Source organism: Trichosurus vulpecula, chromosome 4 (genome assembly GCF_011100635.1).
Source record: "Trichosurus vulpecula isolate mTriVul1 chromosome 4, mTriVul1.pri, whole genome shotgun sequence".
NCBI lineage: Eukaryota > Metazoa > Chordata > Mammalia > Diprotodontia > Phalangeridae > Trichosurus > Trichosurus vulpecula.
The window spans coordinates 382,117,949-382,190,037 of record NC_050576.1 but is presented as its reverse complement, the minus strand read 5'-3'; the positions used below and the strand labels follow the sequence as shown (position 1 = coordinate 382,190,037).

Below are 72,089 nucleotides of genomic sequence, written 5' to 3'. Positions count from 1 at the left end.
AAGTTATTGTTGTACATCCTTCATTTTCAAAGATGACTGATGTGAATTGGATTTATGTGAGGCAGAGATGCAAAAAGTTGTCAGCCTCACTCTCTCTTCCACAGCCATAAAAACCCAGGGGCAAGAAAAAGTTAGTATGTTTGGCAATGGCCCAGATACAGTAGACGACCTTGGCATTTTTGATGATTGATCATTCCAGTTGGAAAATACTCCTTTCTCCCTCCCTCCCTTCCTTCCTTCCTTCTTTCCTTCCTTCCTTCTTTCCTTCCTTCCTACTTTCTTCCTTCCTTCCTACATTCTTTCTTCCTTCCTTCCTACTTTCTTTCTTCCTTCCTTCCTTCCTTCTTTCCTTCCTTCTTTCCTTCCTTCCTTCCTTCTTTCTTTCCTTCCTTCCTATCCCTGTCTCACTTCAAATTCACTTGCAAGTCAAGACATCACCTTCCTGATGTCATTGGTCATCTCTGAGAATGAAGGAGAAACAACAATAACAAGCTGTGCCTACTTCAGCCTCCCTCATGGTTGTTGGAACGCATCATTTTCATCCACCTGTTCCACCTGGAGAAGTCTTCACGTGCTTGGGGTAGACATCCCCCTAACTCACCAACAAGTTTGAGGCCTGTCAGTTACCCTCCACCTTGTTTAGCCTGTCAGCTGAGACAGTTTTCCTGGGGTGTGGCTGCTGAGCATGCTACAGCTTCTTGGAGCCACAAGTGAAAGTTGAGTGAGAGGTGGACACTGAAGGTGGATGAGCAGCCCTGAAAAGGACTCAGCAAACCCTCACAGCAGAGGAGCTAGTCCTCCCTGAACACCCCATAAACCCCACAAATGATATAATGAGAGAATTGAAACCCAGATAGTCATGGAAATGGTCTTTTTTAGAGAACATCTAACTCCTTTAAAGAACATCAGTTCTCTGGATTCATTTGGATTACATCCCAAGGTGGCATTAGACAAGTCTATAGATGTGATCTGAGAAATAATTTCTGTAATCTCTGAGAATTCTTGAAGAATCACAGAAGTTCCAGGAGGTTGGAAACAATCTAAAGACGTCTCAAATTTCAAAAAAGGAGAGAAAAAACATGGTCTAAAAACTATCAAAGGATATCAATGCTCAGCCAAAATCTAGAAGGGAGTGTTGAACAGGTAATTTGTGATCACTAAGAATAGCACAGGTCTGTAAAAACAAAAATGGGTGGCCAGACTAACAATTTTTTAAGTGGCTATTAAGTTGTTGGATAGTATGAAATCTGTAGATGTAGTTTAAAGTAGCCTAACTCCTCAATTAAAAAAACCACATTAGATAGCACTCTATATCACTCTCATACCATCATATTGTTCTGCATTAGGTATTTTATAGTATAACATATTTGCATATCTGCCATATGCCCCCTGTCAAACTGTAAACCCAGTGGAGACAGAGATTATGTCAATTATTTTGGTATCTTTCCAAACATCCTGGTCAGTGCTTTCCACATAACAAATATTTAATAAAAGCTCGTTTAGTGAAAAAATAATTGTTTAGTAGAAGAATTTTGCCTCACCAACAAAATTGTAGAGTTATTCAGGATGGAAACCAAATCTTCGTCTCCTTTTATATAACCCACAATGCCTACCATAGCAAAGAACCATTGGGCGAGTAGGAGGGGTAAAGGATTGTCGATAAATTGAGAAAGTTTTTCTAATAATTCACCATGGCTCAGTAAGAAACCCCTACATTTCTCCTAAGGAAAATCTTTAATGTTTTTTAATTTGTACATGCAGTCAAAAGATTTTTGAAAATGTCTTCACATTAAAAAAAAAAAATCTAACACCATAAATCAGAAGGAAACATAGTAAATGTCTCCCAGTTTTAGCATTAGAATGATTAAAAAGTCACCAATCTGTTCTTATGGGAGTTATTTATTTATTTATTTCTGGGGTTTATTACAAGTCTGGAAGATTACCCTTCTTCAGCTTCTATTTCAACGTGTGGTGGTAATTTCTATATTTGTGAAGAATGTGTCTACATTTTGCACATTTCCAAGATGATCTGCAGGTGTGAATTCTCTGCAAGGGACTTAAAGCAACTGAGTTTGGGTTTTTTTTTTATACTTATCATTAGAAATGCTGAGGTTCTGAGGATTGATTTACTTTCAGCAAAAGACTTTAATTTCTAGTAGATGATTAATTTTTTTTAATGTTACAAAATCCTGGTACCACTGTATTTGTCCACATATTTTTTGATTTTATGATTTTGAGTCAATCAGTGCATTATTATGCAGGAAAATTTTAATAATAATAATGCATATTTCTATAGGGTTTCAACATATGAGGGGCACTCCTTTCAATAGTTCTGTGAACTTAGTAATTAATGCCTCATTACTCTCACTTGAAAAGGGATAAAATGAAAACAAAACAAAAAAAAATGGGGAGAGTAATGGACTTGTCTCCAATCACACAGCTAAAAAAATGAAGTAGGGGTAGCTATGTGGAACAGTAAGTAGAGCACCAGCCCTAAAGTCAGGAGGACCTGAGTTCAAATACGGCTTCAGACACTTGACACACTTACTAGCTGTGTGACCTTGGGCAAGTCACTTAACCCCAATTGCCCTGCCTTCCCCCCTCCAAAATAAATAAAAATAAATAAAAATTTAAAAATGAACTAAAAAAAGGGACACAGCCAGGATTCAGTGCCAGGTTTTCTGACTCCAAGCCTAGTGTGCTTTTCTCTACTACGTTATTTATGACCCTTATCTGGACAGTGCTACAAATAAGATAAGCCTGTTTGAAATGAAAAAGAAGCATCTGTTCAACTTTTAAAATGGGAGCCCTGCTTACTTTTTAAACATTCCTCAGAAGAGATATTATGATATAGTGGATAAAGCTCCAGCCATGAGTCCAGGAACATTTGGGTTCATGTCTCACTTCTAATGCATTCTACTTGTGTGACCCTGGGAAGTCAGGTAATCTCTCAGTACTATAGGAAACTCTAAGGCTGTAAGTTGCAGAGTCCAGGCTGATCTGCATTTACCAAACTTACCTCAGTAGTTCCTATGTCAATTAAATCAGAAGGCTAGTATAAAAAAACCCTGTACCTATAATCTAGAACAATGACTGGCATGGATAACAGTGGTCTCCAAAGTGAGATGGCCACACTCCAACGGAAATACAAGATAATACATTGGGGCATGTAAAGAAAATATTAGAATAGAGGAATACAGTTTTATGTTGCTGGATATGGGGCCAGGAAGACCTGGGTTCAAAGCCTGTCCTTCACTTTTCCTAGTTGTATAACTCTGGGCAAGTAACAACACACTTAACCACGTTTCTGTTATCCAGGGACCTACCCAGGCCTCTAGAAGAGAAATTAATTTAGCCAAGGAAGTTCAGTAAGCCAGCCAGCCTACTATAAGGATTTTGAAATATATTACTGAAGAGCATGAAGGATGAGGTCATAGAGATGTATACAAAGTATATATGTTTGTGTATGTATTTATGTATATGGATATACACTATGTGTACACTTACATACATTTATATGTATATGTATGTATCTATGAAATGAGCAGAAAAGAAAGTGGCAAACCATCCCAGTATCTCTACCAAGAAAACCCCAAGTGGGGTCATGAAGAGTTGAACATAACCAAAATGACTGAAAAACTTTGTGTTTCTTTCTCTGGTATATATATGTGAGTGCATGTCTGTCTGTCTGTCTGTACATATATACATACATACATACATACATACATACATATATATATAATATATACATATCTACGTATAAATAATAGTATAGTGCAATATAATATGTGATAATATTATAATGTTATGTTATAATGTTATATATTTGTTATATATAATATTATGATATATTATCATTATAAAATGATAATATATGTTATATTATAACATATGCTTTAAGCTGTAATATATGATTACATTATTTCATATTATATGTTACAATGCACTATATTAGATTATATAGATATATTTATATTTGTACACAGCCAATGCAGTCATTAGTTTTGCTTGACTGTGTTTGTTACAAGGAATTTATCTTTTCTTTTTTTAATGTGATGGGGTGGGAGTAGGAGGGAAAGAGAATATACTTATGCTAATTTAAAAAAAAACATTTAAAAATGGAGAGATGGAGGATGACACAGATGTGGAATGCTGTGTGCACCATCCTATGAGGGCACTATTAATTTTGCTTAATTGTTTTATTCTGTTACAAAAGAACTCTCATGGAGTGAAAGCAATATGAAAAAATTTGTAATGTGAAAAAATCAATAAATCTTTTTTTTTAAGAGGCTATGTGATTGTATGCAATTAAGTAAGCTATGGGTGTTGAAATGTAAGGCAAAAAAGGCGTTTGCTAAATTCCCCTGAGAGCAGAGAAAGATGTAATTGATGGGGGAGGCAGTTCTTCCTCCCACTTCCAACCCAGTTTAGGCTACAGATGGATGGTTGGTTGTATGAGCTCCTTCCCAGGCAGGTAAGCAGGAGCATTCTCTAACTGGCCAGCTGATAGGCAGACACTCCTTCCCTGCTCAGATTGAGTATTCCTCTCTTCCCGCTCTCACTGACACCACAATAGCTACAAAGCCTAGTTTCCACTTTTGAAGACAGTAGGATGGCCATGGCTAAATGATTATTCCCTCATTTCTTATCTTCCGGAAGGGTAATGGGCTTACAATTATATCTACTATAGATCAGATATTTGAAATCCTAGGAATATGATTTCTTTGTGGTTTAGGATAAAAGCCACTTTCATTGCCTAGTCATTCTAAATTATTTTTCCTCATGTTTGCCTCTGCTGGGTAGGGTGCTAGAGTGAAGTAGGTCTGCCCCAGATCTGGAGGGTAACAATTAGTTTTAATAGTTTCCCTTCCCACTATATGCTTATTATATACATGACGAACACAGATAGCAAACAAATATTTGTCAAAGAAAATAAATAGAAATCTGGAAAGCCATACAGAATAAACTAGGTTGTTGAATGCACAAGAATTAAGGGCTCTATTACCTAAGAGAGCGAGAAAGTCTCAGCTTAACCAAGGAGGGAACTATTTCACACAGTTAATCTATCTATAGCAATCTTTGGAGTTGCAAGTGCTGGGGATGGAGAGATACACTGGGATTGCTGGCTTCCTCACATGCTTACAATTCCAGAGGGATCCCTGATTCACCATTTAAAGTCCACGCTTGCCTTCTTGCCTCTTGTCTCTTTCCTCCCTCTGCTTCTCTCTCCTCAAATTCTTTGATCCAACCAGGAATGATGTCTCCTTGCCCCATATGTCAGCCCAGAACAGCAGCATTGTCCTTTAAGAGACCACCAAACCTTCCTTGGAGGGGCTGCATGAGCCAAATTTCCAAATAAAACAAAGCAAAAAACCCTTTGAAATGGATGGGTTTGGTGGATGGGATTGAAAAATGGATATTATGAATTAGTAAGTAAAGTCAATGATGCACATCTTCCATTTGGATCTACAAATATTTGTAAAGTACAGTTTTTAACAATGACCATCAGCAAAAACAAGTATCAAAATAAACTGAGATTAAACCATAACCTTTGAAGTGTGGTATCAAGAAGTGCTAAATTAAGATTTTCTAATTAATCAACCATATTCAATCACATCGCTCTCACTTAAAATATTATATTTCCGTGAGTCCAAAAACTAATTTACAACATTCATAAAATAAAAATATACTTATATATTTAAAATAGTGTTCATTTTATCTTTACCTAATTCACTTAAATGTCTATTTTGCATATATTTTATTATTTATGTACCAATAATAGCATTACATGCACACAACAGTAAAAATAAAACACTTATAGAATGGGAGTGCACAATCAAAACATTTACTGTTGGGGTGATTATTCAAAAATGTTTAAAGACCATTGAAGTAGATTAGGAAATAAGGAGTAGCAAGATCAAGGAAGTTTTCAGCAGGTCGCAGGATTCAGTCCAGCTGACTGATCTTTGGTCTTGACTTCCCAGGATTTTCCATTCCCTTATCCTGCATTCTAGCCAATCACCTGGGCTCAGGGACTGGACTAAGAAAGAAGCTAGCTGAACAAATGCCCACAGTTGGTTTGGACAGGGACCCAAATGAAGGAAGTTAGGCAGAATGAACTTGAATGAAATTAGGTAGGAAATAATTTCAATTGCTAGCTGAGTACCTAGACTGTCCTTACCTAGGGAGGATTAGATTGGACAAGAAACTTTCTATTCCCTGTGTAAAGATTATCTTCAATTGTAAATGGAGCTTTCCTGGCTGGAGGGCTAAACCTCCAGAACTGAGTCTGCTGCAGGGTTTCCCTGAGGCAATGAAGAAAGGCTGCTCTCAGGGGACTGATTCTCTGTTGCAGGTTAAGTGTAGTGGGAGGCAGAGGAGGATCATTAACTGACTGACCCAGGAATGCAGAGATCCATACTGGCCAGACAGCTGCTTAGCATATTGAACTAAGGGGCTCTTAAAAAATCCAGTTGGGACTCTTTAATGTGTATTTCTGTGTGTACTTATGAAACTGGAAGTTTCTTTAAATACCAGCAATTCAAGTATTCTTTTTTTCCTCTAAGTTTCCTATAAGTCCCTTCAAAAGTACCTCAGTATCATATGCTATAATTCAACATATGGTAAGTTATTTGAAAAGTTATTTGAAAATTTGAAAAGAATGTGAAGTGGACAAGCTGTCTTTTTTTTTTCATATTTTATACAACATATTGGTACCTCTAGTTCAAGGTTAGGATAGGTTTCTACACAGATAGAATAAAAATAAAACATTTTCAACTTATTTATATAGCAATCTAACCCCCCTTTGCCTTCATTAATCACTCAGTCAAATTTACAAGCATTTATTAAGTGCTTTATATGTGCCAAGTAGTATGGACACAAAGAAAAGCAAAAACAGATCCTCTCCTCAAAAGCTTACTTTCTAATGGGGGAGACAACATATGAATAAACAGGCAGTTAAAAATCATATACAGAGTGAGTATAAGGTAATAGGAGAGGAAAATTCTAACAGTCGGTTCCCAGAAAGCCACCTGTGGATCAGCATAAATTCAGCTCTCAAGTCAAAGCTGATGTCTATGTTTTAACAAGGCTAGAGGACACATTACTGCCATATGCAAAGCTGTCAAGGTCCTCTGGCAATTCCACCACAATTGTTCTCCAATGTCCTCTGCTGGTCATCATTTTACTTCTTCTTGGTAGTCTTCTTCATCCTTCTGTTGTGTTAACTCTTCTGGGCATCTCTACTGGTCTCTGTTTGCTAAACTGTTCTTTGCTGTGTTATACTGGTTTTTATTGAGCCTCTTTAGGGCCATCTCTGACTCTCTGTTACCATTTAGTGAAGTTCGATGATTAGTAAGCCTCACCCTGGTAAGGGAGGGCAAAAGCTAATTCTCCGGGTCTATAAATACCTCGCTAAACAAAAACTGGTAAGATTCCTCAGGTTAAGATTATTTTAGTTTGGTTTACTTTTTAAAAACACCTTTCTCTTGGTGCTGACTTGAAATCTCTCACATTCGCCCCCTATTTGTCTTGGGGTTGAAAATGGTCTTTTACTTCTTGTCAAATTTCAGATCATCAACCAGTCTGAATTCCCAAAACCTATTTTAGAAATACCACCTAACAAAACCCCACAGAAATTATGTGGGGGATGGACAACTGACCCACCCACCCCTACTCCCTCAGCTTGCAAATAAACTTGAGTGTAAGAAAAGATATTATGGTATCTGCTTTTGCTCCCACAGAAGCTATCCATGCAGCTGAGTCAAAACTTACTTACCAAGACAATGGCCACCCTGGTGTCAGAGAAGCTAGAGAGGTCAAAGTCATTGAGCCAGTTCAAGCTTATCGTGTCAGTTCAAGAGTCTGGTCTTGGTCAAGTGTCCAGGCCTACTGATCTGCATAATTTGCATATGTTAAAGAGGGAAGGTAGGGAAATAAAGAATATAGATTAATCCTAACTCAAACAAGGAAGATGGAACTAATTAACTTCATTTTTGCTTCTGTATCCTTAGTATCCTACCTATGTAAACTATATAACTTAAGAAAGATATGTAGGAAAGTAAAGAATGTAAACTAACCCTGACTCAAACAGAGGTACAGGAACTGGTTACCCTCACTCCTGCTTCTGTATCTGTGTGAGTGTTCCTAGTGAGCACTGAACCTGCTCTCTTGAGGAGAGTGTCATAAATGTCTTCCTCTGCCCACTCTGGTCCTGAGGTCTTTGGGTGAGAATGGTCAAATCACATGGATCTTCCTAACTTTATGCTACCAGGAAAGCAATGAGCTGCAGAAGCATGTCTCAGGAGTACTTCTTGATCTTGCCTTGGGGAGTCCTGTGATCCCCACAGTGGTTTTAAAGGGGCTATCACTTGGGACTTCCTCAGGGAACCCTGTGGTCTGCGCAGCCTTCTGGAGGGGCCATCACTTGAGCCTTCCTCAAGGTCTAACCCCTAGGAAGTCCTGTGATCCCCAAAGATTAAGGGGGGTTACCACTTGGTCTTCCTCAGGGAGTCCTGTGGTCTGCACAGCCTTTCTTAGGGGTCATCACTTGGGTCTTTCTCACGGTCCCCACAGACTAAGGGACCATCACATGGTTCTTCCTCAGGGTTTGGCCCTGCCTAGGAAGTCCCGTGATCCCCACAACTGCATTTCTCACATTGAGGATAGGAATAAAAGTTCTCAGTGAGCTCCCTCATCCTTTTACTTTTCACAACCTCTGGCACTAGCTGCCTGATTGGTCATTTTTCTTGCTCATTTACAACTATATCTGCTTTTATTAATTATATTTTGCATGTTTCACATAGGCATTGGAGATTACAAATGTTATTAATGGCCCTTGTATTGAGGTTTGTTTCTTGTGAATTATTGGGTCATTTCACTGTTCTTATCCTTCCTACATATTGCCTGATATGGTCTGTGATATCTGACTTAATGGATATATGGGAGCATTTGCCTATGACTCCCTCTATACTTAATTGAAATCTCTTATCAAATCTATAAAACTGCAAGCAAGTTTATGCTTTCTGGACATTGTTAGGTATATGCTATCCCTGACTATCACCTCTATGTTTAAACCTGTAGTCCAAAATATTCAATCTTAGGTTAAACATTTCCCAAATACTCCCAAATCCCAAAACATTTTTTAAAAGCATGCTATTCTTCAGTATTTTTTGATGGCATCAGAGAAGAGGAAAAGCTAATATACGAGGGAATGTAGGCAAGATATCTCAACTCTTTCTCCTTATTACTTCTTATTACTTTCTTCATATTACTTCTAGTTCCTCCATGAGGATGCAGGACAAGCTTGTATTCTCCACTTGTACTTCATGTTTCCTTTAGCCAGGATATATTGTCTAGGTTATATTGTCCTTCTCAAGGGATAAGACCAGTAGACACCAGAGAAATTCTGCCCTATTTTTACAGAAGGTCATTTTCTCCAATCCTATCACTCTGCCTCATAGTGCCATGCTGCCCCTCTTCTGACACCTTTTACTCTGTTTTAGTCTATATCCACGAATGAACTAAGCAGATAAATGCTAAAAGATTGACTAGGTCAGTTTATGACTGCAACAGTTATTCATCAAGCCATATGCAAGCAGACTTGATAAAAAGAAATTATTAATTTCACAGGGCATGACAAAAGAAAAACAAAATTTACTTGGTATAAAAAATATCAAGGAATACAATGGGGAAAGGAATGAATGATGAATAGTACTTTCAGAACTTCAAATATATGATAAAGCAGTAATCATAAAATGTATTTGATATGGGTAAAAATATAGGAGACTAGATCAATGGAAACAGCCTACACAAGAAGAATCAGCATATGTTGATCTCAGTAACCTAGTATTGATGGACCCAAAAACATAAATTACCTAGAAGAAGACGCTATATTAGAGGGGGATTGCTAGGGAAAAATAGAAAGTAGTTTGGCAGAATAGATTTAGACCAACATCTTATATCAAACATTATTTTAAATTCACAGTGGACATATAAAACAAATAATATAGATCATACTATTCCATTTTTTTAATGAAAGAGAACCACATCAGGCACCTTTCACAGCTATGGCTATGGAGTGAATTTTTAAACAAACAAAGGTTAAAGTTTGGTTAAGTTTGATTATATGAAACTGACAAGCTTTTTGCATGAACAAAATAAATGTAACTAAGATAAAAATTGAAATGGCTGATTAAGGGAGAATCTTTGAATCAAATTTTTCTGATAAAGGTTTCCCATTCAAGACACAGAGGCAGATCACACACACACACACACACACACACACACACACACACACACACGCATGCATGCACACATACACACAGAAATATGAGACCAAAAGTTATTCCCAAGTAGACAGTCAAAGAAAATAAGCAATTCTCAATTTGTAAAAGGAGGACTGTGGACTAAAAATGATATAAAAGAATGCTCAAAATCATAGTAAGCTAAATGTAAATCAAAACAATTTTGAAGTTTCACCTCATATACAATTAATTGGCAAAGATAACAAAAGATGGGAATAGTCAATACTGGAGGGACTGTGGAAAGATGGGCCTACATTATTAGTGGAATTATATACTGGTCTGACCTTTCTGGAATGCCAATTTATAATAATGTGAAAGGTGAATAACATGTCCATACCCTTTGACCTGATGATTTCAATACTAGACATAAATCCCAACAAGGTTAATGACAATAAGAAAATCTTATATACACTAAAATATTTATAGCAGCATTTTTTTGTAGCAACAAAAAACAGGAAACAGTAAGTGTCCTTCATTTAGGAGTATGGAGAAGCATGAGAAAATTTATAAGCATAGATGCAAAGTCAAATAAGTAGAACCAAGAAAACAATATATACAATACCTGAAACAACGTAAATAAAAACAATAACAACAAAACAGTCAAAACTGAATGATGGAAAATTATAATGAGCCTGCTTAATCCCAAAGGAGAGACGTGAGAAGGTTTATAAAACTAAGTAAATATGCTTATAAAATGTTTTTAATGTGTTGACTCATTTTTCTGACCTAGTTATCTTTTTCCTTCTTTGTTATAAAGAATGGCTCTCTGAAAAGGGACAAGGAGAGAGGGATAGCTTGGGAAATGTAAATTAATTAAAAACAAAAGATAGCAAAAAGTATATTTTAAAATAAATCACTGAAATGATCCATTGACAATTATGTTATTAAGCATTTTATGTTCAGAGTACTAACTTTGCAAGATGTTCTTCCTTCAGCGATCAGTCAGAGGTGATTTTGCCATGTATCAGTCTGGGTCACCAGACAAACACAGAGGTCTCACACGTGGATATTTGTCTCTCCCCTTTTTATTTTTAAAGCAGCAGCTGGTGGCAGGGTGTTTGGCTGCGGCCCAAAGACCAACCACAGCAGGTTCATCAAGAACTTGTCTGGAATGTGTAGAGGGAAGAGAAAGGGCAGCACACACATTTGGTAAACTTGAATAGTATTTTCTTTGGAAAACAAAAAGAATTTTCACATTGCTTTAAAAAAAAAGCAAACACATTTAGCTAACCTATCCATTTCTCAAGATGAATTCTTCAGGGAAAAGTTTTGCCAGCAATTTATCCAAATGACATCACTCAATTGCTAGTCACAGATTATTTGAATCATTCCCCTGATGAGTTTTACATGTATTATTCTTTAATCTCTGCTATTCACTGAAAAGTTTACTCAACTTTAGCTTTTATCCATTTCATCTACTTCCTGTTTCATGATTTTTATTTTTTGTATAAGTATTATTCCTTTTCATACAGCAGCCTTAAAATGTTTTTCTGATTTATCTACAACAGTAGACAAGTTTCCTTTTGGGGCAACCCTGTGGGAGAGTTCTCTGTGTCAGGATAAAGATACGGGCCCATTGGATGAGAAGCTTGCTTCCCAGGTTGACCCTGAACAATCAGTTTGATACTGTTTCTGTTACAGTTATAATGAGTATTCAGGAACTAAATTATCTTTACTTTGGCTGAAGTTTGCTAGGCATTTTAATTTGTTGGTTTTTGTTCTTTGTGTCACTGGAGGCCTATTTATCTGTGCATTCATGAGAGCTGTCTCAGCAGTTTTTTTTCCTAAGTTTGGAGTAAGAAGGGAAATTTGGCATTAACATTTCCATTAGTTATCATAGATAACACCAAAGACTTTGTAGCCCCCATGAAAAACTAAAAGAACATATTCCCTACAATGATCTCTAAAATTCTGACCCTGCATATGGGACAAATTAGTTGATGGAGATAAGAGGGTATTTAATTCATGAGAACTCTTGGTCATGTTTGAGGAAGATGAGAAAATGAAACTATGGAAGTTAAGAAACAAGAAGCCAGGGTGATGGAGACAGAGGTTGGGATGAAGAAAACTATTAGCCAACTATTGAATTTATTGGAAAAAGAGTAACCTGGTGTGCCACGTATGACAAGAACAAGGATTCGAACAGGATGGAGTCACTTTAAAAGACAAGAGGTGGTTCCTAGGTTCTGGGTGGCCAAAAGATGGGCTGAAAGTGACAGTGGTAGGGTTTGGGTTATACCAATTCCTCCTGTTGGCCTTATGCATGAAGGGATGTGTTATAAGTTGCAGTCACTCTGCTGAGGGCTCAGAGCTGTGGAAATTTCAGCAGAAAGCTCCTAAGTTCATAGAAAGAAACATTAGTCCCCACCAGATGTTAGTTTCCTGATACAAAGTCCCATTAGTCCCATGCCAGGAATTGTGGTTGGACATTGTGTTGATCAGAGTTCTTAAGATATTCCGTTATTAGACTTGATAATGTTGATATGGCAGAACTAGTTCTCTACATTCTGATAGCTTCATTATGTATTAGTTGATAAAAATCAACTAAAATTGTCCCTTTCATCTTTTCTTCAGCACAATTTGTTCAGCAGAGATGGGCACCCATTAATTTCTGCTTCTTTGCCACCACAAAAAGAATATCACCCACACACCACACACACACACACACACACACACGTCTTGTACAAAGATGTTTATGAAGTATAAGTAAAAAGCAGCATGGTCTTATGCTTTATCTTCTTTGAATTATTATATCTATACTACTGACTATGTACTAACTAGATAGTCCAGTCAAAAGATATGAGTATATTATATGTATATATTGTTTTTTCCACTTCCTTTCATCTTTTGGGGCATAGGACTAGTAGTTCCTAGTTCTAGTAGTAGTTCCTAGTAGTTCTCTTCTCCAGGCTGAATATCCCCAGTCCCTTCAACAAATACTCACATATCATGGAGTTTGGGGACTTTACCGTTATGTTTGCCCTCTGCTGGATGTTTTCCAACCTAGTAATATCCTTCCTAAATTGTGGCCCCCAGATGTGGTCTGAGCATGGTGGAATACAGTAGAACTAGTCCTTAACACATTTATGAAGTGATACTCATGCTCCCAAAATAATTAATAAGATCAGTTCAGCCAAATAATGATGATAAATATAAAAATTATTTGACAATCAGTTAAGTAAAAGTAGCACGGTTAAAAAAGTGTGGTAATGAAAATTGAATTTTTTAATCCATCATAAGAACTTGACTCCTACATTTGCCCAGAGAAATGTATGAGAATAAAACCTCAGTAAGATAAAAGTGCTTTCCGTGGGGATCTTGTGATAATTTGGACACACTGGCCTGAAGTTTGCATTTGCAATATCTATAGATAAATGGGTTTTTACAAGCAAATGAATAATGGATATGTTTACTCTACTTGCAAGCAAAGGCCAAGAGATTGCTGTGAAGCCATTCTTACCAACATTTTGCATCCATACAATGAATGTATTTATTATAATTGGATCTTATCATTTATTAAAGCATTTACAAGATTAGGAGACATCTCTTTCTTTCCCTGTCAACTGTGTAAAAGTAGATATTTGAAAGTAATAAAAATGCTTTTCTTTTTAAATAGGAGCTGTTTCAGAGGCAGCACAGAATCAGATTGATCTTCCCCTCAATTAGTGAAGCTTTAGTGTATTTGCAAAAATGCCATTGAAAGGAGTGTCTTCTGTAATAGACCTGGGTGCATACTTACTGCAATTCTTACTATTTTTAACTGAATTGGACATTTAGTACATAGTCACTAGTATAGACGCGACAATTCAAAAATGATAAGGCATAAGACCACGATGCTTTTCACACAGACTTCAAAAATATCTTTGTAAAAGATGTAAAATGGAATGTTTTCCTTTTCATTTTTCCTTCAAACACTGCACCACACAAAGGAAGAAACAGTGAAGTTCAGCCGAAGGGCTATGCAGTCAGAACTGTAACTACTGTCTTTCTCAGGGCAAATTAAAAAAATATTAAGAAGCAAAATACACAAAAGTACCCTTCAAATGAACAATTTTAAAAAAAATATTAATTTTTAAAATTCATTTCTAAAAGTTTTGAGTCCTAAATTCTTTCCCTTCCTCTCACCACTACTCGATTTGTTGAGTAGGCAAGGAAAATATCAGTTATATTTGTGAAGTCATGAAAAATGTATTTCCATATTAGCCATGTTGAAAAAAGAAAAGCAACCAGAATAACCTGAAGAAAGAATGCTTCAGTCTGCACTCAGAGTTCTCATCAGTTCTCTCTCCAGAAATGGATAACATTTTTGACCATAGGTCCTTGGGGGAGCCCTATTAAAGACCTTAGCTTAAAAAGGCAAAGGTCCCCCATTGCATCCAAGGCCATCTCCAATCATCTTCATCTATAGCTTGCTACTGGACCCAGATGGCTCTGGAGGGCAAAGTGAAGTTGGGGACTTTGCACAGCCCTCCCTCACTTAAATCCAATTCACCTGTATGTCATGGCATCAACTCCATGATGTCCTGGTCCTCTTCAAGAATGAAAGACAAAAACCAACAGGTCCTTGGGAATTGTCTTAGATAATTGTCTTGATCAAAGTACCTAAGTCTTTCATAGTAGATCATGATTACAATATTGCTGCTCCTATGTATAATATTCTCCCGATTCTGCTCACTTCATTTTACATCAATTCATATCAGTCTTCCCAGGTTTTTCTAAAACCATTCTACTCATCATTATTTTAAATGCAAAATGGATAATCTTCATTACATTAAATTAAAAAGGTTTCATACAACAAAAGCAATACAACCAGGATTAGAAGGAAAGCAGAAAGCTGGGAAACAATTTTTACAGCCAGTGTTTCTGATAAAGGCTTCATTTCTTAAATGTATAGAGAACTGAATCAAATTTGTAAGAGTACAAGTCATTTCCTGACTGATAAATGGCCACAGGATATGAACAGGCAGTTTTCAGATGAAGAAATTAAAGCTATCTACAGTCAAAAGAAAAAATGCTGTAAACCACTATTGACTAGAGAAATTCAAATTAAAACAATTCTGAGGTACCATCTCATTCCTATCAGATTGACTAACATGGCAGAAAAGCAAATGATAAATGTTAGAAAAGATGTGGGAAAATGGAAACACTAATGCATTGTTGGTGGAGTTATGAACTGATCCAAACAATTTGCTACTATGCTCAAAGGGCTATAAAACTGCTTGTTGACTAATTCATTTGAGGGCAACTACCTGGAAGAGTTGGAATAAGGCAGTCCTCCTAAGAGCAAATCAGCAAGCATTTATTAAGCACTTGCTATTTGCTAAGCTGGAGAAGGAAATGGCAAACCATTCCAGTATCTTTGCCCAAATGGGGTCGCAGAGTTGGACACAAGCAAAAAACAAAAAGCACTGAGGATACAAATAAAGTCAAAAACAGTGTCCCTGGCCTCCAGGAGCTGACCTTCTGAAGGCAAGCAGATGGATGAGAAGTGCTGGAAGGTTCTTCCCAGCCCTAATCTCCCCTGAAGGAGCATCCCCACTTTGAAAGTTCCACCTATTCTTAAAAGGAGCTATTGCTTCCTTTCCCTCAGGACTGGGAGTTGATGTTGGCAGGTATAACACCAATGCAAAGCCTGAACTTGACCATATAGGCTTCCTAGAGAAGTGGCAATGATTCAGAACCCTGGGAATGTCCCACCACAAGTTCTTTTTTTAAAAATTTATTTATTTAATATATTTAGTTTTCAGCACTGATTTTCACAAGAGTTTGAATTACAAATTTTCTCCCCATTTATACTCTCCCCCCCCACTGCAAGATGGCGTATATTCTGGTTGCCCTTTTCCCCAGTCAGCCCTTCCTTCTGTCACCCCACTCCCCTCCCATCCCCTTTTCCCTTCCTTTCTTGTAGGGCTAGATAAATTTCTACACCCCATTGCCTGTGTATCTTATTTTCTAGTTGCATGCAAAACTTTTTTTTTTTGTTTTTGAACATCTGTTTTTAAAACTTTGAGTTCCAAATTCTCTCTCCTCTTCCCTTCCCACCCACCCTACCTAAGAAGTCAAGCAATTCAACATAGGCCACATGTGTATCATTATGTATAACCCTTCCACAATATTCATGTTGTGAAAGACTAACTATATTTTGCTCCTTCCCAAGCCATCCCCCTTTCTTGAATTTTCTCCCTTGACCCTGTCCCCTTTCGAAAGTGTTTGTTTTTGATTACCTCCACCCCGATCTGTCCTCCTCTCCATCATCCCCCCCTTTTTTATCTTCTTCCCTCTTCTTTCCTGTGGGGCAAGATACCCAATTGGGTAAATATGGTATTCCCTCCTCCCAATCTGATGAGAGCAAGATTCACTCATTCCCCCCCTCACCTGCCCCTCCCCTCCTCCCACAGAACTGCTTCCTCTTGCCACCTTTATGCGAGATAATCTACCCCATTCTATCTCTCCTTATCTCTCTCTCTAAATATATTCCTCTCTCATCCCTTAATTTTATTTTATTTCTTTTAGATATCTTCCCTTCATCTTCAACCCACCCTGTGTCTGTTCTCTCTCTCTCTATATATATATATATATATATATATACACATAAATATATTCATACATACACATTCACTTACATATATAAACATATATATATATATATATATACATATATATATATATATATATATATACATATTCCCTTCAGCTACCCTAATACTGAGGTCTCGTGAATCATACACATCATCTTTCCATGCAGGAATGTAAACAAAACAGTTCAACTTTAGTAAGTCCCTTGCAATTTCTTTTTCTTGTTCTTTTTCTTGATTACCTTTTCATGCTTCTTTGATTCTTGTGTTTGAAAGTCAAATTTTCTATTCAGCTCTGGTCTTGTCACTGAGAAAGCTTGAAAGTCCTCTATTTTATTGAAAATCCATATTTTGCCTTGGAGCATGATACTCAGTTTTTCTGGGTAGGTGATTCTTGGTTTTAATCCTAGCTCCATTGACCTCCGGAATACTGTATTCCAAGCCCTTCAATCTCTTAATGTAGAAGCTGCCAGATCTTGGGTTATTCTGATTGTGTTTCCACAATACTCAAATGATTTCTTTCTGGCTGCTTGCAGTATTTTCTCCTTGATCTGGGAGCTCTGGAATTTGGCAACAATATTCCTAGGAGATTTCTTTTTGGGATCTATTTGAGGAGGCGATCGATGGATTCTTTCAGTTTCTATTTTGCCCTGTGGCTCTAGAATATCAGGGCAGTTCTTCTTGATAATTTCGTGAAAGATGATATCTAGGCTCTTTTTTTGATCATGGCTTTCAGGTAGTCCAATAATTTTTAAATTCTCTCTCCTGGATCTATTTTATAGGTCAGTGGTTTTTCCAATGAGATATTTGACATTGTCTTCCATTTTTTCATTCCTTTGGTTCTGTTTTATAGTATCTTGATTTCTCATAAAGTCACTAGCTTCCACTTGCTCCAATCTAATTTTTAAGGTAGTATTTTCTTCAGTGGTCTTTTGGACCTCCTTTTCCATTTGGCTAATTCTGCCTTTCAAGGCATTCTTCTCCTCATTGGCTTTTTGGAGCTCTTTTACCATTTGAGTCAGTCTATTTTTTAAGGTGTTGTTTTCTTCAGTATATTTTCCAGTATTTTTTTGGGTCTCCTTTAGCAAGTCATTGACTTGTTTTTTACGACTTTCTTGCATCACTCTCATTTCTCTTACCAATTTTTCCTCTACTTCTCTAACTTGCTTTTCCAAATCCTTTTTGAGCTCTTCCATGGCCTGAGACCAGTTCATGTTTTTCTTGGAGGCTTTTGTTGTAGGCTCTTTGACTTTGTTAACTTCTTCTGCCTGTATGTTTTGGTCTTCTTTGTCACCAAAGAAAGAATCCAAAGTCTGAATCTGGGTACATTTTTGCTGCCTGGCCATATTCCCAGCCAACTAACTTGACTCTTGAGTTTTTCAGCAGGGTATGACTGCTTGTGGAGTTAAGAAAGCTATGTTCCAAGCTTGGGGGGATGCTCCCGCTCTGCCACACCAACACTCCTCCTTCCCCAAGAACCCCCAACCCGGACTGTTCTTAGATCTTCAGCAGGCTCTTCACTCCTGCTCTGATCCGCCACTTAATTCCTCCCACCAGGTGGGCCTGGGGCCGGAAGCAACTGCAGCTGTACTTCTGTAGCTGCCCCACCTCCGCTGCCCCTTGAATGGTAGCCAAAGTGCAAACTCCTTCCACTCCCACAGCTTTTCCCAGTAACCCTCTCTGTTGTCTTTGGTGTTTGTGGGTTGAGAAGTCTGGTAATTGCTGCAGCTCACTGATTCAGGGTTCTAGGGCACACTCCACCCGGCTCCTGGTCTGGTTGGTCCGCGCCACTCACGCTGGGCTCTACTCTGCTCTACTCCACTCTGCTCTGCTCCCAGCTCCGTGTGGGGTAGACCTCACCCAGAGCTCATCCAGGCTGTCCTGCCTGGAGCCCTGCTTCCCTCTGGTGTTTTGTGGGTTCTGCAGTTCTAGAATTGGTTCAGAGTTATTTTTTATAGGTTTTTGGAGGGACTCGGCAGGGAGCTCACACTAGTCCCTGCTTTCCAGCTGCCATCTTGGCTCCGCCCCCCACCACCACCTCTACTCGTCATTTTTATAACACAATAGTATTCCATCCCAATCATATACCACGACTTGCTCAGGCATTCCACAGTTGATGGACAGTCCCTCAATTTCCAATTCTTTGTCACCATAGAAAAAGTTGATATAAATGCTTTTGTGCATATATGTCCTTATTCTCTTTTCTTTGATTGCTCTGAGTTATAGACATAGTGGTGGTATTGCTGAGTAGAAGGATATACATAGTTTATAGCCCTTTAGGCATAGTTCCAAATTACTCCACCAACCATGCATCAGTGTCCCTATTTTTCCACATCCTCCTTGGCATTTAATTTTCCTGGAAAGATTTATGTGAATTAATGCAAAGTGAAGTGAGCAGAATCAGGAAAACTTTGTGCACAGTAATAGCAACATAGTAAGGATAATTTACTATTACTTAACTACTCTGATCAATACAATGATCTAAGATGACTCCAAAAAACACATGATGAAAAATGCTCTCCACCTCCAGAGAGAACTGATTAACTCTCAGTGCATATCAAAGCATATGCTTTTTACTTTCTTTATATTTCTTGGTTTTTATGTGTGTGTTTTCTTTTGCCACACAGCAAATGTGGAATTTGTTTTGTATGAAAAAGAAAAAAATCCTTTAGTAGTTTGAGTGGTATGGCACTGAATAAGTAAACTGATAAACTCTATTGGCTCAGACTACTCATGAGCAATTAATATTGCTCCAATTGTTCATATCTCACTTTATTTGTATGAAAAGTACTTTGTAATTGTGTTCATATTAGTCCCTGGGTTTGCCTTGGCAGGTAGATTCCAAGTATTTTGTAATGCCTGCAGTTATTTTTAATGGAATTTCTCTTTTTATCTCTTCCTGCTGGGTTTTGTTGGTAATATATAGAAATACTTGAAACAACTTTGAGATATCTTATACCTATCAGACTGGTTAAAATGATAGATGCCCTTCAATTGGGGAATGGCTAAGCAAATTGTTGTATAGTTGTGGAATACCACTGGGATATGAGAATTGATGAGGGGGTCGATTTAGGAAAAAACATGGAAAGACTTGGGCCTATAAAGGAAATATGGATAGTATGGACTCATATACATATATATATATATATATATATATATGTGTGTGTGTGTGTGTGTGTGTGCTTATAGATATCGATATATTCATGTTTAATAGTAGCTTTTTGTAGGTCAGGATGGGGTGGGAGGGAGAAAAAATGAAATAAAATATGCACAGCAGAGAACAAAACTTAGAAGGAAGCTCAGAAAAACTGGGTAGCTTTGAAAACAATATGTAGTATTTATTACATAGGTTTAAAAAAGTAAATAGTTTGAAATGAAAAAAAAGACATGCTGGTGATTTATGAGTTTATTTTATATCCTGCAAACTTTGCTAAAGTTAATTGTTAAAACTAGTTTTTAGTTGATTCTCTAGGGTTCTCTAAGTGTAACATCATATCATTCACAGAGTGATAATTTTGTTTCCTCATTGCTTATTATTATTCCTTCTTTTCTTGTCTTATAGCTATAGCTAGCATTTCCAATACAATATTGAATAGTATTGGTGATAAAAGACTTGACTCCTGAACTTATTGGGAAGGCTTTTACTTTATCTCCCTACAGATATTACTCTTGGTTTTAGAAAGATACTGCATATTATTTTTAAAAAGGGTCCATTTATTTCTGTGCTTGTGTTTTTAATAGGAATGGGTGTTGCATTTTGTCAAAAGCTTTTTCTGCTTCTATTAAGATAATAATATGATTTTTGTTGTTTTGTTATGGATATGGTCAATTAAGCTCATATCTTTCCTAATATTGAGCCAACTCTACGTTCCTGGTATAAATCCCTCCTGGTCATAGTATGAAAATCTTGCTGTAATCTCTTTTGTAATATTATATTTAATATTTTTGCATCAATACTCAGGGAAATTGGCTGAAAGTTTTCTTTCTCTGTTTTTGTTCTTCCTGGTTTACGTATCAAAACTATATTTGTATCATAAAAGGAATTTTATAGGATGCCTTTGTCAATGTCTTCAAAGAGTTTATATAGAAGTAGAATTAATTTTTTCTTAAATTTTAGTAGAATTCCCTTCTAAGTCCATCTAATCCTGGAAATTTTTTTTCTTAGGGAATTCACTGATGGATTATTTAATTTCTTTTTTTCTAAGATAGGGTTATTTAAGTTTTATACTTCCTCTTCTGTTAATATGAGTAATTTGTATTTTTTATAAATATTCATTCATTTCACTTAAATTGTCAGTTTTATTGGCACATGATTTCACAAAATAACTTCTAATAATTGCTTTAATTTCATCTTCATTGGTGCTCCATTCAATCTTTTCACTTTTGATACTAGTAATTTCGTTTCCTTCTTAAAAAATATCAAGTTAACCAGTGATTTATCTCTTTTATTGCTTTTTCTCTTATAAAACCAGCTCCTAGATTAATTAATTAATTCAATGTTTTGTTTTTTTTTCTTAACTTTCAACATTATCAATTTCTCCTTTAATTTTCAGGATTTCCATTTTGGAGTTCAATTGGAGATTTTAATTTGTTTTATTTTTTTTTATATTTTCTTAACTGCATGTCCCATTCACTGATCTACTCTTTCTCTCTTTTATTGATGTATGCATTTAGTAATAAAAATTTTCTTCTAAGTATTGCTTTGGCTATATTCCACAAATTGGCATGTTTCTCATTGTTGTCATTACCTTTAATGAAATTATCGATTGTTTCTGTATTTTCTTTGAGTCCCTCATTCTTTAGGATTAGATGATTTAGTTTCCAATTCATTTTTAATCTATTCTCCCAAGATATTTCATTGAATATGATTTATATTTTTATGGTCTGAAAAGGGTGCATTTAATATTTCTGGGGTTTTTGTTATGATTACTAACTGTGCACTTCCTGCCATCCTATTTTCATTTTATCCTTCTCTCTTTTTAACCTGTCCCTCATCAAAAGTTTATTTTGCTCCTGACCATTGATTCCCTTAACCCACCATGCCCTTTAATCACCAACCCGCCTTTCTCTTATCCTTTTCTCCTCCTATTTCCCCATTGGGTAAGATAAATTTCTATACCCAATTGAGTATATATCTTCTTTGGATGCCCCTTTTAATAGGAGCTAATTTCCACCATTCTTCCTCTCCTATCCCCCTTCTCCCATTGTATCCCTCTTTCTTGCCTATCCATTTTTGGAGGAGATCATCTCAACATATTTAACTCATTCCCATGCCCTCTGTCTGTGCTGAATCCTTCTAACTGCCCTCATAATGAAAATATTCTTGGGAGTTATATGTGTCATCTTCCCACATAGGAATATAAACAGTTTTACCTTACTGAATCCCTTACAACTTCTCTTTCACATTTACTTTATTATGCTTCTTTTGAGTCTTATCTTTGAAAGTCAAATGTTCTCTGATCTTTTCCTCAGGAATGCTCAAAAGTTGTCTATTTCATTAAATGTCAATCTTCCCCCCTGAATGATCATATTCATTTTTGCTTGGTTTTAATCCTAGCTCCCTTGCCTGTTAGAAAAATATGTTCTAAGCTCTTTGCTTCTTAAAGGTGGTAGCATCTAAATATTGTGTTATCTTAACTGTGCTCCATGTTATTTGAATGGTTTCTTTCTGGCTGCATGAAATATTTTTTCTTTGTTCTGGGAGTCCTGGAATTTGACTATACTATTCCTGGGATTTTTCATTTCGATATATCTTTTGGGAAATAATCAGAGTATTCTTTCAATTTCTATTTTACCCTCTAGCACTAGGATATTGGGGAAGTTTTTCCTTATAATTTCTTAAGGCTCTTTCTTGGACCATACATTTCCAACAGGCCAATAATTCTCAAAAATTATTTTTCCTTGTTCTATTTTCCAAGTCAGTTTTTTTTTTCCTATGAGATACTTCACATTTTCTTCTTTCATTCTTTTGACATTGTTTGATTGTTTATTGATATTTTATGGAGTTATTAGTTTCCACTCGCCTGATTTTAATTATTAAGGAATTATTTTCTTAGTGAGCTTTTATACTTCATTTTCCATTTGGCCAATTCGGGTTTTTAGGGTATACAGATGAGAAAATTAAGGGAAACAGGGTTAAGTGATTTATCCAGGGTCACACAGCTAGCAAGTGTTTCAGGCTGGATTTAAACACCAAAAGATGAGTCTTCCTGACTACAGGCCTGACATTCTATCCACTGTGCCACCTAGCTGCCCCATCCTCTTTTACCAAGCTGGTCACTGTATTTTCATAATTTTCCTGTATTACTCTCATATCTTTTCCTGATTTTTTCTCCCCTACTCTGATTTTTGAAAATTGTTTTTATCTATTCCAGGAATTCTTGTTGGGCTTTTGTCTAATCACTTTTTTTCTTCAAGCCTTTGCTTGTTGCTTTTTTGAAGTCATTGTCTTCTTCTGAGTTTGTATCTCAATCTTCCCTGTCTCCACAGTAGCATTTTATGGTCAGGTTCTTTCTTTATTGTTGCTCACTTTTCTAGCCCATTTTTTGACTTTGACCTTTATGTTAAAGTTGAGCTTTGTCCCAGGGCTGGGATGGGGCATTGACTTCAGCTTCAGACTTTTTCTGCACTGCTAGTTTCAGAACTTTCTGAGAGTTTGGAAATTTTCACTGCTTCCAAAGTGGTGTGACTCAGGGACAGATGTAGTCACTACTCTCCTGATCTATGCTCTAGTGCAGGCTTGCACAACATACAGCTTGCAGACCACTGGTGGCCTGTCAAAGGATTTTGGGTGGCCCAGAAAAAATGTAGGGTTGCCCTGTGCACTCTCTGGTTTGTCACATGACCCACAGCAATCAACCATTGTCAGTCTGTCTCTATTCTAACCTAAGCCTATTTTAATTTTGGCTCCTACCTACTGCCAAGTCATTCAGGTCTACTCTAGTGTCTGACCACTTAAAGACATAAGCACTGTTGATCCTCAGAGCCCCTGATCTCTCATGATTGAAACTGATACTACTACTTAGGGCCCCAGTTCCCTTGAGATCAAAAGCACAAGCTGAAACTCCAACACAGAAGTTGGTATGTGTAATGGAGTTCCCAAATAGTGCCTGGTGCACCTATGGCTAGCATAGGGGTCCATTATAATCTCTTTCAGACTACTTTTCTTATTCCCTTATCATCACTGGCTTGAGAGCTTCTGAGTCTACTGCTGCTGCTGTTCTTGCCTCCAAGGCCCACAGCTGGTGTTGCTGACATGTGGGCTTCTGGACTGCCTCCACTCCAGCATCACAGATCTCTCCTTCAAGCTCTCTGAAAAAAAGATCTCCCCTGCTTAGAAGTTTTGAGTTGATTTTGACACATGTGTATCTTGCATGTGTGCCTTAACTATCATTGTACTCTAAACTTGAGAACATTCTTCAGATGAATATTGTGTATATTTGTAGGATAATACACCTTAGGTTTATGGAAGGAATGTTTTATAGCAACTATCCTTACTACACCATAAATAATATGGTAAATGACCTTGCTAAGAGTTGATTGTGTCTTCTGACTGATTGTTAATGGGAAGCACACATGTGTGGGGCTTATTAATTATAACTTTGAAATGCAGACCTCCTAGATTTATTCCTAGGACCCAATGCAGTAACCCAGATGGCAACCCAACCTACAAATCTTCAAGTGGGATTTGGGGAGTAGTCCAGAAGTTATACTACATATAATTAAATCACAGATTTGAGGAAAAAATAACTTCCTGCTTCTCTCCTCTCTTATGAGAATAGGGTAGGAAGAATAAAACTGATATTTTGCATTGCTATCTCTTATAATGAAAATAAAAGGCTAAAGTGAAGTGAAAACATTTAGGATGATTCAACTATTTGCTGGACTCACATGATATTTTATATCATGACAATTTAGATTATGACATGATCTTTATTGAGGCTAATACAATTTGGAAACTGTCACATAAAAATGAGAGGTAGCAGAGAGTAGTACTAAAGCAAGTAAGAACACCCCTATATGTGTATATTGCACATTTAAAAAATGTATATCCTGTATCTGAAATTTTAGTTTTACTTTCCACTTTTTACTGAATTACTGAATTGATAGATAAGTCTATTAGATCACTGCATCAGTTAATCAGTCAATGTTGCTTGTTTTTTATCCCCCTTGGTTAAAAATGAGAGCTTATGGTGGTGGTGCTGGGTAATATCTGTAAATGGTTATGATGTAAAAACAAAAGACATTAATAAAACATTTAAAAAATTTTCACAACTACTCCAAAACCCCTTTTCATTTACTGTTCCTTCTGAATAATATGTTTCCAGTACTGTAATTTAAACATGAATCCCAGAAGGCTTCAGTGATGTCTACGAGGTTTAATGTGTATCCTTGCACTAAGATTTCTAGTTCATATTTTTTATTACTCATACTCTGTTCTTTTGTGTATAGAAAACTGAACCCATGATTTTTTTTTTATTGCTGCCTCTCCTTTCATGTATTTCCTCTTAAAAATTACTTTTTCTTTCTACTTATGTTCTTCTTCCTATGCTATATCCTCTACATTTTCTAGCTGAGAATAATTATGCTAGTAGGTTTTTTTTTTCCTTCCCTAGCCATTTTCACTTTAAAGTTCTCAACAGATAGATTCTTAAGACTGTAGGCAACATATACACATTATTGGATCTTATTCATTATAGTCTTTCTTTGGTCAGAACCTCATTATTCCTTTACTAGGCAACCAGGTGATACAGTGGGTAGATAAACCAGCTAGTAAGTATCTGAGGCCAAATTTAAACTCAGGTCTTCCTGAGCTAGCTGTGTGAACCTAGGCAAGAAATTTAACTTCTGTCCCTGTTTCTTCAAGTATAATATGGAAATCATTATACTACCTAAATCCTAGGGTAGTTATGAGGATTAAATGAGACAATACTTGCAAAGTGCTTATCACAGTGTCTGGCACATAGTAGGAACTTTAAAAAAACATTCTGGTTTCGTACCCCAGCCCCCAACCACATTGCAGAAATCTGAATTGCATTCTCAGACACCATCTTTTTAAACCAGTCATGCACTTTCTAAATTGGCTTTTTTTTTTCTAAAACTCTAATCTTTGATTGGCAGCAGCGATGAAAATGCCATCTGAACACATAAAGTCTTCAGGTTCTTTTTTTTCTTTTTAGTTCAATAGGTATTTATTAAGTACCATCTATGAGGCAGGCACCATGCTAGGCACTCAGAATATAAAGACAAAAGCAAGAGAATCGCTGCCTTTAAGCAGTTTGCACTGTTACAGGTAGAAAATGTGTGCAAAGAAAAATAAATACTATATATGTATATTTGCGTATGTATACACACACACACACACAAACAGAGGAAATGCAAAATAATTTCATGAGAGTGGTGGAATAGGGAGAGCACTAAGAAATAGAGGAATTAATAAAGGCATCCATTAGGAGGTAGCACCTGCCCTGAGCCTCCAAGGATTCCAAGAGATGGAAGGAAAGAGCAAAAGCATTACAAACATTCCCAACCTGGCTCTACTTCTGACTTTACAGGTTTTCCTCTATGTCACCATGACGTTTTGTCCTGGAACTTCCTTCAGGGCCTGGAGTCTTCCCATCCTGGGATATGAATTGGTCCCTGTGATCTTTCCATGGAGAATTCTTCCACCATGCTGGCCACTTTTTCCCACTTATGAATTCCTTCTGAGGGGGTCTCCATTTTTGGGGAAGGGCCTAGACTAGCCAATCTTCATTCCCCTCCTGACTCTGCTTTTAACTTTCCTAACTTTGATGCCATGCCCCCAGGGGCACCTTTTCCCCCATCCCTGATTTTCAGTTCTCTCGTCTGTGTTATCTTCCCTCATTAGAGTGTAAGCTCTACAAGGACAGAAACTGTCATTCTTTTTGCTTGTATTTGTATCCCCAGGGCTTAGCTCAATGCCTGGCACATAGTAAGTGCTTAATAAATGCATGTTGCTTTGCACGAGGGACAATCTGTGCAAAGGTTCAGGGCCAGAAGATGAAATGTTATATGTGATGACCTACAGCAAGTAGACCACTTTGGCTTGAATGTAGAGTGTGTGAGGAGACCAATGCAAAATAAATAAATAAAGATTAATTAGGGCCAGAATGCAAAAGGCCTAAAATGCCAAAAGGAATTTTTGCTTAGTTTTAGGGGCGATGGGGAACAACTGAAGTTTCTTGAGCAGAGAAATGACCTGTTCAGACCTGTTCTTTAGCAATACCATTTTGATAGCTATGTATAGGCTGGATTAGAGATAGAGGTGAAAAGGGAGATAAAGTAGGAAGCTATTGTAAGACTCCATTTGAGGGGTGATGAGAACCTGAATATGGATAGTGGCAACACGAATGGAGAAAAAGAGACAAACGTAAGAAATTCTGTGGAGAGAGAATTGCCAAGATTTGGTTACTCGTAAGATTTGGGGAATGAGTGACAAAAAAGATATGAGGATGACTCCAAAGTAGAAAACCTGGGTGTGTAGAAGGATACCACTTGATAGAAATATAGAAATATGGAAATAAGGAAATAAATAATAAATAAAATAATATATAATAAATATAAATAAAATATATAATATAAAATATATAATAAATAAAATAAAATAATAAATAAACAATAAGGAAATACAGATAGAAGTATGGAAATAAGGAATAATTATGGATTTAAGGGGGGATATAATGTTCCATTCTGGACACGTTGAATTTCCAGTGACTGTTGGATGGCTATGCAGAGATGTCTAGCACTCAGTCGGTAATGTGAGACTACAACTCAAGAGAGGGTTAAAATCTGGATAGAATCATTTGAGAGTCATTTGCATAAACATAAAAAACTGAGTCTATGGGAGCTGATGAGATTACTGAAAGTATGGAGAGAGAAGAGGGGGTGGGCCAGCAGTCAGCTCTGGGCCATATTCATATAAAAGGGGGTATAAGGAAGAAGAAAGGAATGGTCAGGCAGGGTAGGGTGGGAACCAAGAGATATTAGTATCACAAAAAGCCAAGAAGGAAGGAATGTCCAGAAAGGCTGAATAATCACCAGCAATGTTTCCTAAATCTTTTTTCTTCCCCTAGTGGTATCATTTTCCTCATATAAATCACCGAGAGAGAGCAGTATTTGTCAGGATAATTGAGAAATTATCTATAAATTGTTTTGCATCCCTTGAATAAAGATTATTTCACTTTCTTGAAATAGCTTAGCTCTCTAACACATAGAAATTCCACAACTGAAATGTGTTTTTATCTTTGTAGCTAACTCGTGATTGATTTTTTTAGCACAAACAGTAGCAGATTAGGGAATTAATTAAGGAAAACCTAAAATGTCTCCTCAACCACTTACAATACCTGCTGAGGAGATGAAGGCCACACTAGTGAGGAGGTTATTTCTCCTTAGGGTGTGTAGAGTATAACAAAGAAGGTGATTAACAGAGCTAAGGGGTTCTCACTGAGGAGGGACTGAGAGCTGACCTAACTTCTAAAGAGAATTTGGGGAAAAAAAATCAATTCAAGCAAACTTCTCACTGGTAAACAAGTACTTATTAAATGAGAAAACTTAAATTAAGAGAGATAAAAATAAACTGGTAAAATGAGATTCAACAATATAGCCCAAGTGATTTAGAGTTGTTAATTCAGAACCATTTATCCACTGTATAAATAACCTTGCAGAACATGTGTTTTTCCATTTACACAATATATATGCTACTAGACTTCAAAAGTTGAATTTTTATGCATTTGTTTCTATGTATTTCCATCACAAATTCTTCCTCTGATGCCTTATCATGGCATAAAGTTGAACATGGGTTCTCAGAGTTTGTGTCAATGGAGCACTAGCTCTGTCAGCTTGTTCTTTCTAATGTGCAGGAAAAACTTTGACCATGAGCCTGGCTAAAGACTAAGTCTTCTTTTGGAGGACTAGCCTAGCTAAACATGGAGAGGATCATCATCAGTAAGGAGGAATTTTTGGGCATGGCAACCCATGAAAAAAAGAATATAAATGTGTACCTATTGAGGTTTAGAGGTGCTGGGACCCCAGAACAGCAACATGTGGATCCTGCCTTGAATGAATTTAACCCAAGCCTACTTTTGGACAAAGACAAAGTTTATTAGAACACTCACCAGATTCTAAAAATATGAGCTTTGGTAGATGAGACTAACTCTTTTTATAGGAAAAAGGTCTAGATGGGAGTGACCAGTAGGCTGGGTGACTGTGAGGAGTCTAGAGAAGAACTGGATGAAAGTGGCCACTAGACTGAAGTGACTAGGAGGAAACAGAGAAGGGCCAGGTGCCCTAGGCAAACACCAGGGACCTGGACCATGGCCAAGGGTGAATGGGGTCTAGATGGAATCAAGGGTGGGAAGTAATCAGGGGCGATCTGGAGGTAACAGACTGGGCTAAATTGGTAGGATTATCAGGATGGGTCAAAGCCTCAGACAAACGCCAAAGACTTGACCTTGTGGGAAAATTCAAGGATAGTTCAGGAGAAAGTTCAAGGGGCAGGGAGGGGGAGGGGACAGTCGGTTTCCCAGGACCCATACCCTGTCATTCCCATATTCCTGGGAGCCCATGAGTGTTACTGGGTTCACTCAAACTTAGGTTTATCCCTGAGTTTTGACCTTAGGGATTCAATTTTTTCCCCCTTGCTCTCCTTCTACCCTGAAAAAAGCTTTAAGACAAAGCTTAGGTATGTTTATGTCTGAGTTCTCCCTGAAATGTAGATAATAGGGTCTCCTCCTTCAAAGATACTCAGTGTTGACTGTGGGGCTAGGGTATGACAAATATTCCTTTTCTTTACCATAGAAACTATATAAGAAGAAAAGGACTCAAAGGTACACATGACCAAAAATAGGAAATATCAAACAGTCCAATAGATCAATACATTAGTTATAATTATCCTGGAACCTGAAGACTCTTTATAGAACTGCTGAAAGGATATTTTCCATTCACTTTGAAACTTCACTGTCTAAGCAATTCATAGCAATTTTCAGAGTTGGCTAGGTCCAGATTTCCTGGTCAGCCATGGTATGGCTTTCTTTAGTCCATCAGCAAAAGGAGCGATAGTCCTTCCTCTTCCAAGAGGCTTGTTGCTAAAGAAATCATCTCATGCTGGACAGCTGGTGCCTGACTCAGTATCAGCCCATGAGGAAATAGCTGCCAAAGCTAAAAAATATCCATTTCTCAAAATCACTATTTGCTGACCCCAGGGCTTAGTCCAGCACCTGGTATATAGTAGGTACTTAATAAGTGCTAGCTGACTGACCTGTACTCAAAAAAGGAAATAAAAGTCAGAAGAAGATAACTAATAATTCAATATTTAATCTCAGCTTTTCTTAGGTAAGCACAGTTCTGCTACCTCTATGTGCTTCTACTGTAAAACATCATTGCCTTTGGGGACTTTCCAACTGAAAGTCAAAGGAAGGGATAGAAAGTGCATTCCCAATGAAGAAAGGAGGGTCTTAAAGATAGTGGAGATTCACTCTTATAGGCTATGGAGGATGTCGGTTGCTCTGGAAAGAACCCATCCTCAGTTTATCCCAGAGCTGATGAGAATCGCCATCCTCCAGTACTAAGAACACAACAAAACAATTCATTCAGTCCTCTTTAGTAAAGGGCCATGGCATGTATCCAGCTTCATGGGAGGTTCCACTGTGCTGAAAAGGTGGCTACCTGTAATCACATCAAGTTGATTGAGAGACTCAATATATTAATCAAGATTCTACTGATCACCCCAGTTAGACTCCCCCCACCCAGTTAAATATTTGCTATATCAGCAAATGCAGATGAGGTGCTTTTGACTTCAAGTTTTGCTATTGATCAATATGAGCATTTGATTTGATAGAGCAAAACTCTGCTTTAAAAGGACTAATTGTCCACCGGGTATCTCTAATCCATACATCAAAATCAGTCAAATATTATTGAGAGATATACTACTAGAAATAATTATTCAAAGATCTTCTGGATCATTAACATCCAGAGAAAAGGTATAATACATATATGTATATATGTGTGTATATATATATATATGTGTATGTATATATATACATACATACATACACATATATATGCTTATTAAATACACTGCATGGTGATAGAAGAGATGCAGCATTGAGTCCTTATGGTTGGATGGTGATGTCTTCCAGATGCTCCTGTTGGCAGATGAATTCTTGATTGTTGCCTAAGTCCCTAGAACACAGCAGAGCCTCCTAAATGAGATACATAATCACTCAAAAGAATTTGGCCTAACCAACCACTCAGGGAAAAAAGTGGATATGGAATGTCTATAGCCTAAAGTATGACATACAGTTGTAGGAAAAATCTGCAGAGCTTGTCCATCAGTTGTCCACATATATTATACAGATTGCTTTATGGAAATTACAAAGCTCCTTTAATGACACTAAACTTCTCCCAGAAATAAAGGCCAATTTTTTAAAATACCTACATACCACCAGAGTTGTTATATAGTTGCAAAGACATGACATGAGATACAATAGCCTTCAGAGGAGAGGTCAATGGGGAGTTGTGGAGTGAACATGAGGAAGCTGAAACATACAACAAATAAGAAACTTCAAAGAACAAGAGTAAATTATGGTATCAAAGAAATGTATGATTGTATAAGAAAATGTGCTAGTCACATGATGAGGTGAGAAATGCCAAGTGGAGAGCCTGGTTGCTCCACTGATATCCTTTCGAAGTCTGAGGAAAGCAAGGAAAGATGTTGGATGGAGTTGGTGTGAAGAACTTATGGAAGAATACGGACAAGAGATACACAGGCCATATATGAATAAAACACCTGTGTTCAACATAGTTGGAGGTAACAGCAAAATAGATGAGTTTACACATCCATTTAATGGTTCACATATAATTCCATTTGAAATATCAGGAAAATTCTTCAAGTAGTATCTGCTATAAATTGAATAATTTTTTTCAAATTGAATATAACACCCAACACATTTCTTTTATTTATGCCACTGTTTGTTATTCACCAGTTATTCAATAATCCAACTTTTCTTCAAAATACTTTTCTGAACTCAGGTTCTGAAAATCAATCCTTAGAATTCCCCCAATGTCTTTTCCATCTTTACCATTCTTAATTGTGTGTTATATACAAAATAAATATGTTAAACACAAATATATAACACAAACTTGTAAACCACACATAATATAAATATTTGTGGATGCATGTGTTATATATGCATATACACATACATAAATATTCAACTTAATATTAAACAACAATAACATACCTAAGGAGTTTTGTGGGGCAATATTTATACTTAGGTAAGTCAATCTCAACACTTAAAATATCTTAAAAACTTTTTGGTCACTTCTTTGTCCATTCATTCTCACTCATTTATACCCATCACTTATATAGTTGAGATTAATGTGTACTCTTTTCTTCTGTTTCTCTTTCTGCTTTGAATTCCCTCATAAAGGTCTTTCCAGTTTCTTTATATTTGTTACACTTTTTGGTTTTGATGACATTACAGTATAGTTACATGAATATAGTAGTAATTAAAATAGTATGAAGCATTTATACAACCCTTTAAGATTTGCAAAGCACGTCACAAATATTGTTTCTTTTTATCCTGATATACAACCCTGTGAGCTAGGTGTGAATATTATCTTGGTTTTACAGATGAGGCTACTGAGATAGAGACAAAGGTTAAGTGACTTGCCCAAAGTCACATAGATTAGAAGTGTCTGATACTGAACTTGAACTGTCTTACTTATTCCAAGTTCAGCATTCTATACACTGCATCACCTTTGCTGAACATTTAGTTTGCTTCTACTTCTGTTTTCGTTTGGAACAGATAACTTTTTGTTGTTTTTTGATAATTTCAGTGGAATTATTGGGCCAAATGGCATGATTATTTTTTTTATAACTTTCACTGTGTACTGCCAAATTACTCTACAAAGGAACTCCATCTGTTTGAAATTCCACCAGTGTTGACTGAATGTACCTGTTTATCCAGAACCCAACAGGCAGTGCATTTCATTGTTTCTCATGAATTTTGGCAATTTACTAGGTATGAGGTGGAAAAACAAAATTGTTTTTTATTTTGAATTTCTTGGATTGTTAATGAAATTTAGCATTTTTCAAGTGATTAATGTGATCTTTTGAAGATTGTCTATTTAGAGTAGATTGACATGTATAAGAAATAATTGAACCAATAACTTAGGACTTAATAAACCCAAATAAATCAAATATGTGGGGAAAAACTCCCTATTTTTGAAGTACTGCCTAGGAAACTAAAAAGCAATTTGACAGAAAGTCAGCTTAGATGAACATATTATAACAAATATTACCACAAGCCCAAAATAGAGGAAGGAAAATCCTTTCCCAGGTTTACTGTACTCTCCAAGAAGGACAAAAGAAAAGGTGAAGTGTTAGCTCAGGAAGTAAGTCCTTCCTCCAGAGCTAACTGACTTAGAGTGAGGATAGCTTTTTTTTATTTTTTAGATAATTTATTTTCAATTATCAAGCATTTATTTTTTTTCTTTCTCATCTTTGTCCACCCAATGGAAAAGGGGAAGAAAGGAAGAAAAAAGGAAGGAAAGAAGAAAAGATTTTTGTATGATATAAGCAAAACAAATGCCTATGTTGGCTACATTAAAAAAAAGGTATTTTTATTCTGCATATTAGTCAATCATCTCTCTGTCGAGAGGTGGGCAGTATTCTTTGTTCTCAGTCCTTTGGAATCATGTTTGATTATTTAGTTGATCAGAGTCTTTCAGAGCTGTTCATTTTTACAATATTAATTTTTAATGACATATGATTACATATGTATGTACATATATACATATACATATATGTATATGTATGTGTGTGTACACACACACACACACACATATTTATTTCTTTTAGTTCTGCTCACTTCACTCTGCATCATTTAATGTAAATCTTTCCAGGAGTCTGAAAGTGTATGAATACAATAGTATTCCATTACATTCACATACCATAATTTATTCAACCATTCCCCCAATTCATGATCATCCATTTAATTTTCAGTTCTTTGTTACCACAAAAACAGCTGCTATAAATATTTTTATATTTTACATTTCATAATATTTTCTAAATAAATTTAGACCCTTTTCCTTTTTTATTTGAAATATAGGCCCAGTAATAGCATTACTGGGTCAAAAGGCACGCACTTTAATAGCATAACGTCTAGCAACTTTTTGGTTATAATTGCAAATTGCTTTTCAGAATGGTCAGAGCAATTCACGGCTCCACCAAAAGTGCAACAATGTGTTTATTTTCCCAAAGCCCCTGCAACATCTATCAATGGCGGGGGAGGAGGGAGCAGTGGCTGGGGGTGGGGAGGAAGATACATGTGTGCGTGTGTGTGCGTGTGCGTGCGTGTGTGTGCGTGTGTGTGTGTGTGTGTGTGTGTGTGTGGCGGGGAGGGGGGGGTCTGCTTCTCTAATCAAATAGATGGTATTTGTAAAGTTCTTGCTATAGTCCAGGAGTGGAGAACCCATGGCCTTGAGGCCACATGTGGCCCTCTAGGTCCTCAAGTGTAGCCCTTTGACTGAACCCAAGGGCCCCATTTGAGGACCTAGAGGGCCTCATGTGGGCTGAAGGCTGCAGGTTCCCCACCCTTGGTATAGTGCCTAGTATTTAGTTAGTAATTAATAAATGCTTGTTTCCTTACCCTTCCCAGCATTAGTCTGAAATGGAACATCAGAGTTGCCTTAATTTACATTTCTCTTTTAGTTATCTGGAGCATTTTTTTTATATGGCCGTAGATAGCTTAGTTTTCTTCCCTTGAGAATTGCCTATTCATATCCTTAGACCATTTATCAATTGGGGAATGGTTCTTATTCTTATAAATATCTCACAAATGAGATCCTTATCAGAGAAATTTGTTGATAAAACAGATCCCCCCCCCCCAAATTAACCATTTCCATTCTAGTATTAGCTATACTGGATATTTTTGTGCAAAAACTTTTTAATTGTATGTAATCAAAGTTATCCTTTTTATATTCAGTGAGTTTCTCTATCTTTTGTTTGGTCTTGAACTCTTCCCCTACCCGTATACCTGAAAGTTGGTTTCTTCTTTGTTCCTCTAATTTGTTGAAGGTGTGACCTTTTATACCTGAATCACATATCCATTTGGAGATTATTTTGGGATAAAGTGTGAGATGTTGGTCTAAATCTAATTTCTGCCACACTGCTGCCAGCTTGCCTTTGTGATCCAGGGCACCTGGGACTTGACTTACCATTTCACCAGCCCATTGCTAGAGGGCCCCTATGTCCCATCAGTTGCATTCACCCAGTGGCCAATGCCCTATATTTCTATCAGTTGATTAAAGGACTTCATCAAACTTTGTTCTTGGGTTGTTTTGGAGGCTCCTTTATACTCTTTTATTAGAAAAACTAATAAATAGCTTTTATAAGGGAAAAGCATTGAGAGCCTGTGGAAAGACATGCGCACTAATACATTGTTGATAGAACTGTGAATTGGATACTGTAAAGTATGTGGGAATTATGCTTTAAAAAAAAGTGACTAAAATTTCCACAACCTTCGATTTACAGTTCCTACTACTAGGTCCATACACCAAGGTACAAAAAGGCCCCACAGTCACAAAAATATTCATAGTAGCACTTTTTGTGATATCAAATAATTAGAAGCAAATAGATGCATATCAATTGCAGAATGGCTTAAACAAATTGTAGTAGATTAATGTAGAAGAATATTTTGTACTAAGAGCACAGACAAGCATGAAGAATCCAAAGAAGCATTTGGAAACATTTATACTAATTAGTAGGGCAGCTAGGTGCCAGAGCGGATAGAGTGCCAGGCCTGGAGTCAGGAAGACTCCTCTTCGTAAGTTCAGATCTGGCTAAATTCAAATCCCAGCTGTGAGACTCTGGGAAAGTCACTTAGCCCTATTTGCCTCAGTTCCTCATATATAAAATGAGCTGGAAAAGGAAACAACAAACCACTCCAATATTTTTGCCAAGAAAACCCCAAATGGGGTCATAAGAGTTAGACATGACTGAAAAACAGCTCAACAGTAACAGTGACAAACATTAAGTAATATAGTAAAGGAAACAGAACTAGGAAAATGATATACATGATGGCTACAACAAAGTAAATGGAAAAGAAAAAAAAAAAGGTTAACTGTAATGACCAAGCTTGTTCTCAGAGATGACTTGCAAAAATTCACCTTCATCCACTCATTGAAGAACTGACCTTCGAAGAGGTCACAGAGCCTGGTTGTGGAATCTTGTCCATACTGTGAGATACATTTAGTTTTGCTAACTTGTTTTTTTCTCTTTCTTTTAAAATTTCTACTATAAAAAGGTGTGTTGTTGTTCAGGGAGTTAGGGAAGATATATTTGAAAATGAGTATGAGGCAAAAACAAAAGACATCAATACTTTCTTTTAAAAAAGGAAGAACAGAAAAAAATTGGCTGGTTTCCCTTAGCTGTTTTTTTTCTTTTCCCTCATAAGGAAAGGTTCAATAAAATGGTTGGGATGATGGGAAATGACTATGGAATAGAAAAAAGAGGAACCAATGAAACTTTTTAAAAAAGTTATTTCATTCTCTTTGACCATTTATCCATTGAGAACTGAGTTACATTTATAAATTAACAGCTTATTATATAGCTTAAATATCAATTTTTATATTTCACATTTGCATAACCTGTTATTTATTACTATATCAGCATCTTATTATATTATGATATATTACTATAATGTTATTACAAAATTTCCCAACCAATTATTTATCATTTTAATTATTTTTGTTATATATGTATTATTTTAATATAATCAAGAACATCTGTCTTGTGCCCCAATGAGTCCTTCTCGTTGAATTAAAAAAAAAGTAATCAACCCTCTACAACTGAGGCAAGTAAATAATTTCATTTTCTTCCGTATTTTTATGCATTTTATTTTTGGTTCTTTGAAACATAGCATCTAGTTGAAATCCCTGAGGTATATGTGAATTTCCTACCAAATTGCTAATGTTTTTTTTTTCTAGTACATTTATTAAATAATGAATCTTTCCTCCAGTTCTTATTTGCTTTCAGTTTTTCAAGAATATATTTAATTGTATGTCTTCTGCATCTATTCGATTTCTTTTCTTTATTTTTTGCTCAAGCCTAGTTTTGGTGATAAACATTTTGTAAAATGTTTTAAGGTCTATGAGTGAAAGACCACCTTCACCTTAACTTTTTTCATCCTGCCTTTGATATTCACCCTTAACATGGGGACACTTTAGAAAGCTTCCCCGGAACCTGATTGGCCTATGTGTTTGATCTTGGTTTCCTTGAAACAACTTCTCTCTCTCTCTTTCTCTCTCTCTCTCTCTCTCTCTCTCTCTCTCTCTCTCTCTCTCTCTCTCTTTCTGACTCTCTCTGTCTCTGTCTCTGTCTCTCTCCACGTCTCTGTCTGTCTGTCTTTGTCTGTCAATCTCCGTCTCTGTCTCTGTCTCTCTCTGTCTCTCTCCGCCCCCCCCCACCCCACTTCCACGAGAAGCCAACATAAAGCAGGTCTCAGACAAAGCTGCCCCTGAGACCTTACTGGTGTGGGCACCTTTGTCACAGCTTCCTAGTCTCCTAAGAGTATAATAAATCCTAGCCCCTCAGTTTGGGCGAATTTTTGTGCTGAAGTCTACACAAGTCACCTTACTTGGCCTTGCTGACTAGATGCATTTCCATAAAGGAGGTGGAGTGGTGCTGTCAGGGAAACTAAATGCCACTAATATCCTCATTTCATATCCTTGCTACATTGAAGCAAAGTAAATCTCTGTGTGTTAAATATTGAATAACTTGCTGGTGCCTCATTTCATCTCAACACTGAACCAGATTTCTGGCTCTGACATTGCCCAGCATATTTCCAAATAAATATCATTATGATTTTGTCCAGTCCTATTAATAAACCCTATAGCATTTTTATTGGTATAGGGGAAAAAAACAGACAAGAGCTGATACCTGATAGGAACCTTGACAGTGGCAGCCATAACAGGCAAGTAACGAAAGCATTTGTACAAGCTCCCAAGATTCAGATGCCTAGTGGTCCGTGTTCAGTCCTGGGTGCTGACTCCCAAAAGGCCATTTTTTGTTCTTCGTCCTCATCAGGTGTTACTTCCAAATTAAGCTTGCGCACAGATTTCCCTAAAACTGGATACATGAAGACCCCAAATTCCATATAAGCCCTCAAAGTAGCAAATGCAGACATTCAAGGCTCAGCCTTTATCTTCTCCCACAGAAAATGCAGAAAACAAAGGATTCATGAGAGCTTATCGACAGATATAGAAGCATTCCTAAAGTATTCAAATGGCTTATCAGTTTCCCCCTGAAGGGAATTGAATTTTGCTCATTGGGGCAACTGATATTCAGGGGGGAAAGTCCCAATTTTCCCACAGAGTCCCTCCAAGATTTGCAGTGTCATTTTATGACTCAGACTTCCCAAGTGTAATGTAAACATACTTTGAGGGCTGCTGAAATTGCCACGCCTTTCGTTCCTCTAACCTGCTGCCTTTGCACCCCAGCTAAGATATTTTGCAAGAACCATGCATCATGGTCTTCTCCAAGGAGTGTGCTAAATTAGAGAATCCCTTTCTTTCTTTAGAAGTTCCAAACCTCCAACTCTCAAACTTGGGATTAGCCTCCCAAATTTTCTTTTCTAGATAGAAGGCTAGATTTTTTGATCACTCTTTCCTGCTTAAAATAGGCCCCTTGTCCTCTATCCTTAAAAACAAACAAAAAACAACAGCACTTGATACTAGCATTCCCATACCTATAATCCTATTTCTGTCCTCTCCCACCTTGATAAATCCTTGAGAAAGCCATCTATGCATGGCATCCCTACTCCCTTCAGTTCAATAATTTCTCAGTCACGTCCATCTGGGGTTTTCTTGGCAAAGATACTAGGAGTGGTTTTCCATTTCTTTCTCCAGCTCATTTTACAGATGAGAAACTGAGGCAAACAGGGTTAAGTGACTTGCCCAGGGTCACACAGCTATTAAGTGTCTGAGGCTGGATTTGATCAGTGCTCTATCCATTGCACCACCTAACAGCCCCCTTTACTCTCTAATCTACTTCTAAACGCTCTGCAACCTGACTTCCAGTCTAGTCAGTCAGCTAATACTATCCTTTGCATATTTGCTGCTGATCTCTTCATTATCAAATCTAATTGCCATTTCTCAGTCCTCACCCTTCTTGAGCTTTCTGAAAACTTTGACAAAATTGATGACCTTCTCTTCCTCTAGGTTTTCATGACACTGTTCTTTCCTAGCTCTCCTACCTGTTTAACTGTTCTTCACCTTCATCCATGTCACACCTGCTTACCATAGATGTCCCTCATGATCTGCCCTGGACCCTCCTCTCCTTTTATTCTATATCAGCTCCCATGAGTTTCATTTTGATCTCCATGTAGATGATTCTTATATCTATATATTGAGCCCTAGACTTTCTCTTAAACTCCTGAAACAATAATGTTACTAGCAGCAGCTAGAGGGGTATAAGACCAATAACATCAGCACACAGGAGGGCTCCCAGCACAGATTCTTTGATTTGCTTTTCTAAAGGAAAGCAACATTAAAGGGGTTAACAATCTTACTTTAATTAAACATATTCATCATTTACTTAATTCAGGGGAAAAAGTCAGCACCCTGAGCTTCAGAGAAAATACAAACAGAAATTACGAACAGAGAAAATAACACAAATCAACAGACAGGGCACTAGCTGTCTGACCATTACATACATACATAGTTACCAGAGAGAGAAGCACCAACATCTGGGTTTTCAAAGCAGGGGTGGGGGCTACCCAAAGTCTCATCTGGCGATATCACATGAACACTCTTCCCATGAGTGAGCCCCAGAGCAAAATAATAACCTCAGAGTATATATACTGTTTCCAATCAATGACTCCTGATTCAGTCAAAGACTCTAATTCAAACAAAGGCAAGACTCAATCAAAGGCACTTGATTGCCTTAGTGCTGAGAAGCACTCCAAAAGAAAAAAAAAAAACAGCATAAAGTCCTACTTTGCTTGCCATTACAACTCCTATTATATATTGATCGCATTTTAGACATCTTGAATGAGTTACCATAAAGACACCTTAATCTAAACATGTCTAAAAAACATAATTCAGACAGCTAGGTGTCACAGTAGATAGAGCACTAGGCTTGGAATTAGGAAGACTCATCTTCCTGAGTTCAAATCCAGCCTCAGACACTTGACCCTGTTTGCCTCAATTTCCTCATCTGTAAGCTGGAGGAGGAAATGGAAAACCACTCCCAGTATCTTTGCCAAGAAAACCCCAAATTGGGTCATGAGAGTCAGACACAACTGAGACAGCTCAACAACAACAAACTACAATTCATCTACCCAAATTCTCCCCTCTTCTCCAAATCTCCCATACTATAAAAGATAATATCATCTTCTCAGTCATCCAGGCTTGCAACTTCATCTTTATATTCTTATTCTCATTCACCTCAGCTAACCAATCCATTGTCATATCTTGCTTCTAGCTTCAGAAAATCTCTTATGTTCCCCTCTCTCCACTGTTTCAGTCACCACTCTAATTCAAGTTCCTATCACTGTGCCTTTTAATAGCCTTTTAATTTGCCTCCCAACCAGAAATCTTTCCCCACTCCAATCCTCCTCCACTCAGCTGCCAAAATAATTTTCCAGAGTTAAAGTCTGATCATGTCCCTCTCCCATTCAAAAAACTCCAGTGGTTCCCCATTACCCCTAGAATGAAATATAATGTTGTTGGGTTGGTTTTTTTTTTTTGGTTTTGTTTTGGGTTTTTTTGGCATTTAAAGCTTTTCCCAACCTGGTCTTTTTCAAGCTTTCTGGGTTTTTTGATTTGTTTTGTTTTGTTTAGGTTTGTTTACTCCCATTTACATACTATATGATTCAGTGACTGCTCTACTTGAGTTTCATGGGAACATCACTCTATCCCCATCTGATTGATGTCTTTGTACTGACCATCCTTCATGCCTTTGGTCAGACTGATCATAGGTCCTCCTTGCAGTGGTACAGAGTGGTTGCTTCCTGTGAAGTACTTAATAGTGTCTAGAACCTAATAAACCTTTAATAAATGCTTCTTGACTGACTGCCTATTGTGCCCTGATGTGACTATGACGAAGAGTTGCAATGGGCACTGTTCTCAGACCTAGCTTCAATTGGGTAGAGTGCAAAATCTGCTACATCTTAAGACACAGAACTTGGATTCAAACTTCATCTCTGCCACACTCCCTAGGTGACCTTGGGTAAAGTACTTACCTTTTAGACTCTAGTCCAAAATTTCTCATTTCTAAAATGAGGGGTTGAACCAAATCCCTCTAAACTGGCCTCGGAGTTTTGGTCTTTTGCGTCTGACCAGAAGAGCACAGTTGTCACTCCCCAGAAGAGGTGGCAATGAACTGAGTGAGAAGCATATTGCAATACAGGATCAAAGCCAGGCCAAGAAGCATTTATTAAGTGACTACTACTTGTCAGACACTGTCCTAAGCACTGGACGTGCCCAGAATAAGCTATGTGATATTTACAAATGATTTTCCCACTTTTAAGTCCTTTCTCATTTTTCAGTCTTTCCCTCTTCCTTTCCTCATCTTCTTCTATTTCACTTTTTTTCTTTTTCTTCGGTCTTCTTTTTGCTGTCTGAGGTTTAATGCCTTTCAATGCTTCAGAAACCCCTTTTAGGCACTAAGTTCATTCAATTTCATGTATAAAAGCACAGAGTTCAAACGACTAGTTATATGAAAAACTATGAAGAATAAAAAAAATCTTAGCTGAAAATCTTAACCTATGAATAAATAGAAGTCATCTTGGTAGAGGAAAATCAATAAATAAAAAAGGAAATGCTTTGTTGCAAGAAAAAAACTGCTCTTGTGACCCTTGATTTCAGGATATTTGCAGAACATATGCATGAGTATCAAGCAAGGGCATTAATCTCTTCTTTGTGCCAGAGAAAAATGAATCAAGAAAGGCCAGTAAATACAAAGTCCAATGGTGAGAAATCTAACGAATGAACCATGAAATTGTGTTAATTTGATAATTAAACTGTCTTAGTTCAAACGCAGAGCCTGGATACTTAACAAAATGGTGACAAAATAATTGGGAATGAAGGCATATGATACTCACATTAGTAGCTCAAATGGATCAAGTGTGGAGCTCCAGGAAAGCAAATGCTTTCTGAACAGCACAGTGCAATTATGCAGAGGCCTCATATTATTTCATCAGTCAAAGTGGATATGGGAGGAAAGACAAGTAGTCTTTCTAGTGCAGTTCAGATGTGAAAGGAACAATCAGAAACAGGGGAGGAACAGAAGATGAAAGAGAAGAAAGGAAGGGAAGTGGACAACTAATAAATGAAGAAAGATGGTCATGAAACCCTGCCTTTTACTTCTCCCCACCCCACCCCCACTTGCAATTTTCTTTTTCTCTTTATTTTTATTCCCTCTTCAGAATCCTTGCCCTTTCAAATTTCTTTTTCCCTTTGAGCATTTCTCTTGTCCTTTTCTGCTCTTCATCATCGCTCTACTGTCCTTGTCTTTTTGAAGCATTTTAGTAATCACAGAGAAAAAAAATTTATTAAGACAAGAAAACTCTTGAGAAGAATAAATATGAATGTCTTCATTTTCACACTGGATTCAAGAGGTGGAGTTGAAGGAAAGGGAGAATAATGCATCTATTTTATTATTTTTTTTTATAGCTAGAAGGAGATGGCAACCTTAGGAGAAAAAAGCAAACTGGGAGATAGAAACAGAGGGTATTCATGATAAAAGGGAATTCATTACAATACCTATTGTTCTGGGATGGGTGTGCGAGCTGATATTTGCACAGTTTCAGCAAGGTAATTGAGTTCTTTCTGTGCTCTTCTCTCTCCCTTGAGGAGTTTAAAATTTTTCTTTTTATGACTATAATGGTAAGAGGAGTCAGTGGCCTAGTTTTTAAAAAAAGTTGATTTTTATAATGCAGTTTACAATGTAGTTAGTAATGAAACTCCATCAGTTCATACCACAGCCTTATCCTGGTCACAAAGCATTCTGGGAGTGCATTTTAAACTGCTCTTTATAAAAAAAATACTGAGGAGATAAAATCTTTAGCAGGTATGTATCTTGTTTTTTTGTTTTTTGTTTTTTTTTTTTTTTTGTCAGAAAACAAAGTATTTTATAAAATCAATCACTTTGTTTAGTAATTCCTCACCCTATTTCTATAATTGTGTGTGTATGGGGGTACAATTTTGTGCAGATGGGCTCAGGTTACAAAAACTGATTTTTTTTTTTAACATTTAAGTTTTGGCCGAGCGGCCGGACACCCCCTCATGGCGGCGGCGGCGACAGCGGCGGTGGCGGTGGAGGCGGCGGCGACAACGGCTTTGGGACGGTGACGGAAAGCGCGAGCCCGGCGACCCATCTCTCCCCTACTCCCCATGCTGTGCGCCCCCTGACACTGCCCCGACCCCGACCCCCACCCCGACCCCCGCCGGGAAGATGGTGAAGTATTTCCTGTGGCAGAGCGTGCTGCGGAGCTCTTGGGACCAAGTGTTTGCTGCCTTCTGGCAGCGTTACCCCAACCCCTACAGCAACCATGTGCTGACGGAGGACATCGTGCACCGGGAGGTGACCCCCGATCGGAGGCTGCTGTCCAGGCGGTTTCTAACGAAGACCAACCGCATGCCCCGCTGGGCCGAGCGCTTCTTATCTGCTAACGTAGTTCACTCGGTGTACATCCTCAAGGACTCTATCGTGGACCCACAGAACCAGACCATGACCACTTTCACCTGGAACATCAACCATGCCCGGCTGATGGTGGTGGAGGAAAGATGTGTTTACTATGTGAACCCTGAAAACAGTGGCTGGACTGAAATCCGACGGGAGGCCTGGGTCTCCTCCAGTTTGTTGGGGTCTCCAGAGCTGTGCAGGAGTTCGGCCTAGCTAGATTCAAAAGTAACGTGACCAAGACCATAAAAGGCTTTGAGTACATCCTGGCCAAGCTGCAAGGTGAAGCTCCTTCTAAGACGCTTGTTGAAACAGCTAAAGAAGCAACTGAGAAGGCGAAGGAAACTGCTTTGGCAGCTACCGAGAAGGCCAAGGACCTGGCCAGCAAGGCTGCCACCAAGAAGCAGCAGCAGCAACAGCAACACTATGTTTAAAGAAGTCATCCTACTGCTTCCCCTGCAACAAGAGGCCCTGCTGCCCTCCCAGATCTCCAGTACCCAAGGCTGAGAGCCTCTTGGCAAGATTTGGCATCGGGCCTGGAGCCCCAACCCCTGAGACCATCAATGTAATGCAACCCCACAGACAATCCAGCTCTCATCCCATTACCCATCCGAGTTGTAATTTATCATTAAAAATCAATTTTCAGTGCTAAACAAACAAACAAACAAAAAAAAAAACATTTAAGTTTTAAGTCTGAATGGAATCTTATAAGGCCAATCAATAAGTGAAAGATCTTTCCTGCCCCATTGAATAGGCCTCAGGTGGGGCCAACAAAGGGAGGCCTGATTAGAGGCAGGCCCACATCCTTTCACTAACTAGATGTGAGGCCCCAGGCCCCACACCTCTTTGCTAAATAGGTTCTGAGTAAAAGAGCTCTGAGGTTGGCGTTTTTTGCCTTTGGGGGTGCATTCATTGCAAGAGTGTTGGTGTGGAGACTCTGGATAGCATTGAAAGCACCGCATCCCCTCACCCCGAGCTTTAGAAAAACCTAAATGTTGGTGCTTCTCTGGTAACTATGTATTGTGATTTGGCCTGTTTACATAGTTTCTGTTTGTAATTTCTGTTTGTATTTGCTCTGAAATTCAGGGTACTGCCTTTTCTCCCTGAGCTGAGTGAATGATATATGTATGTTTGATTAAAGTGAGATTATAAACCCCTTGAAGTTACTTTCCTTAGAAAAGCAGATCAAAGGATCTGTGCTGGCAGCTGTTCTGTGCGCTGATGTCATTGGCTTGATGCCCCCACAGCATCTGCTAGCAGCGTTGTTGTTACAAACCTTATAAAACTATGCCAACATCTTTATTTTACATATGAGAAAACTAAAACCCAGAGAGTGAACTTGAAATGACTTGCCCAAGGTCACAAAGGTCGATAGGTAGTAGTGGCAGAACCAAGATTAGAAGTCTGGTCTCCTGATTCCTCCTCCTTTTTTTTGCTTTTTCCATTACAACACACAGTCTCCAATTTAGCATATCAGTGAGTAAGTCATGACTAAAAAATATTGAATCAACACATTGCTAAAGCTTTTAAAACATATATTTGAGATAGAGAGGCATCTTTACCACCTTGCTTAAGGTTATAAGACTGTGATTCCATAATATAACAATGCCCCCAAGTGGATTCCAGTTACACAGTCTAATAACCTAGAGGCATCATGGTGGGGGATACTAGACATTGACATAATGGCCCCAACACATTGAATGACTAAGGGAACTGCAAGACAATAATCATCAAAATCAGTAGATGGATGAAATGAAAACTAGAAAAAATTCCATGATCCCTGTTTTCATATTGTCTACATCAAGGGTGGGGAACCTGCAGCCTCAAGGGCACCTGCTGTCCTCTATGTTGACAAGTGTGGCCCTTTGACTAAATCCAAACTTTACATTTGTTCTGTGAAGTTTAGATTCAGTCAAAGGACCTTACTTGAAGACCTAGAAGGCCACTTGATTCAGTCAAAGGGCCTAGAGGGCCACTCGAGGCCTCAGGTTCCTCACCCCTGGTCTACACCCATCCTGATGCTGATAAATACTCTCAGTGGTCCTGCTTATGCCCCCAACCAAGAGCTGTACAAAGAGCTGAGGACAAAAATACAAACATGAAGATAGCGCTTTATTTGTTCATAGGATCATTGTTCTAGAACTTTAAAGGACTCCAGGGGCCATTGAATTCAATTCCTTTATTTTACAGATGAGGAAACTGAGACCCAGGGAGCATGAAACAACAAAAACATTAAACGTAAGAGGTGGCATTTGAACCTAGTCATTCTGACTCTATTTTAGCACATGGCATTTAAGAAGCTAAATTTTAATAGTCAGACACAACTCATGCTAGAGGGTGATGGCCAAGTGTAGGATAATCAAAATTTAACATTATACTCCTGGAATTATGCCTTCACCATCATCCTTCATTCTATTACTAGCACTTTTCTGGTAAATATCAAGTCTATTTGACTTAAATAGTAATAATAATGATAATGTATATATGCATATATATACACATAAAATTATATGTATATGTGTATATATATATATACATATATATATATATATATATGTATTCCTCCATCCCATAGATGAGAAATGTATAAAGAAGTTATAGTGATTTTCAAAATCATATTAGGTTATATCTATATATGGACCACAAAAGAAAATCTGCAAAATCAGAATTGTGAAATTGTGATGAGCATTCATGGTTAACTGTTAAACTATTGTCATTAAACAGGCCAGGCAAATAATGATACCCAGCCATAAAGTTCCTAAGAGCTTAGGCTATATCTCATGCCCTTTCGTCTCCCTGGAAGAGCTCTAAGCAAATGTCTAATTGCTTTATGAGATATTATTAAGCCATTGAAATAGACCACTGTAATCCCATATTAGCATTATGCTGCAATGTAGAGATGTTAAACTATCTATATCGCTCATTAAGGATTTCTGTATTATTCCCTGGGATTGGGAACATGGTCTATGATTTTATTAGTCAAAGTGAATTTCCAGGTGAGGAAACTTTCTCTACCAATTCAGGTCAGCATATTCACTGCAACTTAGAGTCTTAGAGGGTTTCTTAGCACATTAAGAAGTTGTGACTTGCCCAGAGTCAGGATAAACAAAAGCAAACATACCATTTCCATTTACTTCCCATTATCTTTTATATGTAGAATGAAATTATTGAGATATTTGACATGATCTCCAAATTAAGTCTATACCTACTAGTACGTGTAGTTGAAAATGATGTTGAAAAGAATTCAGAATCAAGATAGGCTAGTGGCTTTCAGACTCAGAAACCTCATATCCACATATCATAAACATTTTCTTCAAAAGACTCAGAAGTGCTAGATGGGACAAGTACCAAATGACCTAAACAACAAAATATAATAAATATTTTAGTATACAATAAAGGGCTAGTTATTGTTGTAGCAATCATTTCAGAATCAATGGTCCATGTGCAATCAGATGAACTTTTTAAAACCAATGTCAAAATGAAAACCAAATTCAAAGGCTAAAGATGAGATAACACTGCAAGTGATTAAAGGAATTCTATCTGACCTTTTTAAACAAAATATCAACTGTGAAAACTGCAAAATGGACAAAAGTCAGGACATCGAATTTGACTATCTTCATTTTATTTTACAAAAGTTTAAGTAAAACAGTTGCTACAATAAGGAGACAGAAAAAAAACAGTAAACATTTGATCCTCTTGTTGAGAGGAGAGGCATATCAGTAAAAAGCAACATGGGTTGAAAGTAAAATCTCATTTGCAAAATGTTGTAGAGGAGAGTAATGGAGGATTATAAGCAGTATTAGCTCCATAAGTAGGGTAGGAAATTGAAATTATAGATTTATAGCTGAAAGAGATCTTACAAGTCTTTTTAATAAAATTTTATTCATAACTTTTTTCACCACCACAGTTTCATCCATTATCCCTTCTCTTCCTCCTTCAGATATCCATCCCATATAACAAATAATATTTTTAAAGAAAAAATAAGAAAAAAAGGAAGAGGGAAAAAATACAGAAAAACTCACTGATGCATTAAAATATATTCAGTGTTATTCACCAGTGAACCTGCCTTCTCTACAAAAGAGCAGAGTAAGAATGCCTTTTCATCTCTTTTCTTTGAGGTCAGACATTACTGGCCTTATAGTAGAAGCTCCTTATTTTATATAGGAGGACTCTAAGACCCAGAAAAGTGGTGACTTGACAAGGCAGTAAATAGGAGAGCTGATAATTAGAATTTTGATCAACTGAAAAACAACTGGCATGAGAACAAGGTAGTAGAATCATCTTGAGAGCATCGTAGATAAAATTTGGAAAAAAAAAAACAACAACAAAAAATGCAATGGAACTGATTGGCTGGCATTTCTAAAGTGCCATATGTTCTCATCAGTGGCAAAAGAGGAACTACCACATTTAGACCCAATGTACCATGTGAGAAAGTATCACTGGTGCTTAATATAAAGTCAGGAAGAATAATTGAGTCTGAGTGAATATAAAAAGACAAAATCTACAATGGGGGCAACACATTCTGAAAGACACTTGTAGATATATTTTAAGGTATCTCCACCACAGATAAGGTTCCAAAAAGTGGAAAGAAACCCAAGATAGGACTTTTTTTTACCAGAAAAGGAACAGCATTTTAAGATTTGAAAAGCCTTTTTTGCGTAGGTGATGTAATTTTATCCTGACAATAACCCAATGATGTAGTTGCTGTGCTAGTATTATGATCATTTTAGAGGTGAAGAAACTGAGGTTCAGAGATATTAGATGCTTTATACAGGGTCATGTAATTGTCTAAGGGAGGATTCTCACTCAGATCCTCCTAACAACAAAGCACTCTGTCTGTGACATCATCTTGGCTTCCAAAAGATTTTTTAAAAAAGCAACATTGTAGGCAGATAAGTATGACTGCATCACTTTTGTATTTCTATCCGCAGAACTAAACTTAGTGCCTGCCATGTAATAGATACTTACTAATTGTTAGTAGATTAGTTTACTGATTAACCGAAACTGGCAAGGAGGACATTGGACTATATTGAATTTAGAAAATTCTGCAGCATTTTTGAGGGTGTTAAGTTGCCCGCTACCCCACGAAGTTCACTTTTTTAACATCACATTCTTCCTGTAATACTATGTGGGTGTGAGTCATGGAATACCACGGTCATAAAAGGATCAAAATAGAAGACAGCCCAAAAAGCAAACAACAGGTCCATGGTGAGTTAAAGTAGGCTGCAGAGCATCACCAATGATCACTTGCATGGAAGAAGTAGCAAATAACACAACATCAAGCCCATGGATGACCAGAAAGAAATCAGACCACCACGCAGTGTGAGTAAAGGATAACCAATGGACAGTCAAACCACTATCCTAGTTGTCCCTTCCCATCTTAAAAGAACCAGAGGAAGACCAACTCATTGAAGGGGTCCTCTATGGAAAATTTATGAAAAGATATGGGCAAGAATTACAAAGAGAAGACAAGGAACTCTTACAGTCTTTCCTAGTGAAGGAAATGCTGAAACCAATGAGATCACATTACTGACATTGATAAGTACAATGGGGTAGGAAGAGATCCAAACTAATTTACAAATCAAATCTGTTCCTTAGTAATTTGACTTGTAGGAAACAGAGTATAAGGGTATTACCAACAGAATATTTTGAGTGAAACAAAATTAATTAGGAGTGTGAATGCATTAACTGATTTGGATGAGTAATTAAATGACTAATTATGTCAAAAATGGAATGGTATGCTTAAACAGATGTCCATAGCCAATCTTGATGGCAGAGGTATTATTTCTTAGTTATTTAAATTCAAAATTATTTCCTATTCACTGAATGACAATTCAATTTAACTAGACAAAAAGAAATAAGACCCTACTATGTGCAGTGGTATACTATGATTACTGCCAAGGATACAAAGAGAAAAACCAGTACAGTCATTACCCTCAAGGAGTTTACTTTCTCGTAGGGGGGGGAGTGGGAGAAGAAAATACATGAAATATGCAAAAAAGAAAAATGGCTGTTGTATAAGATACTTTTTCTGAATGAGTGGAAACAGAATTTTTGGCTCTTCTTGATTTGCAATTCATTAGCCATGCAAGGCCAGGACCTCCCCGTAAATTTGTTTGAAAATGTTATAATTTTATTCTGTGGGCATTTAAAAAATTTCCTACTGCTACCACCTCTTCCACACTACCTACACTTAAGTCCAAACAATTGCTTTATTCAGTGAATATAGATAATTTTCACTGCTCCTGTGTCAGTTTCAAATTTACCAAATGAGAAAAGGAAAAAAAATGTGGGTTTTTTTCCCCTTTAATAGCTGTTAGAGAGGAATCAGGCCATCTACGGCTATGTCCTGGAGAAATATCCAAAGTGGCAGTTTTTGCTTTGAAAAAGTCCTGCCTACAATCTGCACAGATTATATGCAACCTTGAAACACTCAGGAGTTCCGTTCCACACAGCTGGTTCCAACTAGCACCTATTTGGCAGAAACTTACACTCAGGATTTCTGGTTTTGAATTCAAACCAATATTTCATAGCAATTGTGTTGTCAGAATTCAGGTCAGGGAGATGGCAGATGTTAATTTAAACCAAAACAGCAAAAACAAACTCCCTTTCACCATTTGTATCTTAGGACAATGTTGCTCTGCTTCCAAACACCACATAAGCTGCAATGAGGCAAGAAGCGGGTGCTAAAATATTTTAGTGGCAACCTATGGATACCAAAATAGGGAAAATACTTGCTAATTCAATAGTATGCACTCACTGTTACTCTTATTGGACTCAATAGTAAAAGTGATATTATTGGCATAGTGTAAAACACAAGCTGTTATTCATTTTATTAGAAAGTGCCAGTTAAAAAGCAGACCCATCATCATATTTTGAAAATGCTTTCTTTATATCCAACATCATTCATTGTACCAGACTAGGAAATTAGTTACAAATAAAAATTCATCATCAACCAAGTTCTCATTTCATTCCATGATTCTAGTGAGTTCTTTTTTTAAATGGGGCTAAATCTATGAGCAGGACAAGAAAAAAACATTTTCTAAACGTAAGCCCTTAGGGAACAAAGTGGTTAGCTGTTATTTGTAATTCAGGACTTTTGTCTTCATACCAGTAATAACAGCTAATATTTGAATAGCATTTTAAGGGTTATAGAGTACTTTATATGAATTATCTCATTGGATCTTCACAACAATGCTGTGTTATTGCTGTTCAGTCATGTCAGACTCTTTGTGACACCTTTTGGGGTTTACTTGGCAAAGACACTGGAATGATTTTTCATTTCCTTCTTTAGCTCATTTTACAGATGAGGAAACTGAGGCAAATAGGGTTAAGTGATTTTTTTCAGGGTCACACAGCTAGTAAGTGTCTGAGGCCAGATCTGAACTCTGGAAGATAAGTCTTCCTGATTTCAGGACGAACATTCTATCCACTGTACCACCTAGCTGTGCCACACAATGCCGTGAGGTAGGTACTAGTATTATCCTAAATTTGTAGATGAGGAAACTGAGGCAGAGTGGATTTAAATATTAAGTGTCTGACTCAGGATTTGAACTCATATCAGTGCGATTTCAGCCAATGATAATAGCACACATTACTCTAGTCATATTTTCCTGGACAACCATCTGCTTGAATAGTTTTAAGAGGCAAATATTTATCTCTGAACTTCACTGCCCTGAATACCTTCCCTACAGGGATCCCTATCTATCAGGAAACTGACACTATAACCGTCACTCTTCCCTTCATAACAGAATAAATAACTTAGAATTAGCACTTTAGGATAAGTACATTCTCCAAAGCCTTTTGTATATTGAAATAGTGATTTTTTTAAAAAAGCAGGAACAATTGTACATAATGTTCTCTTGTATTTACTATAATCAGTAACCTATTGTTTACCAAGTGTTTGAAGTTTATCAAGAGAAATGATTTGCCTGATCGATATTCCGTTTCTATGAAACCAGCAAACTCATGTGGAACACCTGGGTTCTTTTATAGCTTGCTTGGCGATGGAACACTGCCCACATAAGTTGACCATTACTACCGAACAATCTGCGCGTCTATTATCGGAGAGTCATATCTGGTTTGCCTTTTGGTTCTGGTTATTGTTCCTGACCTTTTCCTTGCCCTGAAAAAGATTGCAAGAATGTGAACTATCTACCTGAGGATATTGAAACAGTGTTGACTTTAGATTAGATGCTATGAAGATCTTGCACCAAGGAGGCACATCAGACTTCAATATCCTGAACGAACAAAATTTCCCCTTGAACATGCCACATGCTTCATGTTGCTTATGCTATGCAAAATACTGCATGCCAAGTAAGACTAGCGACCTATAGCTTCTGGCCAGTGTACTCCAAATGGCGTGCGCACACACAGACACACACACACACAGACACACTACACAAACACACACTGTTTTAAAGTTTTTGGGGGGAGGGCAAAAACAAGGAAGTTAAAAAGGAAGAGAAAAAAAGTGAAGTTTCACAAAAATCTTTGTGTTGAGGTTTGTCTAAAAGTTGAAAATTCACAGAATGTCAAAAGCCATAAGAACTGTTATTTTGTGTTTTCATCTTTACGCATCATCCTATTCCCAGGTTTGGCAAAGAACAATTAGAGATTGCAGCCCATTCTAGATGTCAGTATATGTTAACAATTCCTCCCACTTCCAGAAAGGTAGGGATTATTTGCATTCTAAATCAGACTTAATAGTAAGTCTAATGCTGTTTCCCAGCAGCTGAAGATATGAGTAGAAGAATTCCAAGCCATTACATGGCATTTCTCTAATATTCTAACTTCAGGTGCCACCTGCTGCCATGTTTTCAGATGAAAATGTCAGGACTTTTGTGAACTGTAGCTTGGTCTGTGTCAGAACTGGTCATAATGACCAAAAAGTGTCTAGTTAATCAAATTTGCTCTTATCAATCTATATGCCTTTCCAAATATCAGGACATCTTTGAGAATCACCCTCTGATGCTTGAAACATAATATTTCAAGTGTTAAGATGGGAATGTTATTGTGAGACATTTTCTATCACCTGGAGTATTATTCCTAATTCAGTGACCTTATACATTTTTCTAGACAAGCAAAAATAAAACATTTTGGCGGTTGTAGAGAAGGCAAAAATTTTGGTGACTATGATTTTTGTCCAAAAGGCACAAACCAGTTAAGGAAATAAAATAGTTCGTTTCAGTTAAATAATTGATTATTTTTAAAAGCTATTAGTAGATATTTGAACAGTGGCTTGACTGAATTCAAAGAAATGTTTTTTCCAAATTTTTATGTGTGAATTGATCTATCAGTCAATAAGCAAGTACTTATTATCACCTACTATGTGCCAGGCACTATGATAAGTGATCTGAATTCAAGTACAAAGAATGAAACAAACATTGCTCACAATGAGCTTAGATTTAATATATCTTATGTTTGCAGAAAATATGGTTTCAAAAGCTCTTATGATAGGATTTGATGTCTTCTCTCAGAGCATCCTTTTGCCTTATTTCTTTCTCCCTATGGTTTTATGTATTTCTTGTAATGAAATTCTATAGGTCTTTTTGAAGTATACTTTGTATTTTTTAAAAATTGTTTCCATAGCTTTATTGGAATGATAGAGTACATATTTTGCCAAAGTTGATGCATCGAGGATTTTGTATTGGAGAGACTTTCAATTGTGCACTTAAATAACTTGGATGATTATAATTGTTTGAACTATATGTATCTCCTTTCTGGGCTTTTTGTAGTAAAAAAAAATTAAAATTACAATTTACTACAGAAATCAGTGCAGCAATAAAATTGCTTCTGGACATAGTATTTCTTATGTTAGAATACAAAGTATGACTTCCCTGGGGTTTATTTATATTAACATTCACTAAAACGGATGTTCTAACTACAATGGAATTCCTTATGCAAGCTAGAGCTCAGAGTTTATTCAAACTCAAGATCTGAGCTTGGGGAAAATGGATTGCAAGATCAGGAGGAGGTTAGAAAAAGAACTTCATGGACTGCCTGTGACTTAACATGATCTCATTAGAAAGCACTGATCTCTGTGGACTGTTCTCGGGTGTTTTAAACTAACAAATAGAAGATCCTATGTTGTTCTGTTGACTCAAAGTTTGAGATGATATGATAAACATCAGAGGGTATTTATATTAAATTATATTTATGATATGGCAAATATCACATGATATTATTATCCCTTTAACTTGACGATCCCCAAATGGCTAAATTAACTTAGATAAATTAGCAGCCATTATCCATTTGGTCCTTAAAGCTCAGAACATCAGTTAATTAATTTCTATTTTTATGACTGAAAGCTCTTTTGACATCCTGTATTTGATACAATATTTCTACACATATCCACTAATTTCAAACTAATGAAATAAATTTATTTGATACTTACCGATGGCAGAGTACAAAGCTCTGTAGTAGACACTTGGGGGATACACAGTTAAGATAAAAGATGGTCTGTGTATTCAATCAATTAACTCTCATTTTTCAGTGCCTACTATGTGCTAGGCACTAGGTTAGACCCAATGGAGTTAGGAGCATAAAGAATGAAATAGTTCTTTTTCACAGTGAGATTATATTCTAATCAGGAAGATATATATGTGTATGAAATCAGGAAAGGCTTCATGAAGAAGATGGTGCCTGAGCCCCAGAGAGTGTATCACAAGAATAAGTGTATGTACCAGTAGCATATACATATGCCTATATACATATGCACATATTTATTTAAACATGGATATATATGTATATATCACATAAATATAAAGTTAATGTGTACATATACATGGTATATACATGTATACCTATGCACATATGCATGTATATATGTCATGGTATACATGGTATAAAAATAGATGGTAGTTTGGGAGGAAAGGTATTAGCTATTGGGGGAAATCAGAAAAGGCTTTGTGAAAAAGATGGTACCTGAGGCCCAGAGGGTATATACTATATCAGGAGAATAAGTTTGTACCAATAGCATATACTATTTTGAACTAGAGTAGTAAGACTCTTCCATTTATATATAATGCTTTAAAGCTATTCTAAGAGCTTTAGCATCTAATAATACACAATAGGTTCATGAGAAAGTTACACAATAGTAGTATGAGAACTCAGAGGTCATCTACTCCAACCTGCATCTGAACAGGAATGCCCTCTTCAATGACCCCAGTGAGTCATCATGCAGCCTCTACTTGGACACCTCCAGTTGATAGAAACCCAATTTTCCTAAGACTTTGATATAGCTCTTATTCTTAGGAAGTTTTCCCTTATATCAAGTCAAAATCTGTCTCTCTGAAATGTCTACCCTTTGATCCTAAATCTGCTTTCTGGGACAAAGCAGACTAAATCTAATCTCTCTTCCATAAGGTGATCTTTCAAACTGTAAAAACAACCTTCATGCTGTTTAAGGTTTACTGTTTTCTTTTCAGCCACTATGGACTATTTCAAGGTACTATTACTCTCATTTTACAGATAAGAAAATAGAGGCTCAGAGAGCTTAAAGGATTTGCCCATGGTCACAAAATGAAGAAATGCCAGAGCTGGGATGCAAACCAATCTCCTGGCTTCTATGGGGCCATGCCACACCTCAGTAGTTGAAGACAGTTATCCTGTCTTCTCTTGTGCTGCCAAAATTTCCTTTAAGTGATCTTTGAATGATCTCAGGGAAGACATCATAGAAAAGGAAAAAGTTTGCACCTAGGATGCAATATGAGCAGAGGCATAGAGAGAAAATGCAAGATATTTGGGGGACAGAGAATGGCAAGTAGATCATTTTGGCCGGAGTATAGAATATAAGGAGATGAGCAGCACAAAATAAGGCAGTTAGGTAGCACAGCGGATAGAGTGCTAGGCCTGGAGTCACAAAGACTCACTTTCCTCAGTTCAAATCTGGCCTCAGATACTTACTAGCTGATTGACCCTGGGCAAGTCACTTGCCCCTGTTTACCTTGGCTCCTCATCTGTAAATTGAGCTGGAGAAGAAAACTGCAAACTGCTCCACCATCTTTACCAAGAAAACTCCAAACGGGGTCACGAAAAGTCAGACATAACTAACATAACCAAACAATAATGAACACATAAAATAAGGTAATGTGCCTGTTGATTGCTGAGAACCTTGAAGTCAAGCAAAGTTGTTTTCTTTTTAATTAATTTAATATGTAATAGGGAGTTGTTCCAGTTTTTTGGAACCAAAGAACAACAAGGTCAAATCTACTCATAAGGAATCGGCTTACTTCACACTTATATCCTCTCAGCAATGATACAAAGAAAAGATTGCCGGGTAGAAAGTAGATATGAGAAGACCGTCTAAGAGGCTATTGTAATAGCAGGTGACAGGTGGTAAGAAGGGCCTATATTATGATAGAGAAAGTAGGAGTAGAGAGAAAGAAATAGATTTGAACATTACTGCAAAATCAGAATCAACAGGACTTGATAATTAATCGGCTAAGGGAGGTGAAGGAGACATTGAACTCAGAGGGAACATCAAAATTTTGAAAACAGAAGACCTAGAAAATGGCAGCATCCCTAACAGCTGAGTGCTGTGGGGAATATAGAAGAAGGGTATAGCTATCACTGTTTATTAGCTCCACCATGAGTCCTTTTAGCTCTAAGAACCAGAGTTCCTTTCAAGGTGTCTTAATGCACGAGAGAAGAATAACTATCCATTCTTGTTATTATGGAGGGGGTATAATAGCAAGTCTTTAAATGATCCAGAAATATCCAACGCAATGCAATTCAATACCCACATATTAAATGCCCATTACTAGGCTCAAAAACAAGATTGAAAAGCAGCCCTCAAAGAATTTACATTTTACTGGGGGTTGGGGAGGGGAATCATGTGTAAACAGCAGAAATCAACGCAAGGTAATTTGAGGCCGGAAAAAGCACCAGCAACAAAGGAAATCAGGGAAGACTGACCATAGGAAGTGGCTTCTAAGCTAAGCCTTGAAGGATTCTAAGAGTCAGGGGGAAGAGGGAGTACATTCCACAGAATTTAGTTCTAGAATGTGCTAACTAGTTTATCAACTGTTATGGGGGTTATTCACAGAAGGTAAAATTGTAGTCACTTTCAGATGACTAAAGTTTCTCCATTGTAATAGCTTTTGCTTCACTTAACCCTATGCAGGTTCTATGTCACCTTTCTAGGCCTATGGAGAAGTCTTTCTCCTCTCTTTCTAGGTGGGGAAATGTAGGGAATAGCATGCAGCATGGGTGTCTACTCTCCTGCACATGGAGGAATGGAGGGATTTCATTGCTAATGCCACCTGGGTTTAATTCTAAAATTCTTCCGTTTTACAATGATTTGTTCCAAGCATTGGCACAGTATCACTCCCATAAAAAATACTTTCCATATATAATATGTGCAATTAAAGGTCATCTTTTGGGGTCCAAAGCCTTTGGAAAATTATGTATGAATAGTATTGGCATAGGTCAATATCTTTTTTTTAATACTTTTAGTTATTTAAAAAAATGAAAAGTGTGAAGCAAGCAGATCACTGCAAGTTTCATTACCTAGCACATGCTACGTTCTCCAGTTCTAAGATGAAGGCAACAAACAGGCCTCAAATCCATCGATAAATTAGGGGGATATCTACTCCAAGTATGTGAAGACTTCCCCTGGCAGAATGGGCCATGAAGGCAGCTGAAGCAAGCTGTGGAGCACATAGAGCTTGGTCAGATAGTGAAGATGTCAGGGTCATCTGCTGAATCCCAGGACATAGCCAGTCATCTTGATTTTTGTCCTGCCACCGCACTTTGATGACTGAGGAAAAGAGAGGGAGACCGATGACTTTGTGTGTCTCTGCCTCGCTTCAATCCAATTTGTGCATAAATCAAGAAGATATCACCCTGTGATGTCATTGGTCCCTTTGCAAAACCAGAGGACAAAGAACAACAGTGTGTGCAACCAAAGACATCTTCTATGTGGTAGTAAGGCAATAAATTTATTGATTTTACTGTTCAGCAACTTACAAATTAATCATAAAATTTAAATTATAGAGGAAACGGGGCAGCTAGGTGACAAAGTGGATAGAGCACTGGCCCCATCCTTTAGTCAGAAGGACCTGGATTGAAATCCAGCCTCAGATACTTACTAGCTGTGTGACTCTGGGAAAGTCACTTAACCCCAATTGCCTCTCCTACAAAACAAACAAACAAATAAATAAATGAACAAACGAACAAATAGATGAATGAATGAATAAGCAAATAAAATAGAGGAAATAGAGAATGAGTATGAAGTTAGTCAACTCAAGTTCTGGAAATAAGTTACAATACACACTAATTCTTTTTTTTTTTTGAAGTGGAATGGTGGGAGGACAAGCTATTGTAACAACAATGCTACTTGCCACTACTGTGGCTGTGTAAGGTCAGTAACACCAGCACACAGGACGGCCACTAGCACAGGTTCTTTCATCTGCTTTTCTAAGGAAAGCAACTTTAAGGTGTTAACAATATCACTTTAATCAAGCATACATATATCATTCACTTAGTTCAGGGGGAAAAGCCAGCGCCCTGAACTTCAGAGCAAATACAAACAGAAATTACAAATAGAGAAAATATAAACAGAGCAAATAACACAAATCAACAGATGGGCTTCTAGTTGTCTGACCAAAGCTATACATACATAGCTCCAGAGAGAGAAGCACCAACATCTGGGTTTTCAAAGCCAGGGGGTTCCTTAACAGAGCCCCCAGAGTCCCACCCAGAGTCTCCACACCAACACTCTTCCAATGAGTGAACCCCCCAACAAAATGCTAACCTCAGAGTTAATATACCCTTTTTCAGGGTCAGAGAGCTTCACACCTCTTGAGGGTTTCACACCTCTTATGACCTAACTAGCAAAAAAGTGTGGGCCTTCCTACAAACAAAGGCAAGACTCAGTCAAAGGCACTTGATTTCCTTAGTGCTGAGAAGTACTCCAAAAGAAAAAACAGTAAAAAGTCCCACTTTGCTTGCCCTTACAGCTACCTACACTGGAGAGGTTGCATCTGAGAATGGGTCCCATAATTAGAAAGTTCAAGCTCTACCTCTTACCTATACTGCCCCTCTGTAATACTGGCCAAATTACTTAACCTTAGTGTTAGAGCTAAGTGGTACAGGAGGCCTGCAACACTTCCAAGTGTAGCTGAACCAGATGAAAATGCAATTGAGAACTATTTAACTAAATAAAAATATAATAAAACATAGATGTAGCATATGGTCATCTGAGTCAGTATGAGGCCCATTGGGATCTTGATGTATGAATTAATGATCCTCCTATCTATTTGAGATTGACACCACTGCTCTAAGGAACACTATCTAAGAAGATAAATTGAGTTATAGTTACTGATTTATATTGTTAGGAGGAGTTGCCTGAACCAGTCAAATCACAGTTTTAGATTTAAAACAAAAACCTGACCAGTTAAAAACTTAGACTGTTAGGTCAGGGAAATGGAAGTACTTTTGATAGGGTAATGGTAAATATTGTACAAGCAGATCTCCAAAAAATGAAAAGTATACAAAACACACTTTTAAAATTTAATCCGCATTATTAACATTTTTTCCCATTACTTTCTCAAGTCTAGAATTCAACAAAACAATAAATCAAGCTCTGATTTTTAGCCTTTCCTGATTTCTGAGATGTAAATACTCATTCTGAAATCTTAATAATCAACTTGCAAGAGCTGATTTGAGCTGGCTCCAGCACGCTCCTTTGTACTTTGATTTCATTGGTATGGTTCATCCTTCCTGCAATGAACATCACAAGCCTTCCTTGTCTCCTCCTCTCCCTCTTTCTCTTTTTCCTCCTCCTCATTCCGCTCCTTCTTCTTCCTCTTCCCCAGATTTCATCAGCGTAAAAACCACTTCCTCCAATACAGATCGATAACTTGTGGCAATTTAGAATCTTGCTTGATAAGTTGATAAAGAGTTTGTCCACTGTCACACAGTCAGTGTTTTGTCAGTGGAAGCACTAGAAACCTAGGTCTTCTGAACTACAAGACCCATTGCCTCTTCATGTCTTCTTATCTCTTCTTTTGCTCCTCTGCAAGACAACAATCCTCCATAGACCTCAGAGTATATACATATATGTATATGTATACACACACACATATACACATACATACACACATATATATACACATATATACACACATATATACATACATGTGTGTGATATATATGTGTGTATCTATATATAGATACACACACACATATATATGTATGTATATGTGTATATATATATATATATATATATGTATATATATATGTGTGTATATATATATATATGTCACCCAAGGCACCAAGGGATTTCCTCTTGTTTTCTTTTTTAATATCTTAGGAGAACCAATGTAACACGCAGACCATTCACATTTTGTCCTTTATTCTAACTACGTTGTTATTTCTTTTCCTTTTCCAGTCATATATTTTATCGATAACTTATGGCACTTTTATTTTCACATATATCATAATTAGTAACATGTTATAGCCTAATAACATCGACATACCCTATATCATCCTTTAGGTTATTTGTAATTTTGTTTTGTAGACATGCGGTATTATCAGGAGAACACTAGTGTTAAAGTAATGAGCTTTTGCCTAAGAGGACAATTTGGGATCACTAGAACCATGGCTCAGTTTCTAAAATATAAGTCCACCCAATCTTCTACTAAATCCTGGGCCATCCAACGGTAACAACACCTGTGTAAGATAGTCATATTGATGGATTAATTCAACTGACTGTCTATGCAGCTGCATGTTATAGCCAGGACAAAATGTGGTTTTCATCTGCTTTGTTGTTCTGATGTGGGTATTTAGGCTGATCTTTTTTCACATTGCTATGGATTTCACTTTACTACATATACAGCACATGTCTGAGGGTCATTCCTGACGTAAAAGTCCCAGGTTCATTTTAGGAGACTTTTCACTTCTTTGGCTCATTGGCCCCATCCAGATGATCTGGAAGCTTTAGTATCTTACTTTCTCATTCTCTGTCATCCACCCAGAGGTTATCACTAATTCTTCCTACAACACACAGGCTCACAAGTCACAAAAAAAGTTATTCTGACAAGTTAATGGGCACAAATAAGAGTAATAAAATAACTAGCCGGTCAATGTTGGAGTGTTGTAGAAAGACAAGAATATTGGTACATTGTGGGGGAAGCGTGAAGGGGTCCAACCATCCTGGAGAAAAAATTACAATTATGCTAAGAAAGTAACTAAAAGGGTTCATACTCTTTCACGCAAAGATTCCATTGCTAGGAATATGTCCCTGAATAGTTTTTGAAGATAGAATGAAAAGTCCTAGGTGGATGAAAATATTTCTATGTGCTTTTTTGTTAGCAAAGAACTGGACACAGATGAATAATCATAATGATAAAAATAATAATATGTAATATTTATATAGTGATTACTATATGCCAGGTACTGGTCTAAGCACTTTACATTTATTATCTCATTTGATTCTTACAACAATCCTGGGAGGTAGGTGTTATTGTTATCTCTATTTTATAGTTGAGAAACTGAGGCACACAGCAGGGTCATAGAGCTAGTAAGTGTCTGAGGCTGAATTTGTTAAGATTTTCCTAAATCGAGGCCTGGCACTCTATCCACTGCACGACCTGATTCTCTTCAATTCAAGAAGGGGCTAAATAATTTGGGGTGCATTCATATAATGAATATTATTACTTTGCTATAAGAAGTAATAAAAGTGAAAACTTCAGATGAGGACAAGAAGATGTGTGTGTATGCATGTGTGTATATGTATACATATGTATATGTGTATGTGTGTATATATGCATATGTATATATGTACATGTGTATATCAGTTGTGTCTAACTCTTCCTGACCCAGTGCACCATACTGTTTGTGGGGTTCTCTGGGCAAATATATTGAAATTATTTACCATTTCCTTCTCCAGTGTATTAAGACAGGCAGAGATTAAATCACTTGCATAGGGTCATACAACTAGTAAGTGTCTGAGGTTGGATTTGAACTCTGGTCTTACTGACTCCAGGCTTACAGCCCTATTCATTATGTGTATGTGTTACATACACACAGGTACAGATGTGTATGTGTATGTACATGGAGACACACACACACACACACATATATAAATATGTATATATATGTATATATATACACACACATGTACCTGTGTGTATGTGTGTACACATGTACACACATGCACACTTTGTAACTGATATAAAGTGAAGAAAGCAAAACCAAGAAAACATGCAAAATGACTACAACTATGTAAATGGAAAGAAAAAGCAACAAAAATAAAAACTCAATGCTTGTGTAATTATAAGGACCTGAAGAAGAAATAGAGACTGTACTTTCGTCCCTTCTTTGCAGAGGTGGAAAACTAAGGGTCTGGCATAATACTGTCAAACAGAATGAAATGTTTATATCAGAGCTTTTTCTAATAGCAAAGAACTAGAGACAGAGTAGTAGTAGCAGTAATATTAATAATGGTAATATAAATGTGATGGTTAATTTTAGTGAACTACTTTTTTTTCTCTTTATTAGTATAAGACATGGTTCTCGGGATGGTGGAGGAGAAAGCTATATCAGGAAACGAAAGTGATGTTAAAACAATAAAAACATTTTTAAAAGAAAAATATATTTAATAGTTATTAACAGTGCCTCCAGAGGCTTTACAATTTCAGTCCCTTACAATAATACCATACATAAGAGCACCTGGGCATTGTTCCTCAATGACCACACTCCCCTATGCAGCCCTATGGCTAGCTGCATAGTGTTTCTATTTCCTTTTTTAATTTCATTAAAAGATTTTGTTTTATGTTTTTAAAGTTATTTTATTTTTAATTTATGGAATAAAACAAAAAAAAGGGAAAAAAGTTTTGCTATTTCCAAAAGCTCTTGCCTCCAGCTGCTCTCAGAAGACATTATGAGTGTGCTGCCTGGTAATGTTCTACATTCCTATTCTCTGAAACTTCTCCCTGTGTAGTTCTTCTCTGGTGGCACTAGATATGGGGGCCTGGCCAGGATGAGTTTGCTGCACAAAGAGCCGCTTCCAGAACTAGGTTTGTCTGTTTCTGAAGCTTTCTTCTATAAGGAGGTTGTAATAGCACCAAGTTTCCTCTAAGAATGATTGCCCAGGAACTCATAGCAAAAAGAAAAAAATCTTCTTTCATACACTATAGGAAAGTGTTTTTCCCAATTCCATGTTGGCTCATAGTAGTTAATTACAATTTTAAGCTTCTCTTCTCTGGCATTGGGGTGGTTGCCTCCTTTCCATGTCAGCATTTCTTGTCAGGGAAAGACCCTCTGAGGGAGCTCCACAGTCTCTCCCATTCCATCTCTTACTGTCTGTTCTTCCACTAGATAGTTGGATGAGCTATTAAAGCTGCCACTAACAAAAACATTTAGAAAGAGGAGGGAGACAAAGAGCCATCAATTCTCCTCCAAAATACCTATGTACTGAAGAGAAAAAAAAACTAGAATTCCTTTTCCATGGTACAGTGGATAGAGAGCTGGATGTGAAGTCAGGAAGACCTGAGCTTAAATCTGGCCTCAGACATTTATTTGCTGTATAGCCCTGGGCAAGTCACTTAACCTATCTGCCTCCATTTCCTCATCTATAAAATGAGGAAAATAATAGCACATACGTCCCAGGATTGCTGTGAAATCAAATGAAATCACATTAGTAAAATGCTTGATACAATGCCTGGCTATAATGTTAACACAATCTGAAAATTTTCCCTACCCCTTAATAGGCCAATGTGACCTGCTTTCAAGGGGAGTCACATTTAAGCTTGAATCACATGAGCCTGGGTCACAAGGGTTGTGATGCTCTCTGGTCCTAAAGAAAGCTATATACACTCTGAGGTTAGCATTATGCTTTGGGGCTCCCTCATAGGAAGAGTGTTCATGTAATTTAGCCAGATGAGACTTTGGCTAGCCATTAAGGAGTCCCCCAGCTTTGAAAACCCAGATGTTGGTGCTTCTCTCTCTGGTAACTATGTATGTATTGCTTTTGATCAGACAGTTGGAAGCCCTGTCTGTTGGCCTTGCTGTTTGTATTTGCTCTGTTTATATAATTTCTGCTTGTGATTTCTGTTTGTATTTCCTCTGAAGTTCAGAGTGCCAATGTTTCCCCTGAACTAAGTGAATGATTATATATATATATGTGTGTGTGTGTGTGTGTGTGTGTATATGTATATATATATGTATATATATATATGTATATATATGTATGTATATATATATATACACACACACACACACATCTGTTTGTGTGTGTGTGCCTGTACACATATTTATGTGTGTATATGTATATCTCTGTATGCGTATGTATGTGTATATATATATTTATATAAATATACTAATATATATGTTTGATTAAAGTAAGATTGTTGACCCCTTTAAAGTTCTTTTCCTTAGAAAAGCAGATCAAAGAATCTGTGCTAGCAGCCCTCCTGTGTGCTAGTGTTATTGGTCTTACACTCCCACAGCAGCTTCTAGTAGCATTGCTATTACAAAATGACATAGTTGGCAGGATCTCCAAACTAAAAGAAAAATATGGGGGCTAGGATAATTGTTTGTTGCCCAGTTGTGGTAGCTACGATTCTGTGGAGCCATGGAACAGGAGCAGAGAACTGCCTGCGTGCTAACTTTGGTGAGGTGAGAGCAGGAGTGGAGAGCTACATGCATGCAGACTCAGGCAAGAGAAGAGCCAGGTGTGGTCAGCCCCTATAAGAGGAGGAGCCTCGGGGCTCAGAATTCAGCCCCAGTGCAAGATAAAAACATTGTGGCAAGGCAGGAGCACTGATTGTGCTTTTCTGCTGCATCCCTCTGGGATGGTTTGGGACCCGGGGGAGGGTAGAGTTGTCTGTGATGGGTGGGAGGACGTGCTGTGACTGCCCCTCAGGTCTCGGAAGTAGGGGCTGGAGCAGTGTTGAGACTGGGACTTGGCTCATTAGAGCCTGTACCTGAGAGTGCCGGGAGGAAGCCCACAATGATAGTGTGGGAAGGACACCACCACCAAAAGGACTTTATTTGCACATTTTTTTTGAATCAAGGGGATTATAATGTTATGTACTTTGTGTTTGTTTAAGGCCATGTGTCCACTCTGGTAATGAGTTGTTACGATATGCATTTTGCAGATGTGATTTGTTTATTTTGTGGGGATTTTGTTGTAATTAAGAAATGTTAATGCCTATTCAGATACAAGTTGCCTATATAATGGACATGAAAGAACTTGGGGCCAAATTTAATGTTGATTCAGTTTGGAGATCTTCGCCACCCCTTAATTGGCCTATGTGATCTGCTTTGAAGGGGAGTCACATGGAAGCCTGAGTCACATAAGCCTGGGTCACAAGGGCTGGGATTCCCTCTGGCCCTGAAGAAGGCTATATATACTCTGAGGTTAGCATTTTGCTTTGGGGCTCACTCATTGGAAGAGTGTTCATGTGATATAGCCAGATGAGGCTCTGGCTAGCCATTGAGGAGTCCCCCAGCTTTGAAAACCCAGATGTTGGTGCTTCTCTCTCTGGTGACTATGTACGTATGGCTTTTGGTCAGACAGCTGGAAGCCCCATCAGCTGTTGGTCTTTGTTGTTTGCGTTTGCTCTATTTATATGATTTCTGCTTGTAATTTGTTTGTCTTTTCTCTAAAGTTCAGGGTGCTGACTTTTCCCCTGAACTAAGTGAATTATATGTGTGTGTATACATACATACATACATACATACACACATACATATATACATACACATACACACACATATATATATACATATACATGCATGTATGTATGTGCAAGTATGTGTGTATGTATATATGCGTACATGTATGTATATATAGATATTTATATGTATACATATATGTTTAATTAGAGTAAGATTTTTGACCCCTTTAAAGTTGCTTTCCTTTAGAAAAGCAGATCAAAGATCCTGTGTTAGCAGCCCTCCTGTGTGCTGGTGTTATTGGTCTTAAGCCCCCACAGCACCTACTAGTAGTGTTGTTGTTATATTGGCATATTGTAGGTACTTAATTAATGCTTATTTCCTTATCTCCAGAAGAATTTAAATTCAATGAGGTCAGGGATTACATTCATTTTGAGTTTTTATCCTTAGCACCTATTTCTAAGCTTGGCACATAAAAACTGCAGTAGAGAATTGATAAGCTTGTTGCATTGAAACAAACACTGTTTTCTTCAGTGTCCTTTAAGGTCTATTTGAAGTCTAACTTCAGAGTGCCTGAAGCCACTTTAAGAAGTGTAAACTGCTTCAAAGGAAAGAAAAGTTCCCAAAGACTAAATCGATACCAGAGACAACACCATTTTGAGAACAGTGAGGGATACCTGGTACTCTATCCACTGAGTCACTTAGCTGCCCCACCTGGCACATAGTAAGAACTAAATAAATTCTTATTGACTGACTTTGAAGGAGACACAAACAGGTAATACATTAGGAGACCCTGAAGATTAATGAGATCGAGGATGACAGAAGATGTAATCTATGAGATGGAATGAGATCAAGAGTACATGCAGAGGGGTTTTGCTTTGCCAAGAAGAAAGGCCATATGTGTATGTAAGACAAGGGTAAAGGAGGAGATAATAGGAGAAGATATCTGAGTGATGTGAGACAAAGATTGAAGATGAGGGAGGTCTCAGATAAGGGCCTTCCTTTTTCCAATGAAGTATGAAGCATAGTCCACAAACAAAAGACTGGGGAGAGGTAGTGTTATGAAAGACTTGAGGAGGGATGTAAGGTTTGGGAAAGCTGCTATGGTGAGTTGGGGTAGTGTATTCATTAGGGATTGCTTTGCTGCAGTAAGGACACTGTGAGAGTGTGTAATATAAATTTGTAGATTCCAGACAGGAGGCAGGATCTGGCAGTTCAAGGTATATCTGCTCTTGAAAATAGCCTCGGAAAGCTTGGAGAAGATCATGGGTTGAAGAAAAGCTACGGTCTGGTGTCATAAATCAGGGACTGACGTTGGGCTTGCTGGGACACACTGCCAACACACAGCAAAGGTGAGACCCAAGTGCAAGTTGTTCTGCTTCCAATGGCAGCACTCTATTCATTATTCCATACTTCCTCTCAGGCAAAATCCATGGATTTATATTAATCTGGATGGAGGTCTCTTAGGACAACCAGAGGACTGTCTGTCCGGGGCCATGTCCTCTTCAATATTTTTGTCCATGGCTTCAATAAAGATAGAGAAAGCATGCTTATCAAATTTGTATGCTTATCAAATTTGCAACTGACATAAAGTTGGCAGAGATAACTAATATGTTATATGAAAGAAACAAGATTCAAAAAGGTTTTGACAGGTTGGAAGGATGATTTGAAAATAACAAGGTGAATTTTAATAGGGAAAAATGTAAAGTCCTGCACTTAGGTTAAAAAAAATCAGTTGCACAAATACAGAATGGTGAAGATATGACTTAACAGCAGTCCACGCGTAAAAAATCCAAACACCTGGGTTTTATTTAACTGTAGCTAAAACATCAAAGGCAATCACAGACTATATTAATGGAGGGACAGTGTCCAGAATAAAGGAAGTAATAGTCCCACTAAACTCTGCACTGGGCAGACCACATCTGGAGTATTATATTCTATAGGCCATGTTTTAAGGGGGACATTTATAAAATGGCCCAGATCCAGGAAATGATGCTTAGAATAAGTGAGGGATTTTGAAGCTTTATTAAGACCAAAATTCTACAGTACTTCATTGCATCATTGTAGCGGGGAGGTTACTACAAATTATGCCAATGGGACATAAGCTCTAGCAGGTTCTATCAAGCTGGAAAAATATTGAGTATGGCAGCTTAGATGGATTGTATGTCAGTTACCTGCAGATTAGCCTAATTAAGTTTGGAGAGGACAATCACCAGAAGGTAGATCATAGATAATTACATATGAAAAAAGAGGATACCAGGGAAGAGAAGACATGGGAAAGGAGACACAGGTGCCTGAAAAGAGAAGGACTGCCATGCCAACATATACAAAATTAAACTCATTGCCTTTCCCCCAAAATCCAACCTAGAGGACCCTACCTGCTAAATACACAGGAATACACATAGGAAATAGTAACTGTTTCTCTTGTAGCCAGCAACCCTGAGGGTGTTCACCTCCCAGTTTGATTTTTTTTGTTAGAACGGCCATCCCTTGACTCACTTCTTAAAGAGGCCTATTTACTGAATGAGAACTACCTCACTCAAAGTGAGGACCTGAAGGTCTCCTATTGCATCCTGGGCCGTCTCCAGTCGTCCTGATAAATATCAGGCCACTGGACTCAGATGGCTCTGGAGGAGAAAGTGAGGCTGGTGACCTTGCACAGCCCTACCTCACTCAAATCAAAGTCAACTGCAAGTCATGTCATCATCTCCCTGATGTCATTGTCCTCTTCAAGAACAAAGGACAAACACAACAATAAGCATTACTTGAAAAGAATTTCTGCATCACTTGGGTTCATTTTACATTAAAATTATTTGTCTTAATGTTTTCTCATCTTCATGTCAATAAACATAACACTTATTAAACTTTTAATGCATTAATTTGATAAGTACATGCATTAAGCATGCATGTATATATTCATATAAAATATGTGTGTATACATATGTTTGTTGCAGGGGTTATTCCTGGCTATGATGAGTTAAATGACACTTTTACTTCTTAAGTCTATGGGTGTCCAATACAAAAATCAAGCCAAAACGTAGGTAAATTTTTATCTCATCAATATGGGCATTCTACTATCCTGGTGGAAATGACAACATATCAACACCTTCTCATCCTGTGTGATTATTACCTGTGTACTTTTACAAAGCCTCTACAAAGAATCTCTCCAATGTGTTGGGGGTCTTCCTCTAGGCCTTTTAAAATTTCAGGGATGATGGTGCCGCATTTGTGCCATATACCTAAGAGCCCCACAAGGTCTCTACACAGAAAGAATGATTTCAAAAGCAGGTGTTGTGATTTAAATCTTGGTAATACATATTTCTTACAAGTGTGGTTCAGTACTATCATGGTCTTAGTTTAAGCTTATTCCTCCCATGGATGCTGTATTTGTGGTAAAGAAGGAACCATGTTTTTTAGGATAAATATATAACTGCCTTCACCATGTTATGTGAACAAATACCTCTGGTAAAAAAATAACTAAGATTACTGGATGAATGTCAGTGGGGACAAGTGCATTTGACACTCAGGACCTATAGTAATAGAAGCACAGCCTCTGAAAGTTACCTCTAGAACAGACCTGCACAACTTGGCAGTAGGTAGGGGCCAAAATTAAAATAGGCTAAATTTCTTCAGGCCACAGATAAGATTTTAGTAGCTCACTTCCCAAGTAAAGGTAGAATTAATGATTAAACTATTCCTCAAAAACACTATTTTTGTAGGGACATGATCCAGAAACTGCAACCAGCAAATACTTCTTTATGAAGTCACCTTCAGTAAAAGATTTCCCAGTAGCAGCAATTTCTTGAGGAATCTGAAAACTAATCTTAGTAGCCATCCCATTTTCTGAGTTTACTTTCTTGAAAAAACGTTGCTCCCCACTGAGATTTTTCAATAATTTTGATGCTTTAATTTGTTTTTCGTTGGTGTCCACTTTACTTGAGTCAGAATGTTTTGATTTGAAATGGCAATGAAGATTATATTCTTTCAGAACGGCTATTACTTCTTGGCAAACAAGGCACAATACTTTGTCTCTTGTTTAAATAAACAAGTATCTATTTGTCCACTCCAGATTAAATACTCCATGTTCTGATATTATCTTCCGTGTCTTTTTATCGCCCCTTTTACAAAGTCACCCCAAAAACTTTAATGTTAGAACCAAAAAATTCTGCAGCAACTGCTCACATACAAAGAAATACTGAACAGAGTGTCTGATCTTGGAGAGAGCACCAGACACTCATGCAAACTTGGAGGGCAGCCGAGCACCGAGGGAGGGCGAAAAGCCTTCATGTTGTTGCTGCTCGTCGCATAGAGGGTGTCAGCTGCATCGGCACGTGGCTACACTCACTTTGTCCCTGTTCAACTCCAGTAATGACCAAAAACACAGCAAAAAGATATGACTCTCGCTCTTCTCAGACTAGAAACAGATGGCTGGTTGCTGCGGATCACGTGACAAACACAAGAGAGCTTGCAGTGGTAACCCACCTGCCAAGTCACATGATGGCACAATAGTGACTAGTGGAAGGTTGGTTAAGCAGGGCATGAGCAAAGTGCTCTTTACATCTTCACTTTCTTTTACATCTTCTACGTTTTTTATGGGCCTCCCCAAATCCTTTGGCAGGCTACAAGTAGACCGTGGGCCATATGTTGTGCAGGCCTGCTCTAGAACATTGAGAATAGCAGTAGCTGCCCTCTGGGGATCCAACCTGCCAATTCAAGCAGAGGTTGGGAAATTCTTCTTCTTCATATTCTTTCTCTTCTTCATATCCTCCTCCTCCTCCTCCTCCTCCTCCTCCTCCTCCTCCTCCTCCTCCTCCTCCTCCTACTTCTACTTCTTCTTCTTCTTCTTCTTCTTCTTCTTCTTCTTCTTCTTCTTCTTCTTCTTCTTCTTCTGCTGCTGCTGCTGCTGCTGCTGCTGCTGCTGCTTTTTCTTCTTTTTTCTCTTCCTTTTCTTCCTTTCTTTCCTTCTTCCTTCTTCTTCTTCTTCCTCTTCTATTATTGCTTCTTTTTCTTCTCCTTCTTTTTCTTTCTTTCTTTCTTTCTTTCTTTTCTTTCTTTCTTTCTTTCTTCTTGTTCTTCTTCTCCTTCTCCTTCTTCTCCTTCTCCTCCTCTTCCTCCTTCTCCTCCTCTTCCTCCTTCTCCTCTCCTCTTCCTCCTTCTCCTCCTCTTCAATAACAACAGGGCATGACCAGTCCTCCTCCTTTTCCTGTCATACATCTCCTCATTGAAATCTTACAATGTTGCATGAGGTGTACAAGTCATTATTGATAATATACTTTGGTTGACACACCCACCATGAATATTTCTATTGCCTTCTGGATTACCTGCAATTGTAATTCTTCTGTGATCATAGGGTTCTATGATTTGCAACTATATTTCATTACTGGAAAAATACTGATGTTTAAAAATGGGCTTTTGGACTAAGAGAAAGATCAACATCATTAATAATGCAACATAATTTCCAAAGCTGTTCATCCTCCTCTTCCTATCTATCTACTTATCTGCCAGTCCTTCTGTCTGTTTATCCTCTCTATCATACCTGGCACAAATTCCCATGAGGGAATTGCAAATTATCTGCAAAAATCTGCAAATTATCAAACTCACAGAATCTCAAATGTGAAAGGGGCCTCAAACAACATCTAATTCAACCAGTACCTAAAATGGAATCTCCTACAATATCCCAAATAAATGTTCTTCTGGTCTCTGGTTGAGCACTGCGCTAGATGAGGAACTCAGTTGAGGCTCTCATTGAGGAAATGTTGAGGCAATTTATTACAGTTTTGGATAGTTAAAACTCTTAAGTGGTTTTCCCTTCTGAATTATAGCCAAAATGTGTCTCTCAACAACTTCTGCTTATCACAAGGCCCAATCATGGCAACAGTTAAAAAATTTCTTAAAATAGTCAACTAATTTTCTTCACTGATTTTTTTTAAACTCAATCGATATTTATTACATTTCTACTGCAAGTAAATTATTGTTCTAAAGCATGGTTGGCAAATTATGGGCTTGAGGGCCAAACCTAATCTACCACCTGTTTTTGTACTGCCCTAGCTAAGTATGTTTTTTACATTTTTAAATATGATAAAACTTTATTTTAAAATGTAAAAATCATTCTTAGCTCAAGGGCTATACAAAAACAGGCAGAGGGCCAGATTTGACCCTCAAGTTTATAGTTTACAACCCCTGTTTTAGACATTAGTGTTAGACAGAGAGATCCAACAGAGATCTCTTCCTTAGAGAACTAAGTCATTGTCCTCCCTAACTAGGAGAAAGACTTGTACCCAAATAATATGAAACAAGAGATGCTGTGATTAATGTCTAGTCTGTAAGAAATTTGAGAATTCTCCTTCATCTGCAGGGAGGAATCTTTTAGGAAAGGCGTCATGGAGGACACGGCACCTAAACTGGGTCTTTTTTTTTTAATTATTATTTTTTTAACCAAAACTCAAATACAGAATAGAGAAAAAAAACAAAAACATATCATAAACTTAAATATCGAAACAAATACAAAGCAAGAGAGAAAAAAGCATATCATGTGCATAGTAGAACATAGGAGAGTATTCAAAATATATAACAATAAATTTTCATTTCAAGAGAGGCTGTATGATAAATAATACACCTTGTGTTGAGAATTGTTCATCTTTTCTTTGCTTCCTGGTGTTTTTTTTGTTCCCTGCTGTGCACTTTTTAACTTTGCTCTTTTTTCCCCTCCCCTGCGGAAGGCTACAATATGGTTTAGTTATGTTTCTCAATATATACATACAATTACACATATATGTGTGCATATAGAGACATATACTTTCCCAAACACACTCTACTCCTGATCTTTGTTTTTATGCTTGTACATATCTCTTGTTTCCTATCCCTCCTGCCTCCTAT

At 37.5% G+C, this 72,089-nt stretch overlaps 1 pseudogene; it reads left to right on the top strand.

The window, feature by feature from the left end:
• Positions 1 to 43,358: 43,358 nt before the first annotated feature.
• LOC118848894 lies at positions 43,359 to 44,068 on the top strand (annotated as a pseudogene).
• The last annotated feature ends 28,021 nt before the right edge of the window (positions 44,069 to 72,089 follow it).